General features: G+C 38.7%; 4 protein-coding genes and 1 long non-coding RNA gene across 6 annotated transcripts; 3 read left to right on the top strand and 2 right to left on the bottom strand.

Annotated features, from left to right (window-relative positions):
• Positions 1-17081: 17081 nt before the first annotated feature.
• Positions 17082-20436, top strand: LOC145057693 (transmembrane 9 superfamily member 11-like). Its single transcript, XM_079005570.1, has 3 exons — positions 17082-17233; positions 17577-18813; positions 19564-20436. The coding sequence occupies exons 2-3, from the start codon at positions 17631-17633 to the stop codon at positions 20355-20357; spliced, it is 1977 nt and encodes a 658-aa protein (XP_078861696.1). The 5' UTR covers positions 17082-17233; positions 17577-17630; the 3' UTR covers positions 20358-20436.
• A 152-nt stretch (positions 20437-20588) lies between these two features.
• Positions 20589-24222, top strand: LOC145060524 (uncharacterized). The gene is made up of 2 exons (XM_079008173.1): positions 20589-20622; positions 23027-24222. Exons 1-2 carry the CDS (start codon positions 20589-20591, stop codon positions 24220-24222), a joined length of 1230 nt encoding a protein of 409 aa, XP_078864299.1.
• Positions 24223-27877: 3655 nt separating this feature from the next.
• On the bottom strand, positions 27878-28723 carry LOC145060525 (uncharacterized). Its single transcript, XM_079008175.1, has 3 exons — positions 28622-28723; positions 28463-28576; positions 27878-28378 (listed from the first exon to the last, which is right to left on the bottom strand). The coding sequence occupies exons 1-3, from the start codon at positions 28721-28723 to the stop codon at positions 27878-27880; spliced, it is 717 nt and encodes a 238-aa protein (XP_078864301.1).
• A 28219-nt stretch (positions 28724-56942) lies between these two features.
• LOC145059414 (uncharacterized) lies at positions 56943-58295 on the top strand. Of its 2 annotated transcripts, none has more exons than XR_013686771.1 (3): positions 56943-57119; positions 57472-57540; positions 58152-58295. It is a non-coding gene; the product is annotated as an uncharacterized LOC145059414 (long non-coding RNA). The 2 variants fall into 2 exon arrangements; XR_013686770.1 differs by having other exon boundaries at positions 56943-57115.
• A 7276-nt stretch (positions 58296-65571) lies between these two features.
• Positions 65572-66856, bottom strand: LOC145057695 (uncharacterized). The gene has a single exon (XM_079005572.1). The coding sequence runs from the start codon at positions 66675-66677 to the stop codon at positions 65964-65966; it is 714 nt and encodes a 237-aa protein (XP_078861698.1). The 5' UTR covers positions 66678-66856; the 3' UTR covers positions 65572-65963.
• Positions 66857-72089: the final 5233 nt, after the last annotated feature.

The raw sequence follows: 72089 nt of genomic DNA on the forward strand, positions 1-72089 counted from the left end.
TTAAAGCTTATACCTTTAAAATGACTACTCTCACGTTTTCATACGATTTTTCTACAATTTTTGGCGAATTTTACAAAACTGCCTATCAGATTTGAAATAATTTCGGACCAGCCTATGAAGGTGAGCAATTTCACACTTGTTAAAGGCCATTAAAAATTATGAGAAAATTTTTGAACAAAGTAGACAAAATTTCCAAACTTCCAGAATTTACGGATCCAAATTTCGACATACGATGATTTTTTTACAAATTTTCCAGCAACCGGGTCAGAAAAGCCAAAAACTAGAAAAATGTGTATTTTCACAAAAATCAAGCCAAAAATGATATTTTTGACAAAAATGGGTTTAAAATGTTATTTTTACCAAAAACTAGTCATAAATACAAGTTTGAACAAAATGGGGACTAAAGTGTTATTTTTACTAAAATTGGGCCTTAATTGTAAATTTTTGGCTTGTTGGGCCAAGAACGTCATTTTTACAAAAAATGGACCTTTTACGCTATTTTAGTGAATAATTGAACCAAAACCAACAATAAACTAATAAACGGATTAATTTTGATCATTTTTAGGTTAGCAGACTTTAGTGGCCCATTTATATGTTTGATATGTCCTAAATACTATGTAATTGTTTATTGGGCCTCACTGACCCATTAACATGCGCGACGGACCTTGTATACTATTTGCGTGCTATTTGGGCCTGTAAATACCTTACATGTGAAATGGGCCTTAGTTGTCCTTTTACATATATTTCGGGCACATGTTATATAATCTCATTCATATTAGGTTTTGAAATGACTCACATGTTTAGCGATGCCCTAATGGCTCACTTACATGGTTAGTTGGGCCTGAAATGGGTTTTATACGTTTATCTTTGCGTAAATTCAATTAAGGATCTAGTGAGTTTTGTCGTTTGACACTTATTGAGTGTACGATCGTAGCCTGTAGTTATAATCAGAGTCTCTTTGAGGGAGAGCAGGGTTTTGTGTATAGATCTATACGGGGATGACACCCCACACCTGAGCTATTCGCTATATGTTTGATAGGTCATGAATACTATGTAATTGTTTATTGGGCCTCAATGACCCATTAACATGCGCGACGGACCTTGTATACTATTTGCATGCTATTTGGGCCTATAAATACCTTACATGTGAAATGGGCCTTAGTTGTCCTTTTACATATATTTCGGGCCCATGTTATATAATCTCATTCATATTAGGTTTTGAAATGACTTACATGTTTAGCGATGCCCTAGTGGCTCACTTACATGGTTCGTTGGGTCTGGAATGAGTTTTATACGTTTATCTTCGTGTAAATTCGATTAAGGACCTAGTGAGTTTTTTCGGTTGACACCTATTGAGTGTGCGATTGTAGCCTGCAGTTATAATCAGAGTCTCTTTGAGGGAGAGCGGGGTTTTTTGTATAGATCTATACGGGGATGACACCCCACACCTGAGTTGTTCGCTACAGTTAGACTACATCGGTCTAGGGTGACTATAACGTTATTCTATTTTTCAGTCAGCGTTCACAAACGCCAAGATAGGCGAAATTATCATTATTTAGTATGGTTATGACGGCTCACTTAGAGGAATTAACGTTATGAAGTTTGCGGAAAACTATTTTCTTTTATGTTGGATTACTCTGAAACTTACTCACACTGGTACTCAACCTCGGTGTTGGTACGACAACATTATCTATTCTTCTTTTTCGGGCAACATCAGGTTGTCTGGGGGCATTCTATTTACATTTTCTTCTATCACTTTTGGCATTCTATTAAACAAATAACACCCATGCATTAATACAATATCGGACACAAACATACCAAACTATTTTAAGAAATTACAGGATTTTCTTATGATTACAAAGTTATACAAATCATTTTCTCAAATATAATTATGAACTCACCAACATTATATATGTTGACGTTTTCAAAATAACTTGTATTCTTAGGGACTCGTTAAGGGGAAGAATCAACAAGAATATGAGATTTTGTTTTGTGTACTGTTAAACATCATACATTGAATGTTTTGGTCATGTTATTTAAAAGATTATACTTGATGTAAACAATGACAGTTGTATTATATTATGCATGGTAATGATGATGTTATGTTTCATTTATATTCACTGTAATGATATTTTAAGATGAAGTCACGCACAAGCCCCCAGACATTTCCGCCGTCTAGTTCGGGGGTGTGACACAATGTAATTTCATAGAGTCATCCGGTCTGAATGATACATGAAGAACATAAGCCAGATGACCTTCGAGATGATAAACATGGCATGATCATCCAAAACGACAATTAAAGTGGGTGGTGGTGACACATAGTTAGGAATAGGATTGGTATAAACAACAATAATAGGACGAGCATGATCATCCAAAAAAGTATCATGAAAAAAGCACTTTCGTCAACATTACTGAAATTATCCAATTAAGATATACCAAAAGTTATCAATATTTTGTTGTGATTTCATTTGGTGGATCTTCCTCAATGACATAATTTGTTTTTGTAACGTCCCAAAAATAAGATCCAAAAATTTCATTTTTAAATTAATGAAACATATATCCTAAAAACATCATCATAAAAATCCAGATAAAACAAATGTATCAATCATCATATCATATCAGAGTAACTCACAAAATGCGGAACGAGGTGGTGTGTGCTCTTCAATCATCCCGAGCTCTTCCCTTTGAAACTGGAAGTACCTAAAACATAAAGTGAAAACCGTAAGCACAAAGTTTAGTGAGTTCCCCAAAATACCACATACCATACATAATAACGCATAATGGGCCCCGTCCAAAGAGTGTAACGGGCCTCGCACATACTCGTATAACGGGCCTCGCCTGATGAGTACAATGGGCCCCGCCCAAAGGATTATAACGGGCCCCGTCCAAACTCGCATAACGGCCCCCTCCCACATACAAATCATATAAGCATAACCAATCATAGCATACAGAATAACCATTGGGCCCCGCCCCATAAGCATACAAGCGCATACACATACATCTAACATTCTAGCATAACAGATCATAGGTCGGCATTGGTGCCTTCGACCCACTAAAACCAGTAAGGAGACTCACCTCGACCTATTGTATCACACTGCTAAATCTCTGGTTGCTGGTCTAACAAATCCCTGAGCTATCAATACCAAATAACATCCAATTAATAATTGGAATCCAATCCATAACCATTAGTCCAAAATTAGGGTAAAAAGACCATTTTACCCCTTACCTAGCTTGGTCCAAGACTAAGGCCCAAACCTACAATCTAAAAATCCCAAATCCAAGTTAATCACCCAAGGCCCAATCATGGCCCAATTTTCCAATTTGGGCCCAAATTTCCTCTGTGGGCCTTTTCCAATCAAACTCAAAATAAGCATCAGTCCAAAAACTTGATGGCCTAACAAGGCCCTAAACATCTAAGGCCAAACATGGCCCAAACCGAAAGCCCAAGATTTTGAGGCCCAACCTGCTGAGTACGTGGGGCGTACTCAGCTCGTACGCGCAACATACTCGCTTTAGGGCTTGTGCGTTAAGCGTATCTGCTTGTATACCCAACATACTCCCCTATTTGGCCAATTTTCATTTCCAGCTCTTAATCGATTAAGACTTCACTCCAAAACTTAGATCTGACTTCCTTAAGGTGGTTTATCACGTAAAGTTGCCAACTTTACGTGCATGCATGGCTTAATGAAGCTCTTAGAGCTCAAAAGAGCTTAATAGATGACTTAATGCATGCATGAGACCATAAACACCATAAAGTTTGCACCTTTAAGCTTAAGGAACTCTCCAAACATCCAGATCTACAAGATTTAGCTTCTAAAATGGCCTAAACCTATCAAGCCAAACCAAAAAGGGAAAAAGAAGCATATAACCATAACATGAAGAGATCTAAGCATACAACGATCAAGGTTGAGACTTTATACCTCAAAAGTCACCAAAAGATGGAGCTAAATCTGGATATTTAAGCTCCCCTCTAATGAATGAGTCTTACACCTTCTTTTTCTATCACTTTAAGGAGCACAAATCACCAAAATCATGACCAAGGTTCAAGAACACTCAAAGGTGCCTTTTACAGTCTGTAAACATGATTAGGAAACCTGGTATTCTCAAACCTAGGAGGTTGTTTGATAAAAACTTCTTCTTGAAGTTCTCCATGCAAAAAGGTAGTTTTGACATCCATTTGATACACTTTGAAGTTCATATAAGATGTATATGCAATAAAGAGTCAAATAGCTTCAAGTCTTGCAACAGGAGCAAAGGTTTCATCATAGCTAAGACCTTCCACTTGAGTAAATCACTGAGCTACCAACCGATCCTTATTTCTAATAATAATTTCGTCTTCATCCATCTTGTTATAAAACATTCATCGAGTACCAATGATTGTTTTGTTCTCAGGACAGGGAACAAGAGTACACACTTTATGACGTTCAAACGTATTTAACTCATATTGCATGGATTTAATCCAATCAACATCTTTAAGAGCATCATTGACCGTCTTAGGTTAAATTAGTGAAACAAAGTTCACAGACATGCAAAATTTGCTAGTTGCTTGACTCCGAGTATGTATTCCATCTAAGATATTTCCAATAATTTGATCAACAGGGTGACCTGGAACATTTCACAAATTTGTCATTGAGGAGTCAGTTCTACTTGAATTACTAAGATGTTCCTCAGAATTTGATGAAATAACTTCAGGACTTTCAAGAGAAGGAACTTCAATAGGTTCTTGAACAATGGAATTATTGATTTGGATGGAATCTTCTGAAGGGTCAGAAGATGATGGAATATAATCTTGATAAAGTGGAATAACATGTTCAGTGAGCTTGAAATCTTCAGATGGACAATAAATGAGCTCATCTAGAATAGACGTTGGATGATTAATTAGATCATTTGTATAAGAGTCATCATCAAAGATCACATGAATATATTCTTTAATTATTTGAGAATTAACGTTGATAAATCGAAAAACTTTAGACTCATTTGAATATCCTATAAAGAAACCCTCATTAGCTTTGGTTTCAAACTTTGAGCGTTGATGGTTTTGATTTAAGATAAAACATACACATCCAAAAACATGAAAGTAGGAGATATTTGGCTTTCTTCCTTTTCGCATTTCAAAGGAGCTTTTTTCATGACGCTTGATAATTATAGATCGATTTTGGGTATAGTATGCAGTGTTGACGGCTTCAGTCCAAAAAGAAAGTGGTAGACCAGCTTCTACCATCATAGTATGTCCAGCTTCCATCCGTATCCTATTACGTCTCTCAACAACTCCATTTTGTTGAGGGTATGAACAAATGAGAAATTATGACTGATCCCTTTTTCGTTGCAAAAATCCTCCATAATGGAATTTCTAAACTCAGTGCCATGATCACTTCGAAGTTTCCTTATCTTTCGATCATAAAATACTTCATTCTTTTTGACAAAGGAGATAATTTCCTCATATACATGACTCTTTTTCTGGAGAAACAATACCCAAGTAAATCTTAAGAACTCATCAAAAATTACGAGTGTGAATCTTTTTCAAGATCTTGACTTGATTGGAACATGACCAAACAAATCCATGTGAAGAAGATTGAAAAGAGAAATGATGGAGAAATGTAACACTCGTGTTTCTAGCCTAGGCATTTATATTGAGTTGATAGTCTAGGTTAACCTTTGTAACTCATTTTGAAGAAATGAAAAGGGGTTATGTGAATATTATGTGAATTATGTGTTTTATGCTTAATTATTAGGGCTTAATTAATTAAGAATAAAAATAAGCGTCAAAATTAAAGTGTGAGATAAGCCCTATATCTTTACATAAAGTTGTAGTGGTCGAAACAAGGATTTCGGGGATATAAAGAATACCAAAATCCGAGTTATAACGAAGAAGTTATGACCTGTCGAAGTTTCGCGACAAAACCGGCACGGTGCTGAATGTCGTAAAAAGTGAGTTTTTGATAAACTACTTTTTAGCCTTAGTAATCTAAACGAAAGTTGTAGTATTCGTTAAACCGAGAAGTTCGATAAAAAGAACGCCCAAATCTGACTTCGTATGAGGAAGTTATGATTTTTCGAAGTTTCAGCGTAGCAGTAGACAGCAAAAAAACTCGAATTTTAGATCGAGCGATTTTTAGCCGACACAACCTAAACGAGAATTGAAGGTCTCGTCATTAGGAGCACAACGGTAAAAAGTCTGACGAAAACGGACGTCGGATGAAGAAGTTATGAATTTTTAACGGATTTCCTGTCCCGGTCTGTTAAAAATAATAATATAAAATTTAAAGTCAAAATTAGCCGACGAAGTCTAAACGGAAGTTGTAGATCGTAATTTTAGCTACGCGTGCATATAAAGAACGTCAAAAACGGAGCTCGTATGCGAAAGTTATGGATTTTAGAAGTTTTGGCGCGAAAACCGAGAAATTTTGCATAGTCACACTTTGCCACGTCACCCTCGCCTCGCATGTGACACGTGTCCCGCTGAGTCACCGAAGCTGCTGAGTCACCAGGCTGCTGAGTCACGAAGCCACCTGGCGAGGCGTGTCATGTCCTTCCGAGTCCGAGCTGCGGTCCAATCCGCTGACTACACGTAGAAGCCTCGGTGGCGAGCCTCGCATCCGACACGTGTGTAGTGACTCATGAGTCCGAACCCTCGCAGGCGCCACGAACCCCCTACTTCGGACCCTAGACCTCGGTCCAATCACAAGCCGCCAGCAGCTCCTTCGCACGCGCAGCCCTCGTGCGAGACACCCCTCTGCGAGCCTTCTCAGCCGTCGGATCAGAAGCCTCCTGGCCGTCCGATCAGAAGCTTCCCCCTATAAATAGGAGGGTGCGAGACCTCCCGGGTATTTTTGGAATTTTGCCATATTTAGCCCCTAAACCCATATTTTCTTCATATTAACATCCCGCAAAGCCCCGATATCGATTGTAAAGCCCGGAATACCCCACGAAGTGCCCGAGAAGCCCGGAAAATTTATCTTTTCGGTTTCGAAGCCCGACTTTTACAAAGCCCGGTTTCTCAATAAAACTCCCGGTTTTACTAGAAACGATCGTTTTAGGAAACGAATTGCTGCCCGATTATCCTCAAATCATGTGAGTGTATAGTCACTTTCATTTTACACATAAATATGAAGTATTTACCTTATAATACGTGCTATGTGTAAATATATTATTTATTTATTTGAGGTGATTGTTGTGTTGATGTTTTATACAAGTTTTAAACTGTATAAGTATTTTTATCTACAGATATGTTGGGTAGAACATGGGTAGATTGTGATGTGTGATAAAAATAAAATTGATGAGAGGCCTCGATGTGTTTTGAGATCCAGTCATCTAGCGGAGTTTGGATGACGACCACAGACTTTCTAGACAGTCCAGTGGGAAACATTAGCAGGTCCGCAACCTGTAGGTGTTAATGAACTAAGAGTGTTCATTCACTGTACTCCATCCCCCTCATGGTTGCCTTTAGGACATGTATGGCTGAGGAAACCCCTTAGCAGTAGTGTCCATCCCGATGATATTCTTTAGGCTAGGTCCCTTGTGACAAGTGTTTAGGGACATAAAGTGAGGATAACGGGAACGGGTAATCAGGGTTATTGTTGATTGATGAACTTAGTAAGTTTATTATTATTGTGGGTTGAAAACCCTATATGCTCACCAGGCTTCCAAGCCTGACCCACTCAGCTTTTTATGTTACAGGTAGTGGACCCCGAGCATAGTCGGAGGACAACGAGAGATTTTTGGATTATAGGCCAGTAGTTGTAAATAAATGTTGAAAGGCTTATAATGTCTTGTTTATGCTTTTGATCTGTATCGGAACATGACATCCCAAGGTTTTGATATATATATGGAAAACATATACCTTCTTAATGAAGGGTTTTGATAAACTTTTATCATATTTTGTTTGGGGACCAATTCCGCAACATCTTTTAAAAAGATTTCTCTGATTTTATTTTAAAAAGCATAAATTAAATCGGTCTTTTCTGGCCGAGAAATTAGGGGATGTCACAAGAAACATGATCTCGGCTTGAATGAAGACTTGGTGTGTTTGCCTTTGACACATGTTGAACAAATCTTGTCTTTGTGAAACTTCATCTTGGGCATTCCTCTAACAAGTTCATTTCCGGAAATCTTTAAAAGAGTTTTGAAAGTCAGATGAGACAACCTTTTGTGCCACAATCAGTTTAAATGAGCTTGGGATCGAGAGAGAAAAAAATAGTGTCTAAGAGATAAATCAACAAAAAACATATCCAATACATAAATATCATTTTTTTATAACAGAGAGAATAATTGATTTCTTTGAGTCAATGATGTTGCCTTCCTTCTTATTAAAATGAACCTTATAATCAGCATCACAAAGTTAACTAATTGAAATGAGGTTATGTTTGACACCTTTGACATATGAAACATTCTTGAATTCGACAGACCTGCACTTAATCATTCCAAAACCCTTTGTGTTTTCTTTGCTATTGTCTCCATAAGATACTACATGGCCATCTTTTCTGACAAAATCATCCATAAGAGACTTGAATATTGTCATATGCTTGGAGCATCCATTGTCAAGTACCACACGTGCTCCTGACCCTGTAGTACTAAGAATAATAAGTTAGGACACATTGGCCCAATTTTCAATGGGTCTTTTCACTAAAGAAAAAACATCATAATAAGCAGTGGGAAGATAGTTTAGCGAGTTATCCTTTTTGGTAATTTTTTTATTTCTTAAACGAAGGTCGTCAACTCTCAGTTTCTTCACCAAAGGTACACTCATTGATCTTATGAGAAGAATATCCAAAACGATAACATACCCTTACCCCATGTATTTTATTTTTGTTGACACTTTTCAAATATTTTGGTTTCTAAAGAGTTGTGACTTTTTCATAAATGAGAATTTGATGTACACAAAGATTCATCAGTGTCAGAGGAATGAGAATTATCAGTGTCATGACAGTTAACAGTACATTCTGGGAACTCGCTGAGTATGTCATGATAGTTAGCAGTACATTCTAGGAATTCACTGAGTATCTCATATGTGGAGTGAAATTATCCATTAGAAATCAGAAACTTGAGATACATTTCAATAGTTGGGGTAGGAATGTCAAAGACGGGGTTTTTAATAGTAGGATCTAAAGTAGTTAGATGGGTAGTGAAAATAGTGATACCATCAGGATTAGTTGTGCAGTGTCTATCACAATTATCTTCATCGTCGAATTCATGAACAAGTTTTTTTTTTTACTAAATCACTATGTTTGACATTTTCCTTCATGGGTTGGTACATAGGAACGTAAGGACCGTTTTGGACGATATGAATCATTGAGTAGGGTTCTTTGACATTGTCCTCTAGTTCAAGGAAGTCAGATCTATGTTTTGGGGTTATGTCTTCATGGATTAAGTGCTTATTGGTTAAGCCCTTGCATTATTAAGCTTTATGGATTGAGTTTTGAACCTTTTGGGTAGTCTCAATGGATAAAGTTGGAAACATTATCCTTCAGGACTGAATTATGGACTAGATATGAGATTTGGAGCTCTTGGTATCGGAGAAAAGAACTTACTATATTAAGCTTTTGAAACTAGGGCAAACACGGCATATTTGCAAGCCAACATGGCGTGTTGGCTGGGATATTTACCGAATATTTGGATGATGGCGAAACACGTCACGGAAATTTGGACTTGACCGTTGACTTTGACCAAGTTGAACCTAAAGGGTATTCTGGGTATTTTTGGTTGGTATTTGAGAATTGTTTTTTTGGATGCTGATTCCAAATTGGTATCTTGGTGGAAATAGGTATTGGTTAGAGAGTTGAGATTCGGAGTCGGTCCTTATCAGTTATGTTTAGTCTGCAAGGTGATTTTTCCTCACTGTATTTTTTGGTCGAAGGCACCAAAGTCAGCCGATTGGATTGTTATCATGGTTGATCGCATGTTGGTATGTTGTAGTGAATTGTTAGTTCTATATCTCGATAGATAGGATGATGTTATGCATACTGATCTGTTAGATATGCATGTTATCTGTTCTGGCTACATGTTTACCGGTTGCATATGTTAACATAGTGTAGGTGGGTTGAGACTGTATTGCTTTGTGTTGTCAGTCAACAAACCCGGTAATGTTTATATCGATATGTTGTTATGGTTCACTAGTCTTATATGTGTTTTGGATATGTGTATGTTGACATGTTGTGTATGGTTGGGTGGAGGAGGTCCTGCTTTGTGTTGAAGGTCAACAGACCTTGGGCATCCCGGATAGACTGAAGGCCGGTGGGGCGTACTAGTCAAGCTGAAGGCCCGGAGAACGTTCCAGATAGGCTGAAGGTCCAGTAAGGCGTACCAGTCATGTTGAAGGTTTTGTGAGCGTACCTGATAGACTATAGGCCGGTGGGGCATTCTAGTCAGGCTGAAGGCTCTGTATGCATGTTTTTTTTGTTGGTATATGTTATTTGTTCGTGTGGTGGTATTTTAGGGGAAACCTGATGGGTTTTGGGCATAAGACATCCTATGTGCTCATACAAACCCTAAAGCTTGGATCTAGGTTTCTCTATTGTACATACTTTGAATCCAAGACTATAAACCCTAATTCTAGCATATGTAAATCAGAATTCACATGTAAATAGGTTTAAGAACATACCTTGATTGTTATATAGCAATAACAATCCAATTCCTTCTTGAATTGACCTTGGAAAGCAGAGAGTCACAAGTGTCACTCCTCTAATGGCTTACAAACACCATAAGCAAGTGGAGAAGGTATATAGAGAGAGGAGGGAGGTTAGAATTCGTATTTGGGACCTCTTGGGAAGGGATACACGAATTCATGACCTTGGGGTTGTTTATATAGGTGTAGAGATAGGGTTTCAGTCATTATCCTTATCTAGTTGATTATCCATTAAGCAACCAATAAGATAATCCTTGAATCCTTATCATACTCAAATTCTAAGGCTTTCCAACCTTAAATTCGTTCACCACACTTATAAGATAATCCTTACCTTATTTTGTAACTATCACATAATTACAAATCAGCCCCTCTAGTTTAATTAATTACATTTGATCACAAAACTAATTCTTAATTAATTATCGACCAATATTAATTAAACAAATATGATTTCTCCTTTAATATATTATTCTTATAACATATTAATAAATCATATTATCCTCTCTCTCTTTATTCATTTCTCCAATCAAGTTGCTTTGGTGAAGGCAACCCAAAAGGACCATGCACCATCGGGTCAAGTACATACCAAAATAGTTATGGACTTAGACACTAATCCAACAAAACCCACTAAGCTTCGTGCTTACAGTTTTGGTTTATGGTTTCAGGTACTTTGGTGGATAGTGGCAAGGCGAAGGCATGATCGTACACATCCTTGGTTTCAACTAATTTGATCTTGGGAGACTTTGATTTTAAATAATGTTTTGAAAATATTGGTTTTGTAACACTACTATTAGAAAAAGGGTTGTTTTGAAAAGTTTTAAATTTGTTGTGTAACATCCCAAAATCCAAGACCAAAAATTTCATTTTTAATTTTAAGATTTATAAAACAGATTATTGAAAACATCATCAAGTTATCTCATTTCATAAAAACCCATAAGTCATATTTCTCAAAAGAATGTCATAAGATAATAATAATAATGTAGAGTAAAAATCCCAAGAACATCATAGTGCGGATAATCGTGGTGTGATGCGCTACAGTCATGCCGACTGCTTTCCCTTCGAAGAAGAGGTACCTGAAACCAAAGCTATAAACCGTAAGCATGAAGCTTAGTGATTTTCCCCATCATACCACATATCATACAATAAACATATTGTCAGGCATATCTGGGTGCCCGACCTACCCTTTCGGTCTCTATCAACTGGTAACCGCCTAGTATATATGGGTGTCGGTCTACCCCTTCGGTCTCTCTCAACCAGATACTGCCTAGCATATCTGGGTGCTGGCCTACCCCTTCGGTCTCTTTCAACCGGATACGAGGACTATTTCACCCCTACTACTACCACATAATAACCTATCATATACTGCCTAGCATATTTGGGTGATGGCCTACCCCTTCGGTCTCTTTCAACTGGATATACGGGTACTATTTCAACCCTACCACTACCGCATAATCACATAACATACTAGCAAATAAAGCATAACAGATAGTGGCATACCAGACAATTATCACAAAGACATTTATCTCAACTATAATCACCTACTGGTGGGCTGACATTGGTGCCTTAGACCCACCTCTACTGGAAGGTAACTCACCTCGCAAAGTTGAGTGTCGAATATCACGAAAAGGAATCTCTAACAGTTTCTCCGATGACTCCCTGACTATCATTATCATAACAACAATTAGTCAAAATCCATAATACTTCTTAGGGTAAATGACCATTTTACCCCTTGGTCTAATTTGGACCATACCCAAGGCCCAGTTCCATCTTATCTTTCCCACTCCACTAATGGCCCACTAAAGGCCCACTTAATGGCCTAATTTTCTAAATTGGGCCCAACCCCCCAAATAGGCCTTATCACAAGCCCAATAAATCCTTAGCCCAAAATAAATAATTTCGAGTGGCCTAATATGGCCCAAAAGGCCCAATACTTTAAGTCTCAGTTCTAGGCCCAAAAACTCTAATCCACAGTGGGCTATGGGGCCCAACTATCTAGGCCCAAACTTCTAAGGCCCAAAAACCCAAGTTCGTCACTCTTCATGCGTATGCGTGGCGTACCTGGCACTTACTCCGCTGGCCTTGACCAAAAGCGGGAAGTTGACCTAGTACGCCCAGCGTACTGGCCAACTTCCTTGGGGCTCCATTTGTGACTTAATCCATTAAGTCCTTACGTCCAAAATGTAGATCCAGGTCCTTTAAGACATCCTAATCCATAAATTCACAAACTTTATGTGCTTGCATGCATAGATGGGGGTCAAAACATGATTTTGGTCCTTTAACAAACTTTGTGACCATCAAACACTTGCATGGTTGTGGCTAAACCATCAAGGTCCGATTTTTATGACTCTAAGTGCTTCTAAGAGCTTAAAAGGACAACTCTTTTGGTCTGAAACTAACAAGATGCATGAAACCCTAACAATGGAGTCAAAATAACCCATAGAACACCCCAGCAATGTAACTAAGCATGCAATGGTCAAGTTTGAAGCTTGATACCTCAAATGAGTCAAAAATGGTGCTAATGCCCTGGATCTACAAGCCCCCTTTGAATCCTTTCTTCTTCTTCAAACTTCTTTCTCCTCCAAAGCACCAAAACAACACCAAAATGCTCTCAAATGGCTACCAAATCACAAGAACACACAAATATGGGTTAGGGTTTTCGTGGTGGTTGTCTAAGGGTGAGAGGGAGGTTGGACTTAGGGCATAAGGCTCTTTATATAGGGATCAAACCCTAATTTTTAGGGTTTTAGCATCTGCATACGTACGCTAGGCATACGTGCATGGCATGTGCGTCTTCATCTGATGAGTACGCTGAGCGTACTTGGCATTGTACCCCCCATGTACGACACTTCTCAGCCAAACACAAGGATCCAATGGTCCAAGCCCAAACCAATTCCATTCATTAAGATAATAATAATATAATTAGTACCTTATTAATCCCGGATGTTACATGTATTTTTGGGACTTTACAACTTATAAGGCTTATTATGATTCTAAAAGATGGAAACTTCAGCTGGAAAGGGCCACACCAAACACCAAGAGTTTCCTTCTCCACCAAGAATCTCCCAAATCACACAAAAGCTCTCAAGAATACAAAAGAAGGCTAGGGTATCGTTCTGAGGGTGGGGATAGTGATAAGAGAGAACCCTAAATAATAGTGCCTTTATATAGGGCACAAGACCCGAGACCTAGGGTGTTGGGTTGTGGCAGTCATGTGGCATGACTCACACCAAGTTGCGTTGCTACTTATCGATGTGGCTCGCATCGTGAAACCTAAAGCTCACGTCGCGGATCCCAAAACCCAAAATCTCTTAACATGAAAACAGTTAACTTGGTAGATTAAGTCATACCTGAAAAGTAGGTGTTACAAGAATACACTCTAGCTCATAAAAAATGTGCTCCCGCTTGGGAGTGCTCTTTATCTAAGGTGAATGAACTCCATAGATGTGTTGATACCTTCAAGATTCGCTCTAGTGAATGTGCCAAATGCATGCAGAATGTGCTACCTAGGTGCATGGAAGGTGGCCATGCACATCCCTCTATGTTGAAGATTGTAGAAGCAGTTGTATGACGTATTGTGATTGGTTGATTCCATTTAAGGTATAGTTTTTGATGGGGTTGGCCCATCGTAATTAAGGCATCCTTTTCCTATAAATAGGCACCCCCATCTCCATCAACATTTGCAAAACGTGGCACGTACATGTATGATTGCACAGTTTTCAAGAAAAAAATCATTGTAAGGTTAAGAGCATATCCTCTAAAGCAGTTTGTCAGGAAGAGAGATTCATTTTGTTTAAGAGGTCAAGTGAGGTGCAACAATTTGTGAGTGATTGTATTTTCTCTTTCTGGTCCGTCTATGGACATAGGTTACATTGACCGAACCACGTTAAATGTTATGTTAAGTTTTACAAATATTAAAGTACTGTTTTTCAAAAGTTTATTCTATGCATTTTACATAAACTATTTATCGTTTGTTACTCATTTTTTTGAAGGTTGTTTAACTTATTTTGTTGATACCAAACGGTTTGAACGGCCGAAGAGGGGACAAGATTGACAGCGACTTTTGGTGACGAGTAAAGAAGCTATGAGGTTGGAATTTAGGTGCCCTACAAAAAAGGGAAAAACTCAAAAACTTCTCCACAGGAAAGAATAGTTACTTTCACCGAATTTATCTGTATATCCACCTTAGGCCCTGTGGTATACATATAACGATCAAGCTCGTGGTTGAGCTAGCCACGAACAACGGCCGTACACACCACCCCGTTGTTTCGTGGTCGGCTGTTCTCGTGGTCTTTCGTGTTGGCTATAACGGATTCAAACAACCAATGAAATCAAAGCAACAATTTGACCAATTTCTATAGCCATTCAACGGCTACTTTGTTTTTTAAAAAAAAAAGTTAACCAATTTATTTACCTATAAATACAACACTTTTACTCCTTATTTTTTACATCATTCTTTTCTTTCTCTATACACAAACTACACATTACATCTTCACAACCAAAAACCATGGATCCCAACCAAAATACCCCTCCAAACTACAAAAATCGCAAACCCGATAATGCTTTTGTGTTAGATACAAACCCGATAACGCTTTTGTGTTAGATACAACTCATCGTCAATTCCCGACTATGGAGTCACCTCAAGGCGGTTTTGTCAATTTGCTTCAAACCGGTTCCCCTATCCAACAAACACCACTTTTTCAACAAAAATATCAACATTTTTCGTCTTTCCAACAACAACAATACTAACAATACTAACAATTTCAACAATTCCAACAACAAGCTTCACAACAACAACAACCATCAATTTCACAACCACCACTTTCGCCGGATTTTGTTGCGAAAACGCAATCTTCACCACCACCTCAACCAAAAAAGAAAAAAGGAAAAAAATCGGGCCGACCCACGACCACCCAAGAAAGGGTCCCATGGACAAAAGAAGAAGAAGAAAAGTTAGCGGAGGCATGGGTGTCGGCTTCCCAAGATCCAATTGTAGGAGATAGTCAACCTTACGAAAGTTTTTGGGAGAAAGTCTGAGCCATTTTCTACGAGTTAATGGAAAGTGAAACTCGAAATTCCGATCAAATTACGTCGAAATGGCGAGATATTCGACTAAAATGCACCGAGTATGGAGGAATCTACAACAACCTCCTAAACATACGCAAAAGTGGCTCGAACGATTTTGATGTTTTCAAGGCGGTCATGGAGCAATTTGAAAAAACAACTCCAACACGCAAAGCTTTTCCGTATATAAAACCGTGGCTAAGATTGAAAGACGCTCCAAAATGGAAATAGCAAACGGAAAGAACTTCGCAATCTTCCGGCTCAAAGCGTTTGAGAAACCCCGATGGAACTTCCCAACAATCGGACGACAGAACACACATCGACATCAACAACGATCCGCTAGATCTTGAAAATGAGCAACCTCTTCGTCGGCCCGTTGAAAGAAACAAAGCAAAAAAAATGGCTTCAATATCTTCGAGCTCTAGTGTTAGGGATATATTTGACAATAAATTTGATCGATATGTGCAACTTCAAGAACGAAGGTCGAGGTGATGACTCGGATAGAGCAAAAAATGATTGAAGCACAAACATCATTTCAAGAAGCACAAGCGACGATCCAAACAAAAACCGATATTGAAATCTTGAAAATGAAAGCGGACGATCTCAAGGGAGAAGACGTGGAACTTTTCCACGCGATGCAAGAGTTGGTTCGAGACCGACGTAGGCGTATGTGGTAGTTTATTTTATTTATGGTTGAAATTTTTAGTTTTTTAATGTTTTTTTTTATTTTTTTATTTTGAAGTAATGTAATTTTTATTTTTATTGATTGTTTTTTTTTCAATTAATGTAGTTTTTATTTAATGTAACTTGGTCTTTTAATTTAATAGAAAACTAGTATTAAAAAATGATTTTATTGTATTTTTGAATTAAATTTAAATAAAAATATAAAGTGGAATGGTGTGTTAGTGGTAGGTAACTTATGTTAGTGGTAGGGGAATGTGGTGCTGATTGACATCCACCTCATATACGATATGTGGTGGGTATAACGGATAATCTTAGAAGTTAGAACGCATAAACACGTTGTGAATGTATAACCCCAATAAAAAGAATTGTTATTAATTTAAAATATATCTTAATGATTTATTAATTATATATTAAATTATTATATTTGTATTTATATCTTATTTCTGTATATTTATATTTATTAGTTATATATAATAGTATTTCATTTTTGAAATAGTATTTCTATTATATCATGAAAATAATTACAAAAGGTTATATGACAAAATTACAAAGTTAAAAGCGTAGTGACATTTGCAGAGGGGTGTGGATGTCTATTGGGTTGTTAATCAAACATATTATTCAATTGAATATTGTTTTTTTTATAACCAATAGTATTTAATTATGTTTCTTTCCCGTTATTTCATCTTTGAATGAACATGCATTGAGGTATGCGATATAACAACTTATGCCACACTTCATGGATTCTCTCAAAAGCATGAACATGTGAGCAAAGAGAATAGTAATGCAAAGATATAAATACCACTCTCACCCTTCCATTTGTAAATCCCCCCATGCTTTCAGGGTTCAAAGACCTCAACTCCTTTCTATAAGGTCAGCTCTTTCTGCTTTGATTCACCTTTACTCATTTCTTCTTTTTGTAAATTGCAATTAGGTTAGATTCAGATTGCATATGAAAGTAATTACTGAACCTGTTCCCGATATATTCAAGATTTTTGTTTCGATTACATTTTTAACAGTTGAAATAGTAAATCTGAGTTCATGTTTCTCAGTGAGATCGGGTTAGATTCACATTGCATACAAAGTAAATACTGGAGGGTTTTCATAAATTCAAGATTACCCTTTCGATTTCATTTTTGATTCTTGCAATTATAAACCTGATTTCATGATTACCCAACCGAAATAGCTGGCTGAAGTCGTGATCTTTTTACTACAGGTTAGATCCAAATTTCATCTGGATACATTAAAAAGATTCGTTTGGTGATTCTTTATGGGGTTTTCTATCATATTCAAGCTTATTATTTTGGTTTTGATTTCATGTTGGGTTCTTGAAATCGTTGATGGTTATTATCTTCCTGGCAGTTTCCCCAATAGATATTACGTGGGTGATCAATTATCCGTCAAAGTTAACTCCTTAACCTCCATAGATACAGAAATACCATATGGGTATTACACTTTGCCTTTCTGTAAACCTTCTGAAGGCATTAAAGATAGTGCTGAAAACTTAGGTGAACTTCTAATGGGAGATCGAATCGAAAACTCCCCATATCGGTTTAACATGTTCAAAAACGAATCCGAAATCTTTTTATGCAAAACAAATCCATTATCAAGCAACGAATTCAAGATGTTGAAAAAACGAATTGATGAAATGTATCAAGTCAACCTAAATCTCGATAACCTTCCCGCCATTCGATACATGGAAAAAGATGGATTCTTTCTTAGATGGAACGGTTTTCCAGTTGGCGCTAAAGTTCAAGATTCTTACTATGCATTTAATCATTTAAAGTTTACAATATTTGTTCATAGATATGAACACAATAATGTTGCCGGTGTGATCGGTACCACTAATGGGGATGAGCTGATCACACTGGCAAATGAAACCACCACCAGCGAAGGTTACGTGGTGGTAGGTTTCGAAGTTGTCCCATGCAGTGTGAACCACGATGAAAAATTACTAAAGAACATTAAACCTTATAGTAAATACCCGTCACGGATAAAATGTGATCCACTTTCCGTGGGAATGAATGTGATGGAGGGTAAACCCGTAATTTACACGTATGATGTTTCGTTTGTGATGAGTGATATAAAGTGGGTTTCGAGATGGGATACTTATTTAAAAATGGAAGGTGCAAAAGTTCATTGGTTTTCGATTTTGAACTCGTTAATGGTGATAACATTTCTTGCGGGTATTGTTCTTGTAATTTTTTTGAGGACGATTCGTAGAGATTTAGCACATTATGAGGAGTTGGATAAAGAAGCTCAGGCTCATATGAATGAGGAGTTGTCGGGGTGGAAACTTGTTGTTTCTGATGTTTTTCGGTCCCCGAACAACCCGGAGTTTCTTTGTATTATGGTGGCGGATGGATGTCGGATTCTCGCAATGGCGATTGCTTTGATCTTTTTTGCGGCTCTTGGGTTTATGTCTCCAGCTTCACGTGGAACCCTAATCAACGGTATACATTTGGATTTCCTTTCTAACGTAATTATTATATTATTGAACTCTACTAACTTGTTTTATAACATAAATGTTACTTAAATAAATAGTAACAATATATAAACTAAATAGTTTTAATATGTAAATATATAAATACAATAAATTGTGTATGTTAACTAATGGCCCTATATGTGTCAACACTTGCTAAATCTTGCAAGGACTATGTGATTTGTTTCAAGTTGGTTTTGAAAGACTATTTGCTACTATGTTTGATACCCGATCTCAAAGTTTTTAATGGAAAATAAAAGATCTAAATCGTAGGCGGGTCTAGTATATTATATATATCTCGGGGTAGCTCGGGATGCCCCTAAAAAAAATTGTGTAATTTTTTTTTCGAATTTTTTTTCTTATTGTATATTATGCGAATTTTTTTGTCGGGATACCCCTTTACTTTGACCATGACTCCGCCACCAATCTAAATACAAGATTAAGGTGTCAGTTTTTATCTTATTAAGTCATCCAAAGTACAATCTACACTTACAACATGATACTTTTAATTTATTTTCTTATAAACACCTTACACACTAAAAAATTACCCAATCATGATGTAGTTAGATGACATTGCAATATTCATGTAGACATTATTAAGGTACCGTATTGTAACAAACAAACGAAAGTACGATACTATTATAAAAATATCAATGAAAACATTTTACTACTTCTTGCATTTAACTCGATCTGACTATAACTAAATTACTAATATTTGCAGGAATGCTCGTGTTCTATGTGTTATTAGGCTTTTTAGCCGGTTACATAGCAGTTTGGCTATGGCGAACACTCTCGATTGGTGAACGACAAGGATGGTTTTCCGTTTCATTACGTGTCGCATGTTATTTCCCTGGTCTCTCATTCCTAATCCTAACCCTAATTAACTCACTCTTGTGGGGAAGTGATAGCACTGGTGCGATCCCATTCACAACTTTTCTTGTTCTAATCTTACTTTGGTTCGGGATCTCAGTTCCCTTAACTTTAATCGGTGGGTTCGTGGCCACAAAGGCTCCATACCTGGAGTACCCTGTTCGAACCAATCAGATCCCACGGGAGGTCCCGGCCCAGAGGTTCCCATCTTGGATTTTGGTACTTGGGGCCGGGACCCTTCCTTTTGGGACCCTTTTTATCGAGCTTTTTTTCATCATGTCTAGCATTTGGCTTGGGAGGGTTTATTATGTTTTTGGTTTTCTTTTTGTGGTTTTGATATTATTAGTGATGGTTTGTGCGGAGGTGTCGCTAGTGGTTACTTATATGCATCTTTGTGTGGAGGATTGGAGGTGGTGGTGGAAGTCGTTTTTTGCATCAGGAACGGTGGCGTTTTATATATTTTTGTATTCGATTAATTACCTTGTGTTTGATTTGAAGAGTTTGAGTGGGCCTGTGTCGGCGATGCTTTATTTGGGATATTCTTTGTTTATGGTGATTGCAGTGATGCTTGCGACAGGTGCGGTTGGGTTCTTAACGTCATTTTTCTTTGTTCATCGGCTTTTTTCTTCTGTTAAGATAGATTAATTAATGTGTTGATTTTGGTTTTTGTAGCTAACTGTTTATTTTTAACATAATAACAATTACAAAATGTGTTTTTATAACACGTATTGATGTACGTATAATTGTATATGTATGTACTTATGGTTGTGGTGATCCAGCCATTGACCATAAAATCAAGTTAATAATATATATTAAAGAAAGTAACCTTATAATTATATGTGATCAAATGGGTGTGTCAAATATTGATTTGGATAAATGTTCGAACAAATTAGATTAGAGTTAAAACAAGGTAATATTTGTTATATAATTTAGTAAAACATAGAAATCTAAAAATAAGCACAAATCTATATATTACATGACATTGAATCTTCAAATTTTGGGTACTAGATTTTTAGATTTTTGATATCTTAATATTCAAACTTTTGGTTATGAAATTGAAACACCAAAATCTAAAACAATTTTTATTTGTGTAATTCTCGGGCATTGGTTTACAAATGGAGATGTGAAGAGAGTAAGTTATTTTATTTAATTTGTTAAAAGTTTGTTATAATAGTTATTTAAAATGCGTTTTTGGATCTTAGACTACTCACATTCACAACCAAAACCAACCCAACTATCAATTAAAAAAATAATTTATCTCTCTTCTACCTACACAGTCAAACTAAACCAACTTTTCACACCCATTAACAACCCAACCAAAACCAAACTTTTATATTATTTATAATTATTTTTTATTATATTATAAAATCTAAATATTATACCTTTTTAAAATTATAACCCAAATTTTTCTACTGTTTTTAAGACTATATAGACAACTCAAAAAAATTCAAAAAAGAATTCTTAACATATATCAATATTGGTCTTTATTTGTAGACAAAATTATTTTACGTATTGTAGTGTGTTTTGTTTATTTTTTTTAGTAAAAATAAAATTAAACTAATTACAATATAATGCTTAAAGTGCTACAGAGTTATAACAAATAAATAAATAAAAAAAGAAATCAAATTGACAACTAAGGTTTGGTGGAGCAACTAGTCGTTGGTTTTAAAGGATTTTTTAATTTTTTTTAATTGAAATATGGCAACCAACCAAGCATTTGGTTGCCAACGGGAATGGTCTTATAGTGAAAAAGATGTTATTTGCTTTCAGGTTTATGTGAGTAAAAATGGGGAAGAGCTTATTGGCCGAGTTGCTTACATTCTCTATACAAATGTATAAATATTGACATAGTGGCATTTGTTTTGAATATAAATCGCAGAGCGAGTTTGGATTACAATATTAGCAATGATTTGGTTTGGTGGGTGATCTCGTGTCCAAACCTACAACCAAAGGATTTAATGAATTGTAGTTGTTGTTAAGACAACATCTTTAATTGATTCATGTTGTTCCCACTCGATATTTTGAATTTGAGAATCATTTTCCTCTAAATGTGAGAGCATTATTGTTGAGTTATGAGGATTTAAAGAGTACAAACTTATAATTCAATGTATCCTTTTAAGTATCCTTTGATATTTAATTATATATATATATATATATATATATATATATATATATATATATATATATATATGTGTGTGTGTGTGTGTGTGTGCTTGTGTTTGTTATGATTTGTGCAGGAGGATATATTGTGAACAATTTGTATAACTATTGGGCTGATTTGATACTATGGTAAAGATGTGTACACGCGGGTTATACTTGACCCGTATTGCTGATTAGGACCCAATTTTGACTTGTCAAAGATATATAAAGGATATTTGTAAGGATAAAGTCAGATAGATATTTTTTGTACGCATACCTTCGTCTTTCTCTCATATTTAGGGTTCATAGTGTTCTTCTGTTTCTTAATCATTCCTTCACAGAGTGTATAGATTAGTTAAGTGATCTGTAGTGAGGTTGATTTGTAGAGAGTTGAGAGTTGATGTAGTGAGGTTTTGATTTGTAAGTAAACGTGAAAACCTTCTGGTTCTTAATAAAATAAGAGTTTTTGATGTTGTATGTTTTATGTTTGAGTTTCTTTGATGGTATCAGAGCCAGTTACGGGGGTTTTTTGTGATCAGTTCTTGTCTAGATTGTTTAGGTTTTCTCATCTAGGTCAAGTTAGGGTTTTAGTCTATTTTCGTAGATCAGGTCTGAGGTTTAGACCTTGCATCTAGATCTGTTTCTGATCTTTTTTTTTCCTTTTCTTCCTGGTTTTTTTAGATCTGTAATCAGATCTATTATCAGAACTACGGTTTCTTTCTAGATCCGTTGTGGATCTTGTAGATAATTGGTTCATCAATCCGGTTGTTCTCTTGTCACTTCTTAAGAGTAAACGCTTGTGATAGTAGTAAATGTTAGGGTTATCTTTGTAGTAATCCTAACGGCCAACGCTATCACATCGGTCAACGTTAAGATTGTGCAAACAAGGTTCTAAATTCGGGTTGGTTCTGGCATTTGAATGCCCATCTACGATTTTCAGCGGTGATTTGTTTTAAAGAATTCATCAGAACTACTTTGTTGCTTGTTGAGCGTATTAACTGTAGACCACTATAAGTTTCGCACACTGTCTTGTTTTTTGTAATATTGATAGATTAGTTAACCTCTGATCATCTGGCTTGTCTAGTTTGTAGGAACTATTGTGAAGTTGTTTTTTACTTCAGTGTCGGCTTTCTGATTATCTGTTTTTCTTTGATTGGTTATTGTTGTAATCATAGCTGATACACCACCTGAATCATCTGGTAAACATGATGTTGTTGATTTTGATGATCCACTTTATTTGCATCCTTCAGATCATTCTGTGACAACTATTATTAGTTTTAAACTACTTGGTACTGAGAATTTTAGAGTTTGGAAAAGTTCTATGACTAGAGCTCTTAAGGCCAGAAATAAACAAGGGTTTATTGAAGGAACTGAATTGAAAGGTAATAAAGATATGGTAAAATCTTTAAAATGGGACAGGGTTAATGCTATTGTATGTTCTTGGATACTTAACTCTCTTTCTGAATCTATCTATATTGGCCATGCTTGTTCTGAGTATGCTCTGGATGTTTGGAATAAACTTTGTGAAACTTATTATAAAGCTGATGGTTCTGTGGTTTTTAATACACATCAACAAATTAATAGTCTTACTCAAGGTAGTTTGTCAGTGTCAGATTATTTTAATAAGTTAGATGGTCTATGGAAAGAATTTGATGGGTTAACTAAGTGTCTTGATTGCACTTGTGAAGCTGCTACTCATAATAAAAGTCATTCAAAACTTATGAAACTTATGCAGTTTCTCAGTGGTCTCGATGACTCTTTTAACCAGGTCAAAAGTCACATTCTTTTAATGGAACCATTGCCTGATGTTAAAACTGCTTTTTCAATTGTGTCTAGAGAAGTGTCTAATCAGAAACATGGGAATATTTATGTTTTGTCTAATAAAAGTCAAAGTTCTTCTGCTTTTGCTGGTAAAATTTTTGATAATAAAAAGTTTAAAGGTAGAAATCAGAACTTAGTCTGCAAAAATTGTGGAATTAAAGGTCATACAATTGAAAAATGTTATAAGCTGATTGGTTGTCCTAAGGATTTTAAACCCGGGTCTGAGTTTAATAAGTCATCTACTTCTACTATGTCTGGTACTGCTTCACTTGTTAGTGAAAGTAGTAATGTTACTGATAAGTCTGATCATTGTTATTTAACAAATGATCAATATACAAAGTTAGTGTCACTTATTCAAGAGAAAGAGTTGTCAGAAGGAGTACCTGCCAATGCCAATATGGTAGGTATGACTTGTAATAATGTTCTTTTTAATAAAAGGAAATGGATTGTTGATTCAGGGGTAAGTCAACATATGACTGCATCTGAATCACAACTTTTTGATGTGGTTGATGTTTCCAAACTTAATCTAAGAGTTGATCATCCTAATTAAAAGATCTAATTGAGAACTTTGTACTAATTTTTATTCATCAAGAATACGTGAATCAACATTTGAATACAAAGCAAACAAGATATATATACATCCTGAGATCCTGAAATCTAGTAAAGGATAATAAAGAAATACATAAAACAAACAGATAAATATAAAGCATTCTTTGATTATCCACACACTGGAATAATCTAGATTCCTTTACTCCCCCTCAAGTGGGAGCATGAAGATTTCGAATGCCCAACTTGACTGACAATAACTTCAAACGGTCTGAACCAAGCGGCTTAGTGAGCAAATCAGCCAATTGGTCTTGAGTGCTTATCTTGACAGGAACAATCTCTTTGGAAAAAACACGTTCTCGTACGAAATAGCAATCCATTTCGACATGCTTGGTGCGCTCATGAAACACCAGATTGTGAGCAATGTTGCGGGCTGACTCATTGTCACACAAAAGAGGTGTGGGTGCACGAAAATCAACATCAAATTCTGCTAACAACCAACGAGTCCAAAGAATTTCGCTCACAGTAGTAGCCATTGCACGATACTCAGCTTCAGCTGAGGATCGAGAAACAACTGAGTGTTTCTTGCATTTCCAAGAAATCGGTGCGCCACCCAACAGCAATATGTACCCTGTCCATGACCTTCGTGAAAAGGGACAACCCAACCAATTCGAATCACTATATGCTATCAGCTCAACATCCTCGGTCTTTGGGAGTAACACACCTTGTCCTAATGTAGTTTTGAGATAACGAAGCACTCGCATAGCGGCATTCCAATGACTTTGTCTAGGGTCTGAGACAAATTGCCTAAGAACATTCACGGAATAAGTAATGTCAGGTCTGGTTGCTTGAAGATATAAAAGTCTCCCGACGAGACGTCTATATACACTAGCATCAACCCTATCTTCATCTTCTCCCTTATCTAATTTTAAATTTTGTTCCATTGGAAACCAGCTGGGTCGACATCCAAGAACACCCGAATCTTCTAAGATGTCAATCGTATACTTTCGTTGACTTAGGACTAAACCTTCGTTTGTACGAGCCACTTCTATGCCCAGAAAATACTTCAAAGTTCCAAGATCCTTGATACTAAAACTCGCATCAAGTCTAGATTTAGTATCTTCTATCTTTTTCTTGTTGTTTCCAACAATTATTACATCATCCACATAAATAAGGGCTGCCACAAATGTGTTTCCATGCTTATAAATGAAGAGTGAATGATCAGCTTGAGACTGCAGAAATTCCAGACTTTGGAGAGTTGTAGTACATTTTTTATACCAATTTCTCGAGGCTTGTTTTAACCCGTATAGTGACTTTTTGAGCTTACAGACTCATGTTTCGTTGTCTTTTCTAAAACCTTGCGATATCTTCATGTAAATGTCTTCGTCCAAATCTCCATGCAAAAAGGCATTGTTAACATCCAACTGGTGTATGATCCAGCCACGTTTGACAGCTACGGTGTGTAGAACACGCACGGTTACAAGTTTAGCCACCGGGGCAAAGATGTCATGAAAATCCACACCTTCCATTTGGGTGTAACCCTTAGCAACAAGACGAGCCTTGTAGCGCTCTATCTCTCCATTTGGCTTGTACTTTATCTTATAAACCCACTTGGAATCTATAGCTCTTTTTCCGGAGGGCAAAGATGTAAGTTCCCAAGTGTTATTTTGTTCAAGAGCATGGATCTCCCTTTGCATGGCTTCTTTCCATCGATCATTTTTAATGGCCTGATGAAAGAACTTTGGCTCATCGTGAGTAGCGATGGCAGCTAAGAAGGACTTGTGGGCATTAGAAAAATTTTCATATGAGACATAATTAGTGAGGGGATGTACCGTGGAGGCGACTCGATTGATAGCGGGTTGTGGATGACTTATCGAAGGAGGCAGCTATATGTCATAATCTTTGAAGTGAGCTGGCTGAGATCGAGTTCAAGTCTCTCTGATGCTGTCAGTGTTGCTGATTTCTTCGTTCTCACGATTGTTGCTTTCCATAGGTTCGTTGTTTTCATCAATGACAGCATTATCTAGCTCAAGAGCATCATGCTGATCTTCAACTTCATCCCGAATACATTTGTCGACCGTGGAAGGATGTTGAACCGGAGTTGTGGTAACCTCCTTATCAGCGAAAATAAATAGATCTTCATCTTTTTCATTTGTCTCCTTACTCTCTTGTATTCGTTTCATTGGAAATTCATGTTCTAGAAATCTTACATCTCTTGAAACCACTACCCTCCTGTACTCCAAATCATAAATTTTGTAGCCCTTCGTCCCTTTGGATAACCAACAAAGATACCTGGTCTACCTCGCGGCTCAAACTTGTCTCCACTGGTTTCTGTGCTTCGGTAGTAGGCCAAACATCCAAATACACTCATGTGATCATAAGTGGGTGATTGATTAAAAATAACTTCATAGGGAGTCACTCCATTGAGCACTTTCGAGGGAAGCCTATTGATTACGTACGTAGCGGTCAAAATACATTCTCCCCAGAAGGCCTTGGGAAGATTTCCCTAGAAACGAAGAGCTCGTGTCGTCAAGCAAATGTCTATGCTTGCGTTCTACCACCCCATTTTGTTGGGGTGTATATGGACAAGAAGTTTCCAAGACAATTCCTTCTTGAGCATAAAAGCTCTGCATTTTATGAGAGACAAATTATCCCCCGTTGTCACACCTTATACGTTTGATCTCCTTTCCAAATTGTGTTTTGACCATCTTGTGAAAGTTTATGAGGTGTGTGCTAGCCTCGTGTTTATGTTTGAGAAGGAATGTCCATACAGATCGAATAAAATCGTCTACTATAGTAAAAAAATAAAAGGCCTTTGACAGGGATGAGGTTCTATATTTTCCCCACACATCACAATGTATAAGATCAAAACAATTTGTAGTCTTTATTTAACTAATAGGAAAAGGAAGCCTTGTGTGTTTAGCCTTAAAGCAAGCATCACACACTTCAGCTTGAGTACTTTTAGAAACATTTTTAACAAAGCCTAAACTAGAAATCTTCTTGGGTGATAGATGACCTAGCCTCTTGTGTGAAACCTCAGAGGTAGTAAAGAAAGCTTTCCTTTCCATTGCCCCCATTCGATATAGTCCTCCAATGCAATTACCCACACCAATCAAGTACCTCGTCACTAACTTCTTCATTACAAAGAAATCAAGAAAGAACTTTATAGCACAATGTAAGTTCTTGGCAAGCTAATTCACAGACAACAAATTATAATTGAAATTTGGAACATGCAGGACTCCATTAATTTTAAGGCCTCCTGGAAGGGTATGTTCACCCTCCCCCATAACAGGTATTTTGTCACCATTGGGAATGATGCCAGGTGCCTCCTTCATGTAAGTGATCTTGTTATCAAGAAGGTCACTCCTATGGGTGTTGTGATCGGTAGCACCCGAGTCAACAACCCATCCATCATGAGAATTTTCTCTACCTGCCAAGTTAGCTTTTGGAATTGTTTCATTAAGTGACTCCTCCTTGAAGTGTTCCACACAGAGGTGATATTGCTCATCTGTTAGCCCTGGTATAGGGCTAGGACCCATCTCCACGCAAGCTGCCTTCGGCTTGGGTTTATCCTTCTTCCCAGGCCACCAGTATGGATACCTTATCTTCTTGAAACACCCATCCTTGTTTTGACCGTCTTTCCCACAAAAGGTGCATTTTTATGGCTTGTCATTACTTTGCTTGAATGTCTTTGGAGCAGGCCTGCTAGCTGGTTGAGTTCCTTGCCCTCGTGTGTTCTTCTTCCCCATTAAATTCACTTGAAAAGTCGCTGCTTCACCACCAACTCTTCTTGAACCTCCAGAAATAGCTCGTTGTTGCTCATCCTCAGCCACTAGATGGTATATTGCCCCCAAGGATGGAGGGGGCTTCATAGCAAGTATTTGTGAGCGGATGATGGAAAAATCATCATCGAGTCCCATGAGAAACTCATAAATCATCTCCTTTTCCTTCAGTTCACTCAATCTTTTCCTCAATTCGCAGTCACATCTGTCACACGTGCAACGGGGCATGGGAAGAACAAGTTGCAATTCGTCCCACATAGCCTTTAGTTTAGTGTAGTAAGAAGAGACAGAAGATCCATCTTGTCTAATGGCATTCAACGACTGTTTCAGCTCATAGGCACGTGGTGATCCCTCCTTCTTGAATCTTTCTTCAAGGTCCTTCCAGATTTATGCTGAAGTATTGGCGTATCTAACATTGGTCCGAATATCCTTTTCCATGGATGTTGTCATCCATCCATTGACCATGGCATTAGCTCGCATCCAAGCCATGTATGTAGGTGCTATTGATTCCAGCTTCTTGACTGATCCGTCGATCAATCCCATTTTATTCTTTGCAAGCAGAAAATTAGTCATCTCCTACTTCTGTTCATTGAAATTATGTTCATTCAATATGTCGTTAACTTGCATCTGTTTCGGGTAGTCAGACGGGTGGATGTAGAAGGGTGAATTGGCATCGATGACATCTCCATCCTTCTTGCTTCCGTCTCCTTTCTCCCCCGTCATGATCGCTGTTAACCTATGACCTAATGGATCACAGGCTCTGATACCATAAAAGATCTAAGTGAGAACTTTGTACTAATTTTTATTCATCAAGAATACGTGAATCAACATTTGAATACAAAGCAAACAGGATATATATACATCCTGAGATCCTAAAATCTAGTAAAGGATAATAAAGAAATACATAAAACAAACAGATAAATATAAAGCATTATGTGATTATCCACACACTGGAATAATCTAGATTCCTTTATGGTTCAACTGCTAAGATAAATAAGATTGGAAATGTTAATCTTTCTGATTCTATTATGTTATCTGATGTCTTTGTTATTCCTGATTTCCATGTCAATCTGTTGTTTGTTCACAAAATTTGTAAGGAAAATAAGTGCAAGGTTGTTTTTGATGAGAATAACTGTTAAATTTAGGATTCACTGTCAATGGAGACTGTGAAGACCGGTAAAGAATTTGGAGGTCTTTATTACCTGGATAGTCAAGTGTTAGGTAGGTCAAATTCAGTAGTTAATAATCATAGATGTTCTGTATCAAAATTAACTTGGCATAATAGAATGGGACATACAGCTGATAAAGCTCTAAATGTTTTAAAACCTGTCTTAAATTTTGATGATGAGTCAGTTATACCGTGTGATGTTTGTCATAAGGCTAAACAAACTAGGGAACCCTTTCCTCTAAGTGAACAAAAGTCTTTTAGTTTAGGAGAACTTGTTCACTTACATGTTTGGGGTCCCTATAGGGTAGCTGCTATTGGTGGTTTTAGGTTTTTTCTTACAATTATAGACGATTTTACTAGAGCCACATGGGTTTATTTGATGAAGTCTAAAGAAGAGATGTTTAATTGTTTTCATGAGTTTGTTATGTTATTAGAAAATCAGTTTAATGTTAATCTAAAAATTATTAGATCTGATAATGGAACAGAGTTTGTTAATCTAAAAATGAAAAGTTTCTTGAATCTAAGGGTGTTATTCACTAGACTTCTTGTGTTCACACTCCTCAACAAAATGGAGTGGTGGAACGAAAGCATAGACACTTGTTAAATGTTGCTAGATCTTTATTGTTTCAAGCTGGGTTGCCTAAAAATTTTTGGGGTGATTCTATTTTGACTGCTGTTTTTTTAATAAATAGAACTCCATCTTATGTTCTAAATGGAAAAACTCCTTTTGAATTAGTATATAAGTATGTTCCTGTTTATGATAAAATTTGTGTGTTTGGTTGCTTAGCTTTTGCTACTAAGTTAAACATTACTGATAAATTTTCTGAACGATCCGAGAAATGTGTTCTTATTGGTTATTCTAATGTTAAAAGGGTTACAAATTGTTTAGTCTTGATAATGGTTCTTGTTTCTTTTCCAGGGATGTGAAATTTTATGAGACTGTTTTTCCTTTTAAGTTGGCTTCTAAATCAAATGAAGTTTCTCAATTTCTTGAAACAACTTCTTTGAATAATAAGGATCCATGGGATCCATTTTCCAATGATGAACTTTTATATTCTAAAATTTTTGATGTTAATCAAAATAGTGAAGCGTCTAATAGTAATAGGCAAGATGGTGATACAGTTGATAATCAACCTTTGAGTGCAACTGATCTAGGTATTGTCACACCCCCGAACCAGACGGCGGAAACGTCCGGGGGCTGTCGTGACTCAATTGAATACCATAACATTGAATATATATGAAACATAACAACATTCGTCACCATTCATCAACATAGTACAACCAGTAGTGTTTACATATCATACATTGTTTAAACATTACATTTCCCAAAAATTAATTTGTTCAATCCATACAAAAATAAACTGCAACCGTCACTGAATATGATTTCCCTTGATTCACTGGTTCCCTGAGAATACAAGTATTTTGAAAAACGTCAACATATGAAATGTTGGTGAGTTCATAAGTAGTGTTTGAAATCGAATGTTTGTATTGTTTGAAAAACCACCAGAAAATCCGATATTTACTGAAAAGATAAGCTTTTGAAGACATTTGTGAAGATCCATAGGTATGCTTGTTTGTTTCTACACTTGTAAAAAAAATGTTCATTGAAAATGTATGCATTTCAAATTTGTAAGTATTGAAAACCCTAGGAAAACCCGATGTTCTCCTAGTTCCTTGAATTACGTGATGTTACATTGAAACCATTGCATAGCGTATAGTGTCAGTCCCAGGAGACGTTGGAAGGTTCTCGAGCAGGATTATTTACTACAAACCCGCGTTACACAAACGCCCAGTTTATAGTTATACTAACGACTCCGAAGGCGTCGTCAGTACTAATCGCATTATCCAATCGCCCTGACTAGGTGTAGTCCCACATCCGAAGAGAAAGAGGTCACGAAGACCCCGGTAACTCCATTAGCCGGTTGGGGATAAAATGTACGAGGGGTCCCCGACCCGCCTCGCATGAAATGTAGACTTTACTAGCAATACCAAAGGACCCTTGGGGACCAGTAGTATACAAGCCATTGAAAGTCCATTTACGTTGTGTCGGATCGGTAAAACCCAACACTCCGTAAAAAAAATGTCTTCGGGCCTTAAGATCAGGTCATTGGGCTAGCTAGGCTCAACGAACAAGATTTTACACTTGTGGGGCCCAAAGATGGTGCGTAGACGTCTGTGCACACTCGCATGTATATGTATTACCAAACGTTACTTGTATGAATCGTAGTGTCGTAGTGTTAGTAGTTGTAGAATTCTATTGGCTCGAGACCGAGCCAATTCGTTTAACAACGATTTTTGGTATTGTAATGTATTGTATTTCGTCGATAGTCGCGGTGCCATTATTTAATCAAATTGTGTATATTGAACTAGCCTTGAAATATTCCTGTTTTCAGCCCCTCATTATTTGTAAAATTTACATTTTCAACCCTTTTTATTAAATACTTCCCGGTTTGGCCCTTAAACTATTTTTCTTGACATTTTAACACCAAAAATTATTGAAATTAATATTTTTCAACATATTTTTCATAAAAACAGTTTAAGTCCTTGAAAATGCAGTTTTCTCGGTTTTAATCCCTTCTTTTCGCAACTTTGACAATTTTGGCCCAAATTGGAAAATTTTTGCAACTTTGGTCCTTTTTAAATTTAAAAAGCATTTTAAACCTTTGAAAAGGATTTGGAACACTTATAGTCCACTGTTTTACAGAAAGTTACAGTTTTGGCCCTCCAAAACAGAAAAATTCGCATAATGGGCCTTATTGGGCCGAAATTTTCATTTTTAGCCCATTAAGCTTGGAATTTATGTTTTTAATCCCCTAAATGAGTATATTTCCAGAAATTTATTTATGGAAACTGTTTTGGCACACTTCATCCATCAGAATCTGTGAAATGTCAATTTGGGCCCTTATTTTTGCATTTTTCACATTTTAGGCCCAAAATTTGTGTTTTTAACCCAAAGAAAATTATTACTAAACCACTTAGCCATTTTTCTTGAAGCACTTTGTGTTTAGAAATATATTTGAAGCTAAAATCATTTAACACAAGATATATCTCGGTTTTGATGGGTTTTAAGGCTAGATCCAACATAAAAACACATAAAAGCATACATATAAGCATGGAAATCATACAAGGCATACAAAACACATATAGATCTACACTTTCACTTGTATTCCCCCCCCCCCCCACAAAACTCATAAAAACAGAAAATAGGGGGTATGAAGCTCACCTTGGGGTGTTGATTCGGTTTTTGAAGAAAGATTGGAAGAAATGAAGTGATTTTTGGCCTTTGCACTCCTTGATGAACTTTTCGAGATTATGGGGGTTTCTAGAGTGCAAGATCATGATTTTTGCATGGATTAGGAAGAGATGTTTGATAAATAAGGAATACAAATCATAGATCCAAGCAAAACTTTACCTTAGATGTTGATTTTTGTGGAAGAACCTTCTTGAATGCTTCCTAATTTTCGAGATTTTGGATGGAGGGGGAGAGATGTTCTTGAGTGATCTAGAGAGTGTTTGAGAGATTTTTGGTGGGTGTATGTGTGTATGGCCGAGAGTGAGAGAGGAGAGAAGGGAGAAGTGATTTTGAAGTGATGTGCATGGAGGAATGGGAAATATTGCATGGATATCCTTTGGATAATAATGAGGTGGCATGCATTAAGTCAACTCTCCCTTATCTTCTTGGGTTTGGGCCTTTGGGCCGAGAATGTGAAGGAAAAAAAAGATTTTTGGGCCTTTTGTCCCTTAAGCCCAATGTTTGAGTTAGTTAGAGTGTGTTTTATGCTTAAAATAATGTAGTATGATTTTTATATTTTTATTGGACTAGTTTAGGTTATTCATGGCTCAAAGTCTTCAATTCATTTCATTATAGGCCCAACATGACCTAAAATGTTAAAATAAATAAGTGTGGGTCCAATTAGAGCCCAATTAGGGTTCTAAGCCCATGATAGTCCAATTGGAAGCTTATTGGTCCATTGGGATCCAATAAGGAAGTTCTAGTCTAAAATAGACTTAACAAGAGCTTCTAGGGTCTCCAATTGTTTGATGACTATTTGTAGTGCTTGCATGATGTATTTGATTGAAGTTTTTGATTCACATTAACTTGAATATATAGATTACATGGCTCAAAATTTACAGTTGTGACATCATCCCCCCGTTAGAGGGAATTTCGTCCCGAAATTCTGTTTGAAAGCTAGATTTGAGAATGCTAGAATAGGTGAGGGTACTTTTGCTTCATTTGATCTTCGCGTTCCCACGTGAATTCTGGCCCACGCTTTGCGTTCCACCGTACCTTCACGATCGGGATGCGACTCTGCTTAGTACGCTTCACCTCCCTGTCCATGATTTCGATTGGCTCTTCGACGAACAGGAGATTCTCATTGATTTCGATTTCGTCAAGAGGAATGACAAGGGTTTCATCTGATAGGCACTTTTTCAGATTAGAAACATGAAACACGGGGTGTACACCGTTTAGCTCTGCGGGTAGTTGTAGTCTGTATGCTACTGGACCTATTCGGGCGACGATTTCGAAAGGTCCAATGTATCGCGGGTTCAGCTTTCCCCGTTTTCCGAAACGTATAACCCCTTTCCAGGGTGAGACCTTTAACAATACTCGATCACCGACTTGGAATTCTAAGGGCTTTCGCCGTTTATCAGCATAGCTCTTTTGCCGGTCACGCGATGCCTGTAATCGAGCTTTGATCTGGACAATCTTTTCTGTGGTCTCGCGAATGATTTCCGGTCCCGTTAATACCCTGTTTGACGTATGTGTTCTTGCTAGCTGGGTGTCACCTACTTCAGTCCAACATAACGGTGATCTACATTTACGCCCGTACAGTGCTTCGAAAGGGGCCACCTTAATGCTCGAATGATAACTATTGTTATATGAAAACTCGATCAACGGTAGGTGGGTATCCCAAGACTTTCCGAAGTCTATCACACATGCACGAAGCATGTCTTCAAGCGTCTGAATGGTTCGTTCGCTTTGACCGTCCGTTTGTGGGTGATACGCGGTGCTCATATCAAGATGAGTTCCCATGGCCTTGTGGAGCGACTGCCAAAAGCGTGACGTGAACCTACTGTCCCTATCCGAGATGATAGATTTTGGCACTCCATGAAGTCTTACAATCTCTCGTAGGTACAAACGCGTCAGTCTCTCCATCTTGAAGGACTCTTTGATCGGCAGAAAATGGGCAGATTTCGTCAGTCGGTCGATTATTACCCATATGGTGTCCAGACCGTCCGACGTCTTGGGCAGCTTGGTCACGAAGTCCATAGAAATCCCCTCCCATTTCCACTCAGGGATTGCCGGTTGCTGTAACAATCCGGAAGGTTTCTGGTATTCCACTTTTACTTTGGCACACGTAAGGCACTTACTAACATAAGTTGCGATTTCCGCCTTCATGTTAGGCCACCAATAGTGCTGCTTAATGTCCAAATACATCTTGTCCGAACCAGGGTGAATGGAGTATCGTGTCTTGTGGGCTTCCTTCATAACGATCTCCCTGAATCCTCCGATTTTTGGAACCCAAATACGGTTCATGAAGTAGTATACCCCATTCTCTTTGACTTCCAGGTTCTTCTCCATTCCGCGTAATGCCTCGCTAGTTCTATTTTCCGCTTTCATAGCCTCTGCCTGGACTGATGCAATTTGAGCGGTCAGATGAGACTGAATGGTTATCGAGTGCGTTTTCGTACGGCGGTTTGTGTACTCCTTCCGACTTAATGCGTCAGCTACCACGTTGGCCTTGCCTGGATGGTACTTGATCTCGCATTCGTAGTCGTTTAACAACTCCACCCATCTTCGTTGTCTCATGTTCAGCTCCTTCTGATTCGAGATGTGCTGGAGGCTTTTGTGGTCTGTGAAGATGGTGCACTTTGTACCGTACAGGTAGTGCCTCCAAATTTTTAGGGCGAAGACCACAGCTCCCAGTTCTAGGTCATGGGTTGTGTAATTTACTTCGTGCGTCTTTAGTTGACGGGACGCATATGCTATCACTCTTCCACGTTGCATGAGAACGCAACCTAAGCCTTGATTTGACGCGTCACAGTAAACTACAAAATCTTCCGTTCCTTCGGGTAGAGATAGTACAGGAGCGCTACAAAGAGCTTGCTTCAAGGCTCGAAACGCAATCTCTTGTCGGTCTGTCCACTTGAATGGCACACCCTTTTGCGTAAGTAAGGTAAGTGGCTTGGCGATTTTAGAGAAGTTTTGGATGAATCTCCTATAGTAGCCTGCTAGGCCTAAGAACTGACGAATTTCTGTGGGCGTAGTCGGAGTTGCCCATCCTTCCACAGCTTTGACCTTAGAGGGATCCACATGAATTCCATCTTGGCTAACTACGTGACCTAGAAAATTCACGCTCCGTAGCCAAAACTCACACTTAGAGAGTTTGGCGTAAAGCCTTTCCGATCGCAGCGTTTCTAGGACTTGTCGGAGATGTTGGCCATGCTCCTTTTTGCTTCGAGAATAGACGAGGATGTCATCGATAAACACAATGACGAAGTTGTCCAAGAACGGTCGACAGATTCGGTTCATTAGGTCCATAAATGCGGCGGGTGCATTTGTTAGACCGAAGGGCATTACGACGAATTCATAATGTCCATAGCGGGTTCGGAAAGCGGTTTTAGGAATATCTTCTTCTCGGACCTTGAGTTGATGGTATCCGGACCGTAGATCTATTTTAGAAAAATAGCTAGCTCCTTGGAGCTGGTCGAATAGATCATCGATTCGTGGGAGTGGGTAGCGGTTTTTAACAGTGAGTTTATTCAACTCTCTGTAATCGATGCACATTCTGAAAGATCCGTCCTTCTTCTTGACAAAGAGCACCGGAGCTCCCCATGGCGAGTAGCTAGGTCGGATAAATCCCTTGTCCAGAAGCTCACTGAGTTGGCTGGACAATTCCTGCATTTCAGCAGGTGCCAATCGATATGGTGATTTAGCGAGAGGAGTTGCTCCTGGGACGAGGTCGATTCGGAACTCAACCTGTCTCTCTGGGGGTACTCCTGGAAGATCTTCAGGAAACACGTCCGGGAATTCACACGCTACCGGAATGCCTTGGATGTTAATTTCTTCTTTGGCCTTGTCCACTATGTGGGCCAAGAACGCTAAGTTGTTCTTTCGCAGATGTTTTTGTGCTTTGATGCACGAGATAAGACGAAGATTCGTGCTAGGTTTGTCTCCGTAAATTACTAGGGTTTCGTGATTCGGGAGACGAAGGCGAACGGCCTTCTCGTGGCACAAAATCTCAGCATGGTGGGGGCTTAACCAATCCATGCCGATAATCACATCGAAACTCCTAATTGACACTGGCATCAGATCTATTCGTAAGACGTGTTGGTTAAGGGTTAGGGTACATCCAGTGTAGATTTCCCTAGTGGATTCGGTCTTCCCATTGGCCATTTCCACCGTATAGGTTTCATTTAGCTTTTGGGGTTGTTGTTTTAATAAATGTTTAAACTTCTCGCTTACGAAACTTCGCTCCGCTCCGGTATCAAATAAGATGCATGCATAAGTGTGGTTTAGGAGGAACGTACCGGTCACAACTGCGGGGTCCTGAACTGCATCACTCTGACCCATAGTCAGCATTCTTCCTGCTCCTCTGTTTCCTGAGTTGTTGTTGTTGTTAGGGCAGTCTCGACGGAAATGTCCCGTCCTTCCACACCCGAAACAGGTGTGGCTAGGCCCTGCGTTGTTGCCGCCGGCATTGGTGTTGTTGGTATTGCGGTGGTTGTTGTTGTTGTTCTGGTTGTTTCCCTGACTCTGGTTCTGAGAAGGATAAGTCCTGCAGAACCTTGCAGTGTGTCCCCTTCGGTTGCAACTGGTGCAATGGAACTCCCTACATTCTCCTTGGTGATGGAAACCGCACTTGTTGCATTTGGGATGATTACCGGAATAGGGTCTTGAAGTATTTGAAGCAGCTGAGGCTGGAGCATGTGATGTGACTGGTACCGGCGCAGTGACAGCGTGAACTGCCACCGTTTGCTGCTTTTTAGAGGTCTCGGGACCCTGGCGCCCCTTCCTCTTGTTGTTCCATCCTTTCTTACCATCACTCTCCTTCTTCTTCTCAGTCTCTACCGGTTTCTCGCCCTTTTTGTGGTTATGATCATACAGCCTCTTTGCCAATCTCTTCGCACTGTCAAAAGTTTCAGGGTTCGCAGCTATCACATTCCCTTGAATGGGGGATGTCAGTCCCCAAATGAATCGTTCAATCTTCTTTCCCTCTGATGTGATCATACCCGGGCACAACAGAGATAGTTCGCTGAATCTCGATATGTAAGCATCGATGTTCCCATTCTGCACCGTGAGATTCCATAGTTCCTGCTCCATCTTCTGTATTTCGCCTCGGGGGCAGTACTCAGCCGTCAACATCTCTTTCATCTCTGCCCAGGGAATAGAGTTGGCGACAGGGAGTGTCATAGCTTCCACATGACCATTCCACCAAGTGAGTGCTTGGTCCACAAAAGTGCAGGCCGCGAACTTCACTTTCATCTGCTCGGGGCACTCGCATATCTCGAATACCGACTCTACCTTCTCGATCCATCGCTTTAGGGCGATCACTCCTCCGGTACCGTTGAAAGTTCGGGGTTTAGCGTTCGCAAAATCCTTGTAGGTGCACGTTTTAGTGAGTCCTTGGTTCGTCCCGTTGTTCGAACTTCCGGATCCTTGCCCGTTACCTCCTCCGTTGTTCCCTCGGTGAAGTTGTGCCATAGCCGCTGTGACTGCAGCAGACACGGCTGCCTGGAAAGCAGTGGAGTCAACTTCCGGCGGGGTTGGTTCGGGATTTCCGCGAGTAGCTGGGCGAGGCATCTTTCTGTCATGAAACGGAAAGATGTTGAGTGTACGTGGTTTCCGTGAGGTGGCGACTCTACTAACTAGGTGTATGGTGCGAACCTAAACATTACTATCATCAAACATGCAATCATAATGTCTCAACACATAGCAACTGAGAATAATTTAGCAAAACACACAAAAGTTTATTAATATTATCCGCATTTAGTACAAGAAAATTTGCTCGTAGGAGCATACATAAGTAACACTAATCCGACAGCATAACGGCTCCATGAGTAGTGTAGTCACTTAAACATAGAGCCGGAGTACATAACATAGTTCCTAATAACCTACTATGATAAGTCTATCCCTATCCGCGTTGGGCTGCGTCAGGAGGTGGTGCCGAAGTCATATGCCGAAATGTTGTGCCAGTAGCTGCGCCATCTCTGCCATGTCTCCTATAACCTCATCCCTCTCATGCTCTGCTTGCACTGCCCGAGCCTCCATCGCATACAGCTGTTGTCGCAGTGCGGCGATCTCAGCTTCGAGGGAACGGTTCTCTCTTGGGGGGTTCGCTGGTGGGGCAGGGTGATCTGGTTGTGCCTCGTCCTCGCATGGCGGGATGGGGTCCTGGTCCCCGACCCGGCCGTCTTCGTCGTCATCGTCGAGCTCTCCAAATTCGTAGTCAGTGTCTACGTATTCGTCGGGTCCGACATCGTGTGCTTCGCCTGGATTCCCTCCTGGCTCATCCACAAGCATCCCGTGAGCTACTAAGGCCTGATGAAACTGAATACCCTGCTGCTCCTCCTCGGGCTCCTCCTCCTCCTCTAGCCACCCGTTGTTTCCCTGATTAGGGAAGTAGGGGTCTCCCGGGTGATGAAAGCCAGCCATGCTGTCTGCGCGAGTACGTAAATATGCTACATTATCCTAGGATGCTATGTATATCATACATACTAAGCAAACATTCTCCTTTTGGGTGATAAAAGGTATAGTGTTAGGTTCCCTGGCTATCCCGATCTCATCAAGACGTGTGTTAATTTTACCTTGGAGAGAATGTAGTTGATCAGGCTACATTCACTCCTTGGTATCACTAAGAACAGTCCCGAATTAACTGAGATACCAGTGTTATTGTGTTTGATTCAGCGTTGGATCTTTATTCCTAATGCAAGCAAGTGTGTTTTATTTACTTGTTCTGTTCAGAGTTATGTTAGTCCCTCTTTTTGGTTTATAGTTGCATATCAATGTATGGCTTGACATGCTAGTTCACTATAAACAAAGCTCTAATACCAACCTGTCACACCCCCGAACCAGACGGCGGAAACGTCCGGGGGCTGTCGTGACTCAATTGAATACCATAACATTGAATATATATGAAACATAACAACATTCGTCACCATTCATCAACATAGTACAACCAGTAGTGTTTACATATCATACATTGTTTAAACATTACATTTCCCAAAAATTAATTTGTTCAATCCATACAAAAATAAACTACAACCGTCACTGAATATGATTTCCCTTGATTCACTGGTTCCCTGAGAATACAAGTATTTTGAAAAACGTCAACATATGAAATGTTGGTGAGTTCATAAGTAGTGTTTGAAATCGAATGTTTGTATTGTTTGAAAAACCACCAGAAAATCCGATATTTTCTGAAAAGATAAGCTTTTGAAGACATTTGTGAAGATCCATAGGTATGCTTGTTTGTTTCTACACTTGTAAAAAAAATGTTCATTGAAAATGTATGCATTTCAAATTTGTAAGTATTGAAAACCCTAGGAAAACCCGATGTTCTCCTAGTTCCTTGAATTACGTGATGTTACATTGAAACCATTGCATAGCGTATAGTGTCAGTCCCAGGCGACGTTGGAAGGTTCTCGAGCAGGATTATTTACTACAAACCCGCGTTACACAAACGCCCAGTTTATAGTTATACTAACGACTCCGAAGGCGTCGTCAGTACTAATCGCGTTATCCAATCGCCCTAACTAGGTGTAGTCCCACATCCGAAGAGAAAGAGGTCACGAAGACCCCGGTAACTCCATTAGCCGGTTGGGGATAAAATGTACGAGGGGTCCCCGACCCGCCTCGCATGAAATGTAGACTTTACTAGCAATACCAAAGGACCCTTGGGGACCAGTAGTATACAAGCCATTGAAAGTCCATTTACGTTGTGTCGGATCGGTAAAACCCAACACTCCGTAAAAAAAATGTCTTCGGGCCTTAAGATCAGGTCATTGGGCTAGCTAGGCTCAACGAACAAGATTTTACACTTGTGGGGCCCAAAGATGGTGCGTAGACGTCTGTGCACACTCGCATGTATATGTATTACCAAACGTTACTTGTATGAATCGTAGTGTCGTAGTGTTAGTAGTTGTAGAATTCTATTGGCTCGAGACCGAGCCAATTCGTTTAACAACGATTTTTGGTATTGTAATGTATTGTATTTCGTCGATAGTCGCGGTGCCATTATTTAATCAAATTGTGTATATTGAACTAGCCTTGAAATATTCCTGTTTTCAGCCCCTCATTATTTGTAAAATTTACATTTTCAACCCTTTTTATTAAATACTTCCCGGTTTGGCCCTTAAACTATTTTTCTTGACATTTTAACACCAAAAATTATTGAAATTAATATTTTTCAACATATTTTTCATAAAAACAGTTTAAGTCCTTGAAAATGCAGTTTTCTCGGTTTTAATCCCTTCTTTTCGCAACTTTGACAATTTTGGCCCAAATTGGAAAATTTTTGCAACTTTGGTCCTTTTTAAATTTAAAAAGCATTTTAAACCTTTGAAAAGGATTTGGAACACTTATAGTCCACTGTTTTACAGAAAGTTACAGTTTTGGCCCTCCAAAACAGAAAAATTCGCATAATGGGCCTTATTGGGCCGAAATTTTCATTTTTAGCCCATTAAGCTTGGAATTTATGTTTTTAATCCCCTAAATGAGTATATTTCCAGAAATTTATTTATGGAAACTGTTTTGGCACACTTCATCCATCAGAATCTGTGAAATGTCAATTTGGGCCCTTATTTTTGCATTTTTCACATTTTAGGCCCAAAATTTGTGTTTTTAACCCAAAGAAAATTATTACTAAACCACTTAGCCATTTTTCTTGAAGCACTTTGTGTTTAGAAATATATTTGAAGCTAAAATCATTTAACACAAGATATATCTCGGTTTTGATGGGTTTTAAGGCTAGATCCAACATAAAAACACATAAAAGCATACATATAAGCATGGAAATCATACAAGGCATACAAAACACATATAGATCTACACTTTCACTTGTATTCCCCCCCCCCCCCCCACAAAACTCATAAAAACAGAAAATAGGGGGTATGAAGCTCACCTTGGGGTGTTGATTCGGTTTTTGAAGAAAGATTGGAAGAAATGAAGTGATTTTTGGCCTTTGCACTCCTTGATGAACTTTTCGAGATTATGGGGGTTTCTAGAGTGCAAGATCATGATTTTTGCATGGATTAGGAAGAGATGTTTGATAAATAAGGAATACAAATCATAGATCCAAGCAAAACTTTACCTTAGATGTTGATTTTTGTGGAAGAACCTTCTTGAATGCTTCCTAATTTTCGAGATTTTGGATGGAGGGGGAGAGATGTTCTTGAGTGATCTAGAGAGTGTTTGAGAGATTTTTGGTGGGTGTATGTGTGTATGGCCGAGAGTGAGAGAGGAGAGAAGGGAGAAGTGATTTTGAAGTGATGTGCATGGAGGAATGGGAAATATTGCATGGATATCCTTTGGATAATAATGAGGTGGCATGCATTAAGTCAACTCTCCCTTATCTTCTTGGGTTTGGGCCTTTGGGCCGAGAATGTGAAGGAAAAAAAAGATTTTTGGGCCTTTTGTCCCTTAAGCCCAATGTTTGAGTTAGTTAGAGTGTGTTTTATGCTTAAAATAATGTAGTATGATTTTTATATTTTTATTGGACTAGTTTAGGTTATTCATGGCTCAAAGTCTTCAATTCATTTCATTATAGGCCCAACATGACCTAAAATGTTAAAATAAATAAGTGTGGGTCCAATTAGAGCCCAATTAGGGTTCTAAGCCCATGATAGTCCAATTGGAAGCTTATTGGTCCATTGGGATCCAATAAGGAAGTTCTAGTCTAAAATAGACTTAACAAGAGCTTCTAGGGTCTCCAATTGTTTGATGACTATTTGTAGTGCTTGCATGATGTATTTGATTGAAGTTTTTGATTCACATTAACTTGAATATATAGATTACATGGCTCAAAATTTACAGTTGTGACATCATCCCCCCGTTAGAGGGAATTTCGTCCCGAAATTCTGTTTGAAAGCTAGATTTGAGAATGCTAGAATAGGTGAGGGTACTTTTGCTTCATTTGATCTTCGCGTTCCCACGTGAATTCTGGCCCACGCTTTGCGTTCCACCGTACCTTCACGATCGGGATGCGACTCTGCTTAGTACGCTTCACCTCCCTGTCCATGATTTCGATTGGCTCTTCGACGAACAGGAGATTCTCATTGATTTCGATTTCGTCAAGAGGAATGACAAGGGTTTCATCTGATAGGCACTTTTTCAGATTAGAAACATGAAACACGGGGTGTACACCGTTTAGCTCTGCGGGTAGTTGTAGTCTGTATGCTACTGGACCTATTCGGGCGACGATTTCGAAAGGTCCAATGTATCGCGGGTTCAGCTTTCCCCGTTTTCCGAAACGTATAACCCCTTTCCAGGGTGAGACCTTTAACAATACTCGATCACCGACTTGGAATTCTAAGGGCTTTCGCCGTTTATCAGCATAGCTCTTTTGCCGGTCACGCGATGCCTGTAATCGAGCTTTGATCTGGACAATCTTTTCTGTGGTCTCGCGAATGATTTCCGGTCCCGTTAATACCCTGTTTGACGTATGTGTTCTTGCTAGCTGGGTGTCACCTACTTCAGTCCAACATAACGGTGATCTACATTTACGCCCGTACAGTGCTTCGAAAGGGGCCACCTTAATGCTCGAATGATAACTATTGTTATATGAAAACTCGATCAACGGTAGGTGGGTATCCCAAGACTTTCCGAAGTCTATCACACATGCACGAAGCATGTCTTCAAGCGTCTGAATGGTTCGTTCGCTTTGACCGTCCGTTTGTGGGTGATACGCGGTGCTCATATCAAGATGAGTTCCCATGGCCTTGTGGAGCGACTGCCAAAAGCGTGACGTGAACCTACTGTCCCTATCCGAGATGATAGATTTTGGCACTCCATGAAGTCTTACAATCTCTCGTAGGTACAAACGCGTCAGTCTCTCCATCTTGAAGGACTCTTTGATCGGCAGAAAATGGGCAGATTTCGTCAGTCGGTCGATTATTACCCATATGGTGTCCAGACCGTCCGACGTCTTGGGCAGCTTGGTCACGAAGTCCATAGAAATCCCCTCCCATTTCCACTCAGGGATTGCCGGTTGCTGTAACAATCCGGAAGGTTTCTGGTATTCCACTTTTACTTTGGCACACGTAAGGCACTTACTAACATAAGTTGCGATTTCCGCCTTCATGTTAGGCCACCAATAGTGCTGCTTAATGTCCAAATACATCTTGTCCGAACCAGGGTGAATGGAGTATCGTGTCTTGTGGGCTTCCTTCATAACGATCTCCCTGAATCCTCCGATTTTTGGAACCCAAATACGGTTCATGAAGTAGTATACCCCATTCTCTTTGACTTCCAGGTTCTTCTCCATTCCGCGTAATGCCTCGCTAGTTCTATTTTCCGCTTTCATAGCCTCTGCCTGGACTGATGCAATTTGAGCGGTCAGATGAGACTGAATGGTTATCGAGTGCGTTTTCGTACGGCGGTTTGTGTACTCCTTCCGACTTAATGCGTCAGCTACCACGTTGGCCTTGCCTGGATGGTACTTGATCTCGCATTCGTAGTCGTTTAACAACTCCACCCATCTTCGTTGTCTCATGTTCAGCTCCTTCTGATTCGAGATGTGCTGGAGGCTTTTGTGGTCTGTGAAGATGGTGCACTTTGTACCGTACAGGTAGTGCCTCCAAATTTTTAGGGCGAAGACCACAGCTCCCAGTTCTAGGTCATGGGTTGTGTAATTTACTTCGTGCGTCTTTAGTTGACGGGACGCATATGCTATCACTCTTCCACGTTGCATGAGAACGCAACCTAAGCCTTGATTTGACGCGTCACAGTAAACTACAAAATCTTCCGTTCCTTCGGGTAGAGATAGTACAGGAGCGCTACAAAGAGCTTGCTTCAAGGCTCGAAACGCAATCTCTTGTCGGTCTGTCCACTTGAATGGCACACCCTTTTGCGTAAGTAAGGTAAGTGGCTTGGCGATTTTAGAGAAGTTTTGGATGAATCTCCTATAGTAGCCTGCTAGGCCTAAGAACTGACGAATTTCTGTGGGCGTAGTCGGAGTTGCCCATCCTTCCACAGCTTTGACCTTAGAGGGATCCACATGAATTCCATCTTGGCTAACTACGTGACCTAGAAAATTCACGCTCCGTAGCCAAAACTCACACTTAGAGAGTTTGGCGTAAAGCCTTTCCGATCGCAGCGTTTCTAGGACTTGTCGGAGATGTTGGCCATGCTCCTTTTTGCTTCGAGAATAGACGAGGATGTCATCGATAAACACAATGACGAAGTTGTCCAAGAACGGTCGACAGATTCGGTTCATTAGGTCCATAAATGCGGCGGGTGCATTTGTTAGACCGAAGGGCATTACGACGAATTCATAATGTCCATAGCGGGTTCGGAAAGCGGTTTTAGGAATATCTTCTTCTCGGACCTTGAGTTGATGGTATCCGGACCGTAGATCTATTTTAGAAAAATAGCTAGCTCCTTGGAGCTGGTCGAATAGATCATCGATTCGTGGGAGTGGGTAGCGGTTTTTAACAGTGAGTTTATTCAACTCTCTGTAATCGATGCACATTCTGAAAGATCCGTCCTTCTTCTTGACAAAGAGCACCGGAGCTCCCCATGGCGAGTAGCTAGGTCGGATAAATCCCTTGTCCAGAAGCTCACTGAGTTGGCTGGACAATTCCTGCATTTCAGCAGGTGCCAATCGATATGGTGATTTAGCGAGAGGAGTTGCTCCTGGGACGAGGTCGATTCGGAACTCAACCTGTCTCTCTGGGGGTACTCCTGGAAGATCTTCAGGAAACACGTCCGGGAATTCACACGCTACCGGAATGCCTTGGATGTTAATTTCTTCTTTGGCCTTGTCCACTATGTGGGCCAAGAACGCTAAGTTGTTCTTTCGCAGATGTTTTTGTGCTTTGATGCACGAGATAAGACGAAGATTCGTGCTAGGTTTGTCTCCGTAAATTACTAGGGTTTCGTGATTCGGGAGACGAAGGCGAACGGCCTTCTCGTGGCACAAAATCTCAGCATGGTGGGGGCTTAACCAATCCATGCCGATAATCACATCGAAACTCCTAATTGACACTGGCATCAGATCTATTCGTAAGACGTGTTGGTTAAGGGTTAGGGTACATCCAGTGTAGATTTCCCTAGTGGATTCGGTCTTCCCATTGGCCATTTCCACCGTATAGGTTTCATTTAGCTTTTGGGGTTGTTGTTTTAATAAATGTTTAAACTTCTCGCTTACGAAACTTCGCTCCGCTCCGGTATCAAATAAGATGCATGCATAAGTGTGGTTTAGGAGGAACGTACCGGTCACAACTGCGGGGTCCTGAACTGCATCACTCTGACCCATAGTCAGCATTCTTCCTGCTCCTCTGTTTCCTGAGTTGTTGTTGTTGTTAGGGCAGTCTCGACGGAAATGTCCCGTCCTTCCACACCCGAAACAGGTGTGGCTAGGCCCTGCGTTGTTGCCGCCGGCATTGGTGTTGTTGGTATTGCGGTGGTTGTTGTTGTTGTTCTGGTTGTTTCCCTGACTCTGGTTCTGAGAAGGATAAGTCCTGCAGAACCTTGCAGTGTGTCCCCTTCGGTTGCAACTGGTGCAATGGAACTCCCTACATTCTCCTTGGTGATGGAAACCGCACTTGTTGCATTTGGGATGATTACCGGAATAGGGTCTTGAAGTATTTGAAGCAGCTGAGGCTGGAGCATGTGATGTGACTGGTACCGGCGCAGTGACAGCGTGAACTGCCACCGTTTGCTGCTTTTTAGAGGTCTCGGGACCCTGGCGCCCCTTCCTCTTGTTGTTCCATCCTTTCTTACCATCACTCTCCTTCTTCTTCTCAGTCTCTACCGGTTTCTCGCCCTTTTTGTGGTTATGATCATACAGCCTCTTTGCCAATCTCTTCGCACTGTCAAAATTTTCAGGGTTCGCAGCTATCACATTCCCTTGAATGGGGGATGTCAGTCCCCAAATGAATCGTTCAATCTTCTTTCCCTCTGATGTGATCATACCCGGGCACAACAGAGATAGTTCGCTGAATCTCGATATGTAAGCATCGATGTTCCCATTCTGCACCGTGAGATTCCATAGTTCCTGCTCCATCTTCTGTATTTCGCCTCGGGGGCAGTACTCAGCCGTCAACATCTCTTTCATCTCTGCCCAGGGAATAGAGTTGGCGACAGGGAGTGTCATAGCTTCCACATGACCATTCCACCAAGTGAGTGCTTGGTCCACAAAAGTGCAGGCCGCGAACTTCACTTTCATCTGCTCGGGGCACTCGCATATCTCGAATACCGACTCTACCTTCTCGATCCATCGCTTTAGGGCGATCACTCCTCCGGTACCGTTGAAAGTTCGGGGTTTAGCGTTCGCAAAATCCTTGTAGGTGCACGTTTTAGTGAGTCCTTGGTTCGTCCCGTTGTTCGAACTTCCGGATCCTTGCCCGTTACCTCCTCCGTTGTTCCCTCGGTGAAGTTGTGCCATAGCCGCTGTGACTGCAGCAGACACGGCTGCCTGGAAAGCAGTGGAGTCAACTTCCGGCGGGGTTGGTTCGGGATTTCCGCGAGTAGCTGGGCGAGGCATCTTTCTGTCATGAAACGGAAAGATGTTGAGTGTACGTGGTTTCCGTGAGGTGGCGACTCTACTAACTAGGTGTATGGTGCGAACCTAAACATTACTATCATCAAACATGCAATCATAATGTCTCAACACATAGCAACTGAGAATAATTTAGCAAAACACACAAAAGTTTATTAATATTATCCGCATTTAGTACAAGAAAATTTGCTCGTAGGAGCATACATAAGTAACACTAATCCGACAGCATAACGGCTCCATGAGTAGTGTAGTCACTTAAACATAGAGCCGGAGTACATAACATAGTTCCTAATAACCTACTATGATAAGTCTATCCCTATCCGCGTTGGGCTGCGTCAGGAGGTGGTGCCGAAGTCATATGCCGAAATGTTGTGCCAGTAGCTGCGCCATCTCTGCCATGTCTCCTATAACCTCATCCCTCTCATGCTCTGCTTGCACTGCCCGAGCCTCCATCGCATACAGCTGTTGTCGCAGTGCGGCGATCTCAGCTTCGAGGGAACGGTTCTCTCTTGGGGGGTTCGCTGGTGGGGCAGGGTGATCTGGTTGTGCCTCGTCCTCGCATGGCGGGATGGGGTCCTGGTCCCCGACCCGGCCGTCTTCGTCGTCATCGTCGAGCTCTCCAAATTCGTAGTCAGTGTCTACGTATTCGTCGGGTCCGACATCGTGTGCTTCGCCTGGATTCCCTCCTGGCTCATCCACAAGCATCCCGTGAGCTACTAAGGCCTGATGAAACTGAATACCCTGCTGCTCCTCCTCGGGCTCCTCCTCCTCCTCTAGCCACCCGTTGTTTCCCTGATTAGGGAAGTAGGGGTCTCCCGGGTGATGAAAGCCAGCCATGCTGTCTGCGCGAGTACGTAAATATGCTACATTATCCTAGGATGCTATGTATATCATACATACTAAGCAAACATTCTCCTTTTGGGTGATAAAAGGTATAGTGTTAGGTTCCCTGGCTATCCCGATCTCATCAAGACGTGTGTTAATTTTACCTTGGAGAGAATGTAGTTGATCAGGCTACATTCACTCCTTGGTATCACTAAGAACAGTCCCGAATTAACTGAGATACCAGTGTTATTGTGTTTGATTCAGCGTTGGATCTTTATTCCTAATGCAAGCAAGTGTGTTTTATTTACTTGTTCTGTTCAGAGTTATGTTAGTCCCTCTTTTTGGTTTATAGTTGCATATCAATGTATGGCTTGACATGCTAGTTCACTATAAACAAAGCTCTAATACCAACCTGTCACACCCCCGAACCAGACGGCGGAAACGTCCGGGGGCTGTCGTGACTCAATTGAATACCATAACATTGAATATATATGAAACATAACAACATTCGTCACCATTCATCAACATAGTACAACCAGTAGTGTTTACATATCATACATTGTTTAAACATTACATTTCCCAAAAATTAATTTGTTCAATCCATACAAAAATAAACTACAACCGTCACTGAATATGATTTCCCTTGATTCACTGGTTCCCTGAGAATACAAGTATTTTGAAAAACGTCAACATATGAAATGTTGGTGAGTTCATAAGTAGTGTTTGAAATCGAATGTTTGTATTGTTTGAAAAACCACCAGAAAATCCGATATTTTCTGAAAAGATAAGCTTTTGAAGACATTTGTGAAGATCCATAGGTATGCTTGTTTGTTTCTACACTTGTAAAAAAAATGTTCATTGAAAATGTATGCATTTCAAATTTGTAAGTATTGAAAACCCTAGGAAAACCCGATGTTCTCCTAGTTCCTTGAATTACGTGATGTTACATTGAAACCATTGCATAGCGTATAGTGTCAGTCCCAGGCGACGTTGGAAGGTTCTCGAGCAGGATTATTTACTACAAACCCGCGTTACACAAACGCCCAGTTTATAGTTATACTAACGACTCCGAAGGCGTCGTCAGTACTAATCGCGTTATCCAATCGCCCTGACTAGGTGTAGTCCCACATCCGAAGAGAAAGAGGTCACGAAGACCCCGGTAACTCCATTAGCCGGTTGGGGATAAAATGTACGAGGGGTCCCCGACCCGCCTCGCATGAAATGTAGACTTTACTAGCAATACCAAAGGACCCTTGGGGACCAGTAGTATACAAGCCATTGAAAGTCCATTTACGTTGTGTCGGATCGGTAAAACCCAACACTCCGTAAAAAAAATGTCTTCGGGCCTTAAGATCAGGTCATTGGGCTAGCTAGGCTCAACGAACAAGATTTTACACTTGTGGGGCCCAAAGATGGTGCGTAGACGTCTGTGCACACTCGCATGTATATGTATTACCAAACGTTACTTGTATGAATCGTAGTGTCGTAGTGTTAGTAGTTGTAGAATTCTATTGGCTCGAGACCGAGCCAATTCGTTTAACAACGATTTTTGGTATTGTAATGTATTGTATTTCGTCGATAGTCGCGGTGCCATTATTTAATCAAATTGTGTATATTGAACTAGCCTTGAAATATTCCTGTTTTCAGCCCCTCATTATTTGTAAAATTTACATTTTCAACCCTTTTTATTAAATACTTCCCGGTTTGGCCCTTAAACTATTTTTCTTGACATTTTAACACCAAAAATTATTGAAATTAATATTTTTCAACATATTTTTCATAAAAACAGTTTAAGTCCTTGAAAATGCAGTTTTCTCGGTTTTAATCCCTTCTTTTCGCAACTTTGACAATTTTGGCCCAAATTGGAAAATTTTTGCAACTTTGGTCCTTTTTAAATTTAAAAAGCATTTTAAACCTTTGAAAAGGATTTGGAACACTTATAGTCCACTGTTTTACAGAAAGTTACAGTTTTGGCCCTCCAAAACAGAAAAATTCGCATAATGGGCCTTATTGGGCCGAAATTTTCATTTTTAGCCCATTAAGCTTGGAATTTATGTTTTTAATCCCCTAAATGAGTATATTTCCAGAAATTTATTTATGGAAACTGTTTTGGCACACTTCATCCATCAGAATCTGTGAAATGTCAATTTGGGCCCTTATTTTTGCATTTTTCACATTTTAGGCCCAAAATTTGTGTTTTTAACCCAAAGAAAATTATTACTAAACCACTTAGCCATTTTTCTTGAAGCACTTTGTGTTTAGAAATATATTTGAAGCTAAAATCATTTAACACAAGATATATCTCGGTTTTGATGGGTTTTAAGGCTAGATCCAACATAAAAACACATAAAAGCATACATATAAGCATGGAAATCATACAAGGCATACAAAACACATATAGATCTACACTTTCACTTGTATTCCCCCCCCCCCCACAAAACTCATAAAAACAGAAAATAGGGGGTATGAAGCTCACCTTGGGGTGTTGATTCGGTTTTTGAAGAAAGATTGGAAGAAATGAAGTGATTTTTGGCCTTTGCACTCCTTGATGAACTTTTCGAGATTATGGGGGTTTCTAGAGTGCAAGATCATGATTTTTGCATGGATTAGGAAGAGATGTTTGATAAATAAGGAATACAAATCATAGATCCAAGCAAAACTTTACCTTAGATGTTGATTTTTGTGGAAGAACCTTCTTGAATGCTTCCTAATTTTCGAGATTTTGGATGGAGGGGGAGAGATGTTCTTGAGTGATCTAGAGAGTGTTTGAGAGATTTTTGGTGGGTGTATGTGTGTATGGCCGAGAGTGAGAGAGGAGAGAAGGGAGAAGTGATTTTGAAGTGATGTGCATGGAGGAATGGGAAATATTGCATGGATATCCTTTGGATAATAATGAGGTGGCATGCATTAAGTCAACTCTCCCTTATCTTCTTGGGTTTGGGCCTTTGGGCCGAGAATGTGAAGGAAAAAAAAGATTTTTGGGCCTTTTGGCCCTTAAGCCCAATGTTTGAGTTAGTTAGAGTGTGTTTTATGCTTAAAAGAATGTAGTATGATTTTTATATTTTTATTGGACTAGTTTAGGTTATTCATGGCTCAAAGTTTTCAATTCATTTCATTATAGGCCCAACATGACCTAAAATGTTAAAATAAATAAGTGTGGGTCCAATTAGAGCCCAATTAGGGTTCTAAGCCCATGATAGTCCAATTGGAAGCTTATTGGTCCATTGGGATCCAATAAGGAAGTTCTAGTCTAAAATAGACTTAACAAGAGCTTCTAGGGTCTCCAATTGTTTGATGACTATTTGTAGTGCTTGCATGATGTATTTGATTGAAGTTTTTGATTCACATTAACTTGAATATATAGATTACATGGCTCAAAATTTACAGTTGTGACAGGTATTAATGGTAGTTCTAGTTTAGATACAACTATATCTTATCAGGAAGGTACTCTTGGTTGTGAAACTTCTGGTTCGCAACCTGAAACTGTTACATTGGATCTCACTAATAGTTCTGAGGAAAATCTTAATATTGATAATTCTGTTTCTGATTCACAGATTGTAGGTGTTAGAAAATCTACTCGTGAGTCTAGATTTCCTCAAAATTTTAATGGTTTTGTTATAGAAGGAAAATATAAATATGGAATAGAAAGGTCTGTTAATTATTCCTTTCTTAGTTTTGATAACAAATGTTTTACAACAAATTTAAACAAATCAGTAGAACCACAATCTTATTATCATGCATCCTTAGATCCTAATTGGGTAAATGCTATAAATGAAGAAATTGAAGTTCTATATAGAAATAATACTTGGGAAATTTGTGATTTACCTGCTGATAGAAAGCCTATTGGTTGCAAATGGGTGTATAAGATAAAGTATAAATCTAATGGTGAAGTAGAGAGATATAAATCAAGGCTTGTTGCTAAAGGTTTTAACCAAAGAGAAGGAATAGATTTTGATGAAACTTTTTCACCTGTTGCAAAAATGGTTTCAATTAGAATTGTTATATCTCTTGCAGTTAATTTTAATTGGAATCTATATTAATTAGATATAAATAATGCATTTTTGTATGGTGAATTGGATGAGGATGTTTATATGATCTTACCACCTAGATATAATGAAAAGAATAGTAACAAAGTTTGTAAGTTACTAAAGTCTCTATATGGGCTAAAACAAGCTCCCAGAAAATGGAATGAGAAATTGTGTGGTTTTTTGCTTGAGTTTGGATTTGTTCAAAGTATGAATGATTTTTCACTGTTTGTTAAAATGAATAACGGTACTATTGTTATATTACTTGTATATGTTGATGATATAATTCTAAGTGATAATTGTGATGAAAAGATTAATAAGGTTAAAAGTTTTTTGAAATCTAAGTTTTTAATCAAAGATTTAGGCAACCTAAAGTTCTTTTTGGGAATTGAAGTTATAGATATTGATAAAGGAGTATGTTTGTGTCAAAGGAAATATTGTATGGAGTTGTTACACAAATTTGGTATGTTAAGCTATAAACCATTTAAAACTCCTTTGGATTGTAATGTAGTAATTAAAGGAGAGGGCATTGATAGTAAAGATGTGCTTATACAAAATGTTGTACTTTATCAGAAGTAGGTTGGAAAACTCATTTATTTGACTATTACTCATCCAGATATATCATATGTTGTACAGGTGTTGAGTCAATTTATGCATTCACCAAGGAAATCTCATTTTAATATTGCTATTAGATTACTTAGATATTTGAAGTTAAATCCTGGAAGGGGTTTTCTATTAAAAAAGGTAATCTAATTTTAAAAGGCTTTGTTGATGCTGATTGGGCTAAGTGTTTAGTGTCCAGAAGGTCAGTTACAGGTTATGTGGTATTTTTTGGTGATACTATTGTGTCTTGGAAAAGTAAGAAACAAGATACTGTTTCTAGGTCCTCTACTGAGTCTGAGTATAGGGCACTTGGTGTAATTTCGTGTGAAATTATGTGGATTCTGAAGTTATTGTTTGATGTTGGATTGAAAGATCTAACACCTGTTTCTATATTTTGTGACAATGAATCTATTATAAAGCTTATTCATAACCCAGTATTTCATGAAAAAACAAAACATTTTGATGTGAACACTCATTTTATAAGGGACAGAGTGTCTAAAGGTGTTGTTAATGTTCATAAGGTAAGTTCAGATTTTAATCTGGCGGATATTTTTACCAAATAGTTGGGTGTTGTTCAACATGACTGGATTTGTAAAAGTCTAGGGATGGTTGATCTGCTTAAGAATAAATGTTGAATTGATTGTTTGAATTATAAGTTTGCGGAGGGGTGTTGAGTTATGAGGATTTAAAGAGTACAAACTTATAATTCAATGTATCCTTTTAAATATCCTTTGATATTTAATTTATTATAATTATATATATATATATATATATATATAGTTGTGTTTGTTATGATTTGTGCAGGAGGATATATTGTGAACAATTTGTATAACTATTGGGCTGATTTGATACTATGGTAAAGATGTGTACACACGGGTTATACTTGACCCGTATTGCTGATCAGGACCCAATTTTAACTTGTCAAAGATATATATATATATATATATATATATATATATATATATATATATATATATATATATATATATATATATAGGATACTAGTTTATAACCCGTGGGAACCACGGTTACAAAATTAATTAAGCTTTTATAGTGAAAATTCAAAGTTATTAATCAATTATTTTAAATAAATTATTAATTAGGAGATTTTTTAGTTATATAAAACTATAATTATTGATTTTAAATAAATATGTGAAATTATATCACTTTATAATTTGTATTACTTTTATTTTAATGCTATTAATTTAATGCAGATAGAGTGAAAAATTTAAAATTTAAAATAATAATCAATAGGTTAACATGTGGCAAGTATTAATTAGTAGACATAATATAGTGACACATGGCAAAAGAAGAATAAAACATGCATTAATTAAGAGGTCTAATAAAATGACACATGTCAAAAGGAGAATAAAACTATTCTTTTATTAAGATAGAAGATTTGTAAGGATAGAGCAGATAGATATTTTTTGTACGCATACCTTCGTCTTTCTCTCATCTTTAGGGTTCATAGTGTTCTTCTGTTTCTTAATCATTCCTTCACAGAGTGTATAGATTAGTTGAGTGATCCGTAGTGAGGTTGATTTGTAGAGAGTTGAGAGTTGATGTAGTGAGGTTTTGATTTGTAAGTAAACGTGAAAACCTTCTGGTTCTTAATAAAATAAGAGTTGTTGATGTTGTATGTTTTGTGTTTGAGTTTCTTTTGAATTATGAGGAAGTTTCGATGTCATTGGGGAATTGAAATTCATTCAAGGTTGTGGCTGAGTTGTAAGTCATTGGTATATAATAAAAAAAAAATAAGATACCATATACACATATAAACGAAAGTATAATGTTACTTTTTTATTTAGCCATATAGCACCTAACAACCATGCGAACTCTTGAGCTATTTTTTAAATGGAAATAAAACGTGTTTGACAAAACTAACTAGCAATTGTGAGTTGGAAGTTGAAAACTGTAAGTTGTAGTTTTATTTGTGGAAGTTTCGGCAAAAAGTAGTTGTAAGATTTTTAGATGTGTAAAATAACATAAAAGTTAAAAGTTCTCAAAAGCTATTTGAAATAGCTTTCGGATTTGAAGTTTTTGTTTAAACTAAAGCTTTAATTTCATGCATATGAACGAAGTTTTTTTAATTCGAGTTTTTTTCTTAAAAACTAAAAAGTATTAAAAAATTCATTGTAGCCCAACACCTCCAGAGTTTATTAGATAACTAGCAAAAAGATGGAAAGAATACAAAGAATATAACAATGAAAAGGCAAAGTAGGGTCCTTAATCCATCATATACATAGCATTGTACTTTTAAGATATCTACTCGAGAAGCAAAGATATGATTAAGCCACTGTTTTATAAAATAAATAATTTTCTTAGGCAAAACCCTTCTTTATTTGCACATTGAGCTCTGAAAATCTGCCAAAGAAAGTCACTCCATAGCCAAAGAAAACACGGGAAAAAGGACATATACAACAAAATGATCACCAAAATTGCTAAAATGACCAAAAGTCTTGCGGCACCGAGCAAACCACACTTTCAACCTTTATAACAAAATGATCATCAGTTTCGCTACAAATATATTGTGAGCTCGCTAAGTAACATTTCCTAATAAGAACAATCTTGTTAAATATTTTGAAAACATTCTATGTCCAAACATATCAGCCAGTTGTTCTTTTATGGCTCGTGAATAGATGCTTGTTAGTCACAAAGTGTATTAAACACGTTGACTATCTATAATCTTACATTATAATTCTTATACAATCTCTTTACTTTTCCAAAAATCAGTTTTTCTCTAAAGAGAAAACTGATGGTGAACATGATGATTGTAACATCCCGAAATATCAAGAGTAGAGTAGAAGGGCTAAAAGAGTAAATTGGGAAAGAGTGACTCGGCGAGTCCATGGGTGGACTCGGCGAGTAGAGTCGCGACTAGGTCGCGTGTTAAGTAGCCGACTCGGCGAGTCAGTGAGATGGACTCGGCGAGTAGGCGCTGAGTGGAGAAAACCCTAATTCTCGGGGTTGAGCCCTATATAAAGAACATGACAGCCCTCTCTCAGCCTCTTTATTCCCCCTTGAGTCCCTAAAACCCTAAAATCGTGGAGAAGCACCATTGTTGAGCAAATTGAATCTTGGAGAGGTGATTGTGGAAGAGATTCTAGAGCAGGAGAGGCTTAGAGCAAGGGGATTTGCTTGGATTCGAATTTCATTGCAGTTGGGACGTTCTTTGGAGGTAATATCTTGTTCTTGGGTTGTTGTCATGTTGTTTCTTCATTTTGGGGTTTGTGGGGAGCTTGTCTTTGGAAGTAACTGGAGTCTAGAGGATAGATCTGAGGTTGCTACCTCAGATCTGGAATGGAGAAGGATAAGAGAGCATGAAAGTCCCTGTGTTGGAGTGTTTAGTGGAGCCATCATGTCACAAACCCTAGCCCAATGTGCAAATGGCCTAGATCTCTTTGGATTCACGTAAAGTTTGCCACTTTACGTGATGGATGTGTTGTAGGAGGCTAGATCTATGTTTTGGAGCAATTGCATGGCCTGGAGTGCTTCTGTATGGATTCAGACCGGTGGTACTCGGCGAGTCACATGGGTGGACTCGACGAGTTGCTTGAAGATTGCCTGGAACTCGGCGAGTTGTATGAACAACTCGGCGAGTAGGTTGAAGATAGCCTTAGACTCGGCGAGTCTGTTTGTAACGCCCGGGTTTCAGGGCTAAGCATTTTTGTCAATGTAATAGTCTAGGTCAACTCTTGTAACTCTTTTTGAAGTAATAAAGATGAAATATTTGAGTATTATGTGAATTATATGTGTTTATTATTTAATTATAAATGTATAATTAATAAAGAATAAAAATGAGCGTCAAAAATAAAGTGTGAGATAATCCCGATATCTCTACATAAAGTTGTAGAATATGTCTCAAGGTTTCCGTGGATATAAGGAACGCCGAAATCCGAGTTATAACGAAGAAGTTATGACCCGTCGAAGTTTCAGGACAGAACCGGCACGATACCGGGAAGCGTGAATAGTGAATTTACGATAGAGCGAGATTTAGCCTTAGTGATCTAAACGAAAGTCGTAGAATATGTTAAACTAAGAACATCGATAAAAAGAACGTCCAAATCTAACTTCGTATGAAGAAGTTATGAGATTTTAAACAGACCAATCCTGTCCCGATTGTTAAAAATATAACTTTAAAAATAAAGTCAAAATTAGCCGACGGAGTCTAAACGAAAGTTGTAGAGTACGTCTTCACCTACGCGTGGATATAAAGAACGTCAAAAACGGAGTTCGTATGAACGAGTTACAAATTATAATAGCATATTTACGTATTAAAATAAAGTATAAATCATGTATACGTACACACATATATATATATATATATATATATATATATATATATATATATATACATATGTATATATCATTAGAAAGGTATCGACGATGCGGTCATTATAAGACTAATGTTGAGTTCTTTCGACATTAGTTTAGTACAAATATCATTAAATCCATTTATAATAGTGTTATAGAGGGGTGTTTAGTTGTTTATATAACTAAAAGGTCATTAAGTAATTATGGAGGGTGGTTTTTGAAAATTCAATTAGTATAAATAAGAGCCTTGGGCTCTCATATTTCTTGCACCATTCTCTTGATTCAAGAGTCTTTCTCTCCTTATCCCCCGAGCATTTCGGTCCCTCGTGATTCGACTTCTCTTTCTGTAGCTTAGTATAGTAAGGTGAGCGCTGAAGCGCTGCACGAATCTTTCTTAGAAAGATTCAGCGACGAAGTTCTGCCCCTGCAGAGCCCGACTCCTAGCTAAAACCCCCTTGTAAGTAAGTTATGCTTACCTTATTTTAATATAACTTATATTTAAAATTAGTATTGTTATTATGAACTTATAATAAATATTTGAGCTATTATTATAACTTATATAAGTGTCGTTATAATATTTTTTTTTAACTACTCGCGGTACGGGGAATCTGGTTTAAAGGGCCGCATAGGGTTGTTGGATTTCAGAAGTGCTATATGCCAAAATGGTCCTGCCCTCCGGTGTTTTATGTCTGGCCCATGTCTGTACATAGTGGTTGGAAAATATTGTTTAACGCTTATATAATAATAATAATACTAAGACTAATAGTTGGTCACGGTAAATATTAGACTAAAATTTAGCGATAATATTGCTAGGTTTCGTCGAAGGAAAATAGAATCGTTAGAAGCAAGCGCTGCCCGATTTTGGAATCATCACCTTAACAAGTGAGTGCATAGTTACTTTCAACTTACACATAGATATGAAGTATTTTATATAAATTACGTGCTATGTGTGCATATTATCTGAATACTTGCTATCTATGCTAGATGAACGTTGTTATACATGTTTTCAATGATTTAAACTGTATATGTATTTTATATCTACGAAAATGTTGGGGTAAAACATGGGTAGATGCAATAGGTGATGTGTGATAAAATGATGAGAGGCCTCGATGTTGATGTTGTTGATTCTGTCATCTAGCGGAGTATGGATGACGACCACGGACTCTTCTAGACAGTCCAGTGGAACACTAGCAGGCTCGCAACCTGTAGGTGTTTGTGAACGATATGTTCACTGGTGTACTCCATCCCCCACATGGTTGCCTTTAGGACATTTATTGCTGAGGAATCCCCTTAGCAGTAGTGTCCGTCCCGATGATGATCCTTAGGCTAGGTCCCTTATGATAGGTGTTTAGGGACGTAAAGTGAGGATAACGGGAACGGGTAATCGGGTTATTGTTGATCGATGAAATTAATAAACTTATTTATTGTGGGTTGAAAACCCTATGTGCTCACCAGGCTCCCAAGCCTGACCCACTCAGTTTTATGTATTACAGGTAGTGGCGCATGAGCATAGGTGTGATGTTTTGGACGAGGGATTACGGATATAGGCATGTAGATATGAAATAATGTAGTAAGGCTTATATTGTACTGTTTATGCTTTTGATCTGTACGAACATGACATCCCGAGTCTTTTAATGAAATACATTTCTATGGAAATGCTTTTGATAAATCTTTATCATATTTTTGTTTTGGGACAAATTCCGCAACACTTTCATTTAAAATGTAACTCTGATTTTTAAACAAAGCATAAACAAACCGGTCTTTTCTGGCCGTGATTTTGGGGATGTCACACTGTTCTTGGGCTCGGCGAGTCTTGTCGAAGAGTCCCAATATTTTCTGGTCGAGTCGAGAATCGGTGAGTCAAGGGATGACTCGGTGAGTTGTGTGCGAGTGGACTCAGAGTTGTTGAACTCGACGAGTCTCGGGGTGACTCGGCGAGTTTGGTCGCGGATTGAGGGAAGTTCTGAGTATGGGGATTCGGCGTGTCATCGGGTTGACTCGGCGAGTAGAGTTAGTCAGGGGTTGACTTTGACCTTGTCTTTGATCAAGGGTTGACCAGTGGTTTCCAGGGGCATTGTGGTAATTGTTGATTGTTGTTTTGAGTTCAGTGCATTGGCGGTTGTCCAGTGGTGGAGATCGTATCAGTGATCGGAGCAGTTCGGGTTATCTGTTCAGTCGGCAGTTTCGAGGTGAGTTATCCTCACTATATCAACAGGGTCTAAGGCACCAAGGCCGGCCCTTATCGGATTGAGATCCGGGTAGTTGTTATTATGTTGATTGCTATGTTATGTTTGCATCCCGAGAGCTAGGATGGTATATAGAGACCTGTTTGAGAACGGTACCCTGAGAGATAGGGAGATGTTATGCTAGTGACATGTTAGGTCGGTATCCTGGTTAGGATGATGATATGCTATGTGATCTGTTTGATCTGCTTGTTGATTGTGAGTTGCTATATGATTGTATGTATATGTGCACATGGTTGTTTGGACTGGAGTTGGGTTGAGGCGGGTCCTGCTGTGTGCTGTAGGCCAAGATACCCAGGGCGGACCGGTTGTCCCGAAGGCCCAGCGAGCGGTCTGGATAGGCTGTAGGCCCGAAAGGGCGGACCAGACGTGCCGAAGGCTCGGAGAATGGACCAGATAGATTGAAGGCCCGGTGCAGGCGGACCAGTCATACTATAGACTCAGAGAGTGGACCAGGTGGATTGAAGGCCCGGGAGTGGGCGGACCAATCACACTGCAGACTCGATGTATGTGGATAGACTCAGAGGGTGGACCAGGTGGACTGTAGGCCGGTGCGGCGGACCAGTCACACAGTAGACCCGAAGTGCATGGCTGTTCTGTGATCGGATATGTTATGGCATGTTATGCTTGTATGGTATTTGTGGTTGGTATTTTGGGGATATCTCACTAAGCTTTCGGGCTTACAGTTGTGGTTTCATGTTTTTCAGGTTCTTCAGGAGACTGTGGCAAGGCGAAGGTGTGATCGTACCGCTCCTCATGATTTCGTAGTATTGTGATTCTGGGAACATAAATGTTTTGTATTGAAAACCTTTTTGTAAAGATTTAATGGAATCGAGATGTTTTTGAAAAATTTAAAATTGGTTGTACTTTTCGGTTGTTACAATGATGGACCAATTTTACGAAATAGTTTTAAGCCATTTATTAATTGTTTTTTATATAAGTTGATATTTATATATCCTTATGTGTATAAAGTTGTATTCATGTTGCGAATTCACAAGTTGTATTTTACATGTTTTACATTTTTTTAGTTATTTTACTTATTTTGTACATAATGTGATGATTAAAACAATGAAAAATTGCAATAAAACTTTATGATTTTACCTTATTATGTTTCACAAGTTTTATTATATTTTCATGAGTTATTTTATATTTTTGCAAAATGGATATTATGTATTCAGTAACGGTGTAAGATATTTTTTCATGAAGTATATAGATTTCACAAATATTACTTGCTTTTTAAATTTGTCACTTTGTTAGTTTTAAAATTTTGTTTGATGTTTACTAATTATGAGACACATGTAATACATGAGTTAATTTAAAAATTAAAAAAAAAAAGTTAAATATAAAGATTAAAATGTTTGAGAACTTTGAATTTTTAAGAAAATAAGAAAAATAATGAATTATTATAATTGAAATGTTTTTTATCTTTGAAATTTAAACAAATAATTTAAATATATAAACAAAAGAAACTAATGAACTTAATTTGAGAATTTTAAAATTAAAAGGTAAGTTCATTAATGAAATTGATATCCATTTATTACTACATTTATTGCAATTATTACATCAAAATATTATGTTCAATTTAATAAAAATAGAAAAACTCATAAAATGACATGTGGAAAAAAAAATTAATTCAAAATAACTACAAAATGACATTTGGCAAATTGAATATGAGTGTGATATGTGGCAAAAAAACATTCATTTATTAGAGTGTAGATTTAGCAAAAGTAAATAAAGAAACAACTTAAACAGTGGCATAACTAGAATTTTGTTTTAGGGTAGGTAAATAATATACAAAATATGAAGGAGTAAATTCTTCAAACGATAACAAAATGTAACTATAATGTATTCTCTTCTACTAATTTCAAGTTTTGAATGGAATATGCCATATCACAACTCTAATTCCTTTTGTTTAACAAAAATGTATATTGTACATATATATATATATATATATATATATATATATATATATATATATATATATATATATAACCTTAATTTTGTGTGGGTGGTCCAATGCTCACTCTTGTCCCATATTGGCTATGTCCATGAAATTAAAATATCTCTAAAGAAAACAAGTTAGAGAAAATCGAGAAATCTAAGAGTTTAGAAAACTCTTTATGTTGTAATAAAAAAAATAAAAAATTATATATGAATGTCTTTATAGCCAAAGAACTTTGCATCTACGAACTGCAAGACATTCGTAAGGATGGTTACACAAAATCTTCAACAATCATGATTTTCATACAGCAAAAGAAGACCATGGAGCGAGTTGAGCTCATTTAACAAAAACCAAATTTGGTCCTTAGTCAAGTTAACACTAAGGAAGAAAGCATTACATAATAAGTCGGTATTCAATATCAAAAATGAAATTGATGGGAGCGTGATTGTAACATCCTGAGTTCAGGAGTGCAAGTTTAGGGTTCAAAGTGAAAATGTGAATGGTCAACTCGGCGAGTCCATGGGTAGACTCGGCGAGTAGGGTCGCGATTCTGGTCGCGTGTTAAGTGGCCAACTCGGCGAGTCGGGGGCTGGACTCGGTGAGTCGGTGCTGTGTGGAGAAAACCCTAATCCCGGGGGATGAGCCCTATATAAAGAACATAATACCCTCTCCCCAGCCTCTTTACTCTCCCTTGAAGTCCAGAAACCCTAATATTCATTTGTGAGAGAATTAGAGAGCATTTGGATCTTGAAGGAGTGTTTGTTGAAGATATCTTTGAAGATTAAGAGGCTTGGAGCAAGGGGCTTTGCAACGTTTTGGCTTATTCTTCTGTTGGAGTCTTCTCTTGAGGTAATGATTCGTTGCTTGAGTTGTTATCCATCTAGATCTATCATTTGTGGGATTTTTTGGAGTATATCTAGTGTTATCTTGAGTTTGGAGGTTGGATCTGAGGTTTCTACCTCAGATCTAGAGTAGTGATGATCCAAAAGAGCATAAAGTCCCTGTTCAAGAGTTGTTGATGAAGCCTTTTAGTCCCAAACCTTATCCCTAGAGTGTATTATGCTTAGATCTCCTTGGATTCACGTAAAGTTTGCCACTTTACATGATGGATGGCTTGTATAAGAGTAGATCTATGGATTGGAGACCCAGCATGGCTTAGAAAGCCTCTGTATGGGTTAAGAGCTAGTGGTACTCGGCGAGTCACATGGGTGCACTCGGCGAGTTGCATGAAGATAGGCAGAAACTCGATGAGTTGGAAGAACTGATTGGTTTTAGCCAAAAGACATCCTATGTGCTCATGCAAACCCTAAAACTTGGATCTAGGTTTCTCTATTGAACATGCTTTTAATCCAAGACTTAAAACCCTAGATCTAATTAATATAACATATGAATAAGGGTTTAGATCATACCATGATTGTTATATAGTAATAACAATCTCAATTCCTTCTTGTATTGACTTTAGAAAGCTTAGAGTCACAAATGTCACTCCTCTAATGGCTCACAAACACCAAGAGCAAGAGGATGAAGAAGAGAAGAGAAGGAGGTTGCCCAAAACGTGTGGAAACCCTAACCAATTAGTTCACCACGTTTTTGGGGCTTAAGGGTTCCTTAAATAGTGAGGCTATTAGGGTTATCTAACAAGGAAACCCTAATTTGGATGCTTAGGCCCTAAGCAACCCATGAACCCTTTTCTTAAAGGCCTTTGGACGATTTCTAATGGGTTTCCCCATAGAATTCGTCCACCCCCTTAATAAGGAGTCCATTAGCTCAATATTCAACTATCACATAATTGACAGTTCTAGTCCCTTAAGTTTAATTAATCTCTTTTAGCCACAAACTTAATTCTTATTAATTCTTGACTAATATTAATTAAACAATATGATTTCTCCTTTAATATATTATTCTCATAATATATTAATAAATCATAATTAATCCTTTCTCTCCATAATTCATCTTATCAAGTTGCTTTGGTGAAGGCAACCCAAAAGGACCATGCACCATCGGGTCAAGTACATACCAAAAATAGTTATGGACTTAGACACTAATCCAACAAGAACAACTCGGCGAGTTGGTTGAAGATAGCCTTGGACTCGGCAAGTCTATTCTTGGACTCGACGAGTCTGGTCATGAGGTCCTAACATTTCCTGGTTGAGCTGTGAATCGGCGAGTCAAGGGATGACTCAGTGAGTTGAGTGTGATTAGACGTAGAGTTGTGGAACTCGGCAAGTCTTGGGGCAACTCGGCGAGTTGAGTCGTGTTATGGGAGTTTCAGAGCATAGGGACTCGACAAGTCAGCAGGGTGACTCGGCGAGTAGAGATAGTCTTGTGTTGACCAGTTGTCTTCCAGGGGTGTTTTGGTATTTATTGAGTTTAGTGTTTTGGTGATTTATCAGTGGTGAAGTTCGTGTCAGAGGATTGGAGCAGCGTGATCTTATCTCTTCAGTCGGCAGTTGCGAGGTGAGTTATTCTCACTATATCGACAGGGTCTATGGCACCAAGGTCGGCCCTTTATCGGATTGTAATTCGGGTATCGTTGTTATGTTATTGCTTGCTATGTTTACATCCTGGTAGTTAGGATAGTATATGTTAGAGACCTGGTTAAGGTCGGTATCCTGGTATATAGGATGATGCTATGTTAGTGACCGGTTAGGTCGGTATCCTGGTTAGGATGATGTTATGTTATGTATGTGATCTGCTAGATCGGTTTGATCGGATGTGAATTGTTATATGATGGAATGTTTATGTGCACATGGTTGTTGGATTAGGGTTGGATTGAGGCGGGTCCTGCTTTGTGTTGTAGGCCAACATACCCAGGGCGGACCGGTTATCCCGAAGGCCCAGCGAGCGGTCTGGATAGGCTGTAGGCCCCAAGAGGGCAGACCAGACGTGCCGAGGCTCGGAGAGTGGACCATGTCGACTGAAGGCCCTGTGCGGGCGGACCAGTCATACTGTAGACTCAGAGAGTGGACCAGGTGCATTGAAGGCCCGGTGCAGGCGGACCAATCACACTATAGACTCGATGTATAAGGCTAGACTCGGGGGTGGACCAGGTGGACTGAAGGCCCGGTCCGGCGGACCAGTCATACAGTAGACCCAAAGTGCATGGTTGTTCTGTGTTCTGTTATGATATGGCATGTTATGTGTATGGTATATGTGGTTGGTATTTTGGGGGTATCTCATTAAGCTTTCGGGCTTACAGTTGTGGTTTAAATGTTTCAGGTACTTCAGGAGACAGTGGCAAGGCAAAGGCATGATCGTACCGCTCCTCATGATTATGTTTTGTGATATGGTTCTGAGAAGACTCTGATAATAATTGTATTGAAAACCTTTTTGTAATAACTTAATGAAACTGGGTTAGAGTGTTACAATGATGTACAAAGGCAGAGTGGTATCAAACAGAGACCACGAATGATAGGAGTTAACTACAATGAGACCACGAATGATAGGAGTTAACTACAATGAGATGTTCCCATTAGTTGTAAAAATAACCACAATCGTTCTTTGTATTATGGTTGTAGAGAATTTAGTTTACATATGAAGTAGCTAGATGTAAATACAACTTTTCTACATGGAGATTTTGATGAGATATCTACACGACATAATAGACGATTTTTGTTAACTGCCAAAGAAAATTTTCAAGAAATAGGGATTAGCATGATTACTAGGTTTGCCTATGAATTAGAATTATTACTATAATCGTGTGAACCACGTTAAATCCTTATGTTAATTTTATATTCGAATCTTTATTGTGTGTTTATCAAACCTTTTATCCTAACAAGAGTGACCTTGACAATCTTTCTAGTGAAGTAGCCACATTTCAATTATCGAAGTGATCGAGTAGTAGATACCAAAGGGTTTTAGGCCAACGGTATAAGATGGTGTCCTCCCTCTTTGAAGTTGACCGAGTAGTGGATACTAAAGGGTTTTTTAGGCCAACGGTAACAGAAGGTGTCTTCTCTTTTTGAAGCTGAGGGTTCAAGTCTCGTCGTTGACATAAATGAAATTAGATGTTAGCTTTAAAATAGATTAGATTTGTTGGATAAAAAAAAGGAATTAGTAGTTGATAATAGAGGTCAACAAGGGAAATTACTTGGAAGACAATTTCTTTAAATGACTTGTTCATTAGCTCTATAAAATGTTGCATATTTTGATAAATAAATAAAAATGAAAACATCTTTTGCATAATTCATATCAAAACAATTTATGATCTTTTATTGCATAAAATCTGACAAAATAATAGAGCATTATTACACAAACATCTAAATACCATAAATGATATGGAATCTAATAATTTCCTGAGACATGGTAGTCCTACACCTTACCTTCCGATTCCCACCACAAACATTTAAAACCAAACACATAGACAACATACCTACTTTTGTTAAGAAGCTCCACCTAATAAACATGAAAGATAAAGTAATAAAAGGTGTCAATTCCACTTCAATGCAAGCCAATACCCTTCTGGAACAAAAGAAGAAAAGAAAAGATACCTCCCCTTACAAGCAAACCCAAAAGCAAAGACATTATCAAAGCCTTTTGCTTTAGTCTATTTTGGCTTCTTCCTCATATTCTTCTCTTCAATATCTTGGATTTAAAGTAATTACAAAGTAAACTTCCATTTCCAAACTCATACCTTAAATTGCTTATCATCTCCACAATCTTTGATCAGTAATGTGAGGTTGAATTCAATAATCATAATGAACAAATAAATCTTCAATTCCACAAACATACAAACAAACAAACGGTATTATTATTATTATTATACTTTGATTCGGGTAAATATGCTTTAATTACATACAAGAAAAGCAGGCCACCTAATCAATAATCATCACCAACGGATTATTACATGACAACCCAGTAACATTCCTAAACTTAATTCATAGTAGATATCATATATAGCTTGAGTTAAATAAAGAAAACAACCTTAAAGAGACTATATTTTTCTCCTAATTATCCTACTAAAGGGGCATCTAGCTGAGAAACAACAATCTTTCTCACCGAATTCAAACTTTCCCAGTCAAAAATTAGGGAAATTGTGTCAAATTCGGAGGAAAGATGTTTTTCATCATCGATCAAACTTATGTAGCAACTCTGGAAACTGAAATTATGGTTATTTAGAACTATGAAAGGTTTAAACCGAGAATCCGCCGGAGATCGGTGCTGGGATCTTCCTTCACGGCTGCGGTGACAAAATTCTTTGTAAAGAAGCCAGGCAAAGGGAGGGAGCTTGGTGGTGGTGAATCAACGAAAGCGGAACCTGCGAAGAAAAACTCAGCGATGTTTTTCTTCATCTGTTTTGGTACCATTTCCGGGTCGGGTCCTAAGCGGTTTGTTGACGAAAGGGCAAAATCGTCAATTTTCATGTCGGTTCTAGGGTTTGGAATCGAGAAACTTCTTTTCTCCTTCTCGGATTTCTTCTTCGTTGGTAAAACTCTCCGGGACGCGTTGGGATCTTTGGAAGCCTTCCGATCAACGACGACTTCTTTTGTCGGTGTCGTCGTCGCCGTACCGTTTGAAACCTTGCGATCATCCATCTCCTTCAAAACCGTCGATGATTCATCCAAAGGTTCACCTCGTTTCAAAATTTTCACCTGTCCCATGACAAGATTCTTAGCGACCGCCGTCTGTGGCGGATCAACAACCAACGCCGTTGCCGTTTTGTTTCTTCGTACGCCAGTTGGTGGACTTCGTTTCCGTCCTTCAGATCTGGTGATATTAGGGCTAGAATTCGAAAAATTAGGGCTAGGTTTCGGTGCTCGGCGAGATTTCACCGGCGTAGAGAATATATTATCGTTTAGACAATCTTGAGGATGGAGAACAGCAACACCACCCATCGGTATCTTTACAGATCTACAAAAAAGAAAGAGTTGAAGCAAAAGAGACTCGGATTTGGGACTGGAGAGAAGAAATTGGGTGAAATATTTTTGGGGAAAATGTCCCAATTAGGGTTAGAAAGAAGAGGCTGTAGGGGGGGATTTGTGAATGTGTGAATGAAATCAAAGGGGTGGATGATGATTTATAGGGAAAGTAGAGATAACTTGGGCGATGTTGTGGAGGCACCAAGGTTCATAACTACTCTCGGGTATAACTTCGTGAATGACACATCAATTAGGGTTGGGCTTGGGGAAATAGTCAATTTGACTAGTGTTTTATTGAGTAGCAAAAGTTGTCACGACTCACGACATGTTAACCCAATTCGAATCCGATATAAAAATAAAATACTTTTACTTGTTTCGTTATATTGGTTGATGACATGAAAATTAAACTGATAAAATTATTAACTTAATAGTTAAGCTGTTTTTATGTAACGTGTTGGAACTTGATACAAAATTGATATAAAATAAATGAGCATAGGTAAAAGGTTTCACTTTATTTTAGTAAATGAATGACATGTGACATGATATGTAAATTATGCTCAAATTTTTTCAGCCCATTTAGCATTTTAAAACATAATAACACAACACATCTAGAAGGTTTAAATCCTAGACCGATAACCCAACATAAAATTGAAACGAAATAAATAGGTTTGGATAAGAGATTTCAATATGTTTAAGTAAACAAGTTAACACGACACGACAAGACATAAAAAATAAACATAATAGGTTATGGTTAAGCTCTTTTAACTTGTATAGCATTTTGAGCCTAACATTTACAATATATAAAACCTACTCACTAACCCCACATGAAATAAATTGGTTTGTATAAGATATTTCAAAATGTTTAGGTAAATAGATTGACATGGCACAGCACAAAAATAAAACATGTAAACTTTGGATCAATCTCTCTCAATCTAACATGATACAACAATTTACAAAATCTTAACCTTAAACTCATCAACCCGACACAAATCAATATTAAATAACCGGGTTAGGTGAAATAGATTTCACCTCATTTAGATAAACGGGTTGAAACGACATTACATGAAAATTAAACGAGCAAGTTAAACTCAATCTTTTTTAACTCGTTTTATGTTTCTACGTAACCAGATATAGTTTGCTATAGGGCGAGCAGGGTTTGCTTGCTTCCTTTTTGTTTGTTTCTTAAAATCAAAAATTTCGGATTTAATTTTACTGACACAAACTCCATATTGATATCTAAATAGATCTAGTATTTACTTTTTCGATTTTTTATAATATTTAATAGCAATAATAATATAACAAATACATTTGTTATAGTTAAGATTAATAATTTTCGAAGAATGTTTTTTTAAGTTTCAGAATATATCTGAAAATTTATATACAACAAAATGGGTGATTATAATGCAATGGGATTAGAATCTCCTTGCAAAGGATAATCAAGCACAATACTTATAAAATACACTGCATTAAAGCATATATATATATATATATATATATATATATATATATATATATATATATATATATATATATTGTGTGCTTGAAGGATTGATTCTGAACCAATCATTTTAGTTATTTTAAGAAACTAATTAATGCATATTAAATGTTGAAGTTCTAATTAATGCTCATTATATCTTTAATATCTAATATGCATTAATTACTTTCTTAAAATAACTAAAATGATTGGTCCAGAATCAATCCTACGTGCACACAATAGATAGTTAGAAGTTAGAACAATATAACCTAACCCTATATATATATATATATATATATATATATATATATATATATATATATATATATATAGCTTTGTCATATCAGTTTCTCATTAATATTATTATAATAGCCCGCAATGGCACGTACCAAAACAGTGTCCACTTTGGGCATCTTGGTACGAAAACTACCAAGGATTACTCATTAAAATTGCTCTCACATATGCCTTGTTAGTTCAAAAAATCGATCCTGTAGTCTATCCGAAGTATGGGACTCTCCGAGCTCGGTTTGTTTCCGATGCACTTAAGTTTCTGAGTATGTTAATTTCCAAGTTTGAGAGAATGTCAGAAGAACTGAAGACTTGTACTATTTTTTTCTTATTGTATTTGTCTCTTTCGTTATAATAACGATAGGAGACATGATCAACCATAACACATTATCATACAGTTGATTTGTAGTCCACGTTTGTACTTTGTGTCTCCTTTGTCCTTATGCTCCTAGTCACTATAAATAGGAGCATCACCCATTGTATTACTTATGTCTTTTTTCAGTTGAAGAATCACATATGTCATTCTCTTATTCTCTTTGTTCACTCTTATGACATCCCCATATTTAAGAACGTTTTAAAACTTTTTATTTATGCTTATTTTAAAATCATATTGATCTTTATAATGTGGAATTTGTCCCATAAAAATTATTTCGGAAGAAAATGTTTTTCATTGATTTATTAAAACTTGGAATATCATAACTGATACAAACATAAGCATAAACAGTCCTTAATTCAATATTCTGGTAGCCTACGAACTCCTTTTAATATCTCAACAGATAATTATATTTTCAATCAGTACATTCGTATCGCTACTTGTGATACAAGAAACTAAGTGGTCAGGTTGGGCCTCCAACTCGTCGAGTCCTAGAGAAAAATACAAAACACTTGAATAATAGGCATACCAGGAATCATGTGTTACAAATCTCCCCCACTTATCTTAGACTTCATCCTCGAAGTCTGTTGCTCGATCCTGAAAAAGATCAGGGTAATGCTCCTTCATCTCGTCCTCCGGCTCCCAGTTCCATTCCAAGCCCTGCGGTGCTGCCACTGCACCTTTACCAGCTCTATCCTCTTGTTCCTCAGATCCCTTGACTTCCTGTCAAGGATTGCCACTGGCCACTCGATGTAGTTCAGGATGTCATCAACCTGAAGACACCACTGCCGAATTGTCCACCAGTCATTTCCGCAACTGGGAGACGTGAAAAGTGATATGAATCTGACTGAGTTCGGCTAGCAGATCCATTTTATATGCTACCTTGCCCACCTGGGCCGTAACCTTGAAGGTTCCAATATACCTGGGGGCTAGCTTGCCCCGCTTCTTGAACCGAATGACGCCCATCCATGGCGACACCTTCAGGAGCACCATATCCCCGACCTGAAACTCCAGGTCTGACCGCCGCTTGTCGGCATAACTTTTATGCCGAATCTGTGTAGTCTGAAGCCTACTCCGAACTTGTTGGATCTTCTCTGTAGTCTTGAGTACCACTTTAGTACTCCCTATGACTCTCTGCCCAACCTCTCCCCAACATATCGGGGTCCTGCACTTCCTCCCATACAACATCTCGAAAGAAGGACGGTCGATACTCGCATGATAATTAATGTTATAGGAGAACTCAGCCAACGGAAGGTAAGTATCCCAACTACCTCCGAAGTCTAAAACACACGTCCGTAGCATATCCTCCAGAGTCTGGATGGTCCGCTCACTCTGACCATCCGTCTGCGGGTGAAATGCGGTGCTAAAATGCAGTCGAGTACCCAACTCATTATGAAACTTCTTCCAAAACCTAGAAGTGAACCGCACGTCCCTGTCCGAAATCATTGAAATTGGTACCCCGTGTCGCGCCACTACCTCCCTGATATAAATGTCGGCCAACCTTTCGGCCGAAATACTCTCCTGAATCGAAATTAAATGGGCGCTCTTGGTCAATCGATCCACGATGACCCAAATCGAATCCAATCCTCACTCGGTCCTGGGAAGCTTTGTAATGAAGTCCATAGTAATATCCTCCCACTTCCATATCGGGATATCCAACAACTGGACCTTGTCATGAGGTCTCTGGTGCTCAGCCTTGACCTTCTTGCAGATCATGCACCTTTCCACAAACCAAGCTATGTCCCTCTTCATACAGGGCCACCAATAATCGAGACGAAGATCCCTGTACATCTTCGTTGCCCCGGGATGCATAGAGAACCAAGATTTGTGCGCGTCTGCCATCAACACCTGGCGCATACCCCCTTGATAAGGGACCCACACCCTACGGTGAAGAGTCAACAATCCCTGACTATCATAGTCGAAGGAGGAAACCTGACCCACAATTCGCTCACTCTTCCGATGTTCCTCATTCATGGCCTCCTGTTGGGCCTCCCGAATCTGCTCCAACAGTGGAGTCACAACTGTCATCCTCAGACAGATGTCCCTGATCGGCGCTGCCTTGTGGCTAAGCGCATCGGTCACGACATTAGCCTTCCTCGGGTGGTAGAGGATCTCGCAATCATAATCCTTCACCACATCAAGCCACCGACGCTGCCTCATATTCAGATTTGGTTGGTCCATGAGATACCTCAGGCTCTTGTGGTCCGTGTAAACGGTACAAAGAACCCCATAGGTAATGGCGCCAAATCTTAAGGGCGAAAACAACTGCCCCCCCAGCTTCAAATCATGCGTCATATAATTCACCTCGTGAGGCTTCAGCTGCCTCGAAGCGTAAGCTATAACATGCACCCTCTGCATCAATATCACTCGTAAACCCTAGATGGACGCATTGCAGTATACAACAAAATCCTTCATGCCCTCCGACAGGGCTAAGATTGGCGCCTCATACAATCTCTGTCTCAATGTCTCAAACGCAGCCTGCTGCTAAGGCCCCCAGCAAAAGACCACGACTTTCCTCATCAACCGGGTTAAGAGCACGACTATCTTCGAGAAGTCCTGAATGAATCTCCGATAGTATCCTACCAGTCCCAGGAAGCTCTGAATCTCAGATGGAGACCTGGGAACCTCCCACCTCATCACGGCCTCCACCTTGGTCGGATCAACCGAAATCCTGTCCTGTTTGACAACGTGCTCAAGAAACTGCACCTCGCGCAACCAGAACTCAGACTTGGAGAACTTAGCATATAAGATCTCCCTCTTCAAAGTATCCAGAACCTCCTGCAAGTGCTCCTCATGCTACTCTCGCGTCTTCGAATAAACCAAGATTTCATCGATGAAAACTATCACAGACCGATCCAACATCGGTCTGCACACACGGTTCATGAGATCCATGAATGCGACAGGAGCATTGGTGAACCCGAAAGGCATCACCACGAACTTATAGTGGCCATAACGCGTCCAAAAAGCAGTCTTCTGCACATCCTCCTCTCTGACCCTCATCTGATGATACCCTGAACGCAAATCGATCTTGGAGAACCAAGATGCTCCATGTAGCTAGTCAAAGAGGTCATCAATCATCGAAAGTGGGTAACGATTCTTCACTATTACCTTATTCAGCTCCCGATAGTCTATACACATCCAATGCGACCCATCCTTCTTCTTCACAAACTGAATCGGGGCTCCCCAGGGTGAACTGCTCGGGTCTAATGAATCCATTGTCTAACGCTCCTGCAGCTGTGTAGACAACTCCTGC

Source organism: Lactuca serriola, chromosome 6 (genome assembly GCF_051521515.1).
Source record: "Lactuca serriola cultivar US96UC23 chromosome 6, Lser_US96UC23_V15, whole genome shotgun sequence".
Classification (NCBI taxonomy): Eukaryota; Viridiplantae; Streptophyta; class Magnoliopsida; order Asterales; family Asteraceae; genus Lactuca; species Lactuca serriola.

Bases quoted from the DNA above. Each gene is read 5' to 3' on its own strand.
- LOC145060525 (XM_079008175.1), bottom strand. From the start codon at position 28,723: ATGACGGGGGAGAAAGGAGACGGAAGCAAGAAGGATGGAGATGTCATC. The intron at 28,577-28,621 runs GTTAACGACATA...GAACAGAAGTAG, and splicing joins ACTACCCGAAACAGATGCAA to GAGATGACTAATTTTCTGCT. The intron at 28,379-28,462 runs GTCAATGGATGG...TAAATCTGGAAG, and splicing joins GGATGCGAGCTAATGCCATG to GACCTTGAAGAAAGATTCAA.
- LOC145057693 (XM_079005570.1), top strand. From the start codon at position 17,631: ATGGGGTTTTCTATCATATTCAAGCTTATTATTTTGGTTTTGATTTCA. The intron at 18,814-19,563 runs GTATACATTTGG...TAATATTTGCAG, and splicing joins ACGTGGAACCCTAATCAACG to GAATGCTCGTGTTCTATGTG.
- LOC145060524 (XM_079008173.1), top strand. From the start codon at position 20,589: ATGTTCGAACAAATTAGATTAGAGTTAAAACAAG. The intron at 20,623-23,026 runs GTAATATTTGTT...TTGTAATCATAG, and splicing joins TAGATTAGAGTTAAAACAAG to CTGATACACCACCTGAATCA.
- LOC145057695 (XM_079005572.1), bottom strand. From the start codon at position 66,677: ATGGGTGGTGTTGCTGTTCTCCATCCTCAAGATTGTCTAAACGATAAT.